Source organism: Macrobrachium rosenbergii, chromosome 7 (assembly GCF_040412425.1).
Source record: "Macrobrachium rosenbergii isolate ZJJX-2024 chromosome 7, ASM4041242v1, whole genome shotgun sequence".
In the NCBI taxonomy this organism is placed as follows: domain Eukaryota; kingdom Metazoa; phylum Arthropoda; class Malacostraca; order Decapoda; family Palaemonidae; genus Macrobrachium; species Macrobrachium rosenbergii.
Window position 1 is genome coordinate 8545164 of NC_089747.1, and position 69597 is coordinate 8614760.

At 37.8% G+C, this 69597-nt stretch overlaps 9 protein-coding genes across 11 annotated transcripts in view; 5 read left to right on the forward strand and 4 right to left on the reverse strand.

Annotated features, from left to right (window-relative positions):
• The window catches only part of LOC136840083 (uncharacterized), a 19997-nt gene extending 14234 nt beyond the window's left edge, over window positions 1-5763 (forward strand). Inside the window, exons 2-4 of one of the 3 annotated variants that reach the window (XM_067106468.1) lie at window positions 1012-1549; window positions 1834-2367; window positions 3584-5602. In XM_067106468.1, coding sequence (XP_066962569.1) covers window positions 1021-1549; window positions 1834-2367; window positions 3584-5418 — 2898 coding nt within the window. In that variant the 5' untranslated portion in view covers window positions 1012-1020 and the 3' untranslated portion in view covers window positions 5419-5602. Of the gene's footprint in view, window positions 1-1011; window positions 1550-1833; window positions 2368-3583 lie in introns of all 3 variants that reach the window. The other 2 variants (XM_067106467.1, XM_067106469.1) reach the window with 2 other exon arrangements.
• Window positions 5764-12646: 6883 nt separating this feature from the next.
• LOC136840085 (uncharacterized) lies at window positions 12647-21960 on the forward strand. The gene is made up of 4 exons (XM_067106470.1): window positions 12647-12778; window positions 16858-17395; window positions 17663-18127; window positions 19193-21960. The coding sequence occupies exons 2-4, from the start codon at window positions 16867-16869 to the stop codon at window positions 21010-21012; spliced, it is 2814 nt and encodes a 937-aa protein (XP_066962571.1). The 5' UTR covers window positions 12647-12778; window positions 16858-16866; the 3' UTR covers window positions 21013-21960.
• Window positions 21961-23689: 1729 nt separating this feature from the next.
• On the reverse strand, window positions 23690-25224 carry LOC136839949 (uncharacterized). Its single transcript, XM_067106222.1, has 4 exons — window positions 25143-25224; window positions 24793-24870; window positions 24524-24657; window positions 23690-24412 (listed from the first exon to the last, which is right to left on the reverse strand). Exons 1-4 carry the CDS (start codon window positions 25146-25148, stop codon window positions 23782-23784), a joined length of 849 nt encoding a protein of 282 aa, XP_066962323.1. The 5' UTR covers window positions 25149-25224; the 3' UTR covers window positions 23690-23781.
• A 7425-nt stretch (window positions 25225-32649) lies between these two features.
• LOC136840500 (uncharacterized) lies at window positions 32650-34942 on the forward strand. Its single transcript, XM_067107159.1, has 4 exons — window positions 32650-32789; window positions 33280-33357; window positions 33513-33646; window positions 34111-34942. The coding sequence occupies exons 1-4, from the start codon at window positions 32784-32786 to the stop codon at window positions 34805-34807; spliced, it is 915 nt and encodes a 304-aa protein (XP_066963260.1). The 5' UTR covers window positions 32650-32783; the 3' UTR covers window positions 34808-34942.
• Window positions 34943-37451: 2509 nt separating this feature from the next.
• On the reverse strand, window positions 37452-39086 carry LOC136840501 (uncharacterized). The gene is made up of 4 exons (XM_067107160.1): window positions 39027-39086; window positions 38588-38665; window positions 38298-38431; window positions 37452-38186 (listed from the first exon to the last, which is right to left on the reverse strand). Exons 1-4 carry the CDS (start codon window positions 39030-39032, stop codon window positions 37808-37810), a joined length of 597 nt encoding a protein of 198 aa, XP_066963261.1. The 5' UTR covers window positions 39033-39086; the 3' UTR covers window positions 37452-37807.
• Window positions 39087-42953: 3867 nt separating this feature from the next.
• LOC136840502 (probable GH family 25 lysozyme 3) lies at window positions 42954-45224 on the forward strand. The gene is made up of 4 exons (XM_067107162.1): window positions 42954-43061; window positions 43410-43487; window positions 43764-43897; window positions 44342-45224. The coding sequence occupies exons 1-4, from the start codon at window positions 43056-43058 to the stop codon at window positions 45105-45107; spliced, it is 984 nt and encodes a 327-aa protein (XP_066963263.1). The 5' UTR covers window positions 42954-43055; the 3' UTR covers window positions 45108-45224.
• Window positions 45225-49054: 3830 nt separating this feature from the next.
• LOC136840503 (secreted protein C-like) lies at window positions 49055-51843 on the forward strand. The gene is made up of 4 exons (XM_067107163.1): window positions 49055-49180; window positions 49671-49748; window positions 50012-50145; window positions 50603-51843. The coding sequence occupies exons 1-4, from the start codon at window positions 49175-49177 to the stop codon at window positions 51720-51722; spliced, it is 1338 nt and encodes a 445-aa protein (XP_066963264.1). The 5' UTR covers window positions 49055-49174; the 3' UTR covers window positions 51723-51843.
• Window positions 51844-54900: 3057 nt separating this feature from the next.
• LOC136839950 (uncharacterized) lies at window positions 54901-56678 on the reverse strand. The gene is made up of 4 exons (XM_067106223.1): window positions 56615-56678; window positions 56007-56084; window positions 55671-55804; window positions 54901-55186 (listed from the first exon to the last, which is right to left on the reverse strand). The coding sequence occupies exons 1-4, from the start codon at window positions 56618-56620 to the stop codon at window positions 54901-54903; spliced, it is 504 nt and encodes a 167-aa protein (XP_066962324.1). The 5' UTR covers window positions 56621-56678.
• An 8156-nt stretch (window positions 56679-64834) lies between these two features.
• Window positions 64835-67195, reverse strand: LOC136840087 (probable GH family 25 lysozyme 3). The gene is made up of 4 exons (XM_067106473.1): window positions 67091-67195; window positions 66484-66561; window positions 66147-66280; window positions 64835-65659 (listed from the first exon to the last, which is right to left on the reverse strand). Exons 1-4 carry the CDS (start codon window positions 67094-67096, stop codon window positions 64969-64971), a joined length of 909 nt encoding a protein of 302 aa, XP_066962574.1. The 5' UTR covers window positions 67097-67195; the 3' UTR covers window positions 64835-64968.
• Window positions 67196-69597: the final 2402 nt, after the last annotated feature.

Consider the following 69597-nt stretch of genomic DNA (forward strand, 5'->3'; position numbering starts at 1 on the left):
GGGAGGGCGAAAGCAACATTCTTGGAAGCTTGAATTTATAGTCAATGGCCCCTTTGTGCTTGTTCATGTGAATAGGTTTCATCTACTGGAATAATAATAATAATAATAATCACAATAATATTTTCCAGTTTTGCTGATTCACTTCTGAACATTCCGAAGAAAGCTTCTCGATATTCAGAGGCATTCATCTCAATAATACTTTGTTTTGTTGATTATTTTCCCAACATTCTGAGAAAAGCATCTCAGAATAAGTATTCAGAGGAACTCATCTCAATAATGTTTTTAGTTTTGCCTTGCCATTTATCAGTGTTCAGAACTCATAATATTTTTATTTTTGCCATTCTACTTTTCAATGTTAGGAAGCGCTTTGGTCAGTAATATTTCAGATTTGGCGTCTCCCTTCTCAAAATTCTTGGTAGACCACCTTGATGATAATTTTGTCGTTTTACTCATCATAGAAAATGAATGTGCATGGCTTGTGACAGTGCTCGGGATCTTAATGATCTTTACGATGGCACTGATTTCACTTACAAAATGAAGCGTTACCAGTGCCTCTCGTTACATTGAAAATGAAAGTCGTGAAGAAATGAATCTTTGCAAAATATATGGAAAAGGAACTATGAGAACCACGACCTACTAACTCTTACAATTTTGTGTAAAATTTAGTAATATAATTTTTAAACAAAACATACGTAAAAGCTAGTAAGTTCCTACTTCTCATACTTCCTTTTCCACTATATTTTGCAAAGCTACTTTTTTTCACGACTTTCATTTCCATTGCAACGAGAGGCACTGGCAACGCTTCATTTTGTAAGCTAAGTCAGTGCCATCATAAAGATTATTAAGATTCCGAGCACTGTTTCAAGCCATGCACCTTTATTTTCTATGGTGAGTGAAACGACAAAATTATCATGAAGATGGTCCACCAAGAATTTTGTGAAGGGAGATGACAAAGCAAAATTAAACCAAGTTCTAAATATTTTACTCATTATTAACCATTTGACTTACCAGAATTCTGCCATGGGTAGTGGAGAATCTTATGGCCCCGATTTCCTCATCAACCAGTCAACACACACCTGCCTCACGGTGATCAGCGGTTCAGGTGTCCACGATGCTGTGATTGGCATGTCAAAATGCACAGGCGGAATCAAGCAGCAGTGGTTTGCCAAAAATGGCCAATGGCACTGGGGAGGAAACCAGGCCCTCTGTCTTTCCAGAGACAAATCTGGAAAGTTGTGTCTTGCACCTCAGAATACGCTGTCGCAATCTTGGGTCCTCGATGAGCAAGACCGGCTGGGCCTGGGGTCAGAGGCACTTGATGTGCCTTGGGGAAGCCCAAGAACTCAAGTTATCTTTTACCCCAAACACTCAGGGCTCAACCAAAAGTGGTGGACGTTTTCTAAGCTGAAAGCTTGTCTGGCTGACAAACAGCTGACTGGTGAGCATTGCTTGGCCCCGGCAGTCTTGCAGATGTGCAGGAAAGAGATTAGTCGTTGTTCTGCAGTTAAAAATAACGGTTGGAAAAGCAACAGTGAATGTAACTGCCAAGGTAAGTTGCAGTTCCTGGTTTCAGTCAGTACTTTTTACAGTCAAGTGTACAAACTTTGGGAAACTTTTTAAAACTTGTATGCCTTTTCTAAGAATAGAGAGGTTTTGGACACCTTGTGTCTTAAAACTGTAATGACTGACTGATTTCAGCCAGTACTTTTTAGAGTTAAATGTTCATACTTTTGGAAACTCGTTCACACATTTTGCCTTTTGTAAGAATGTAGAGTTTGTGGACATCTTATGACGTAGAACGTTAACATTAAAATGCTATTCTTTTCTTTGCAGTGGGCAAAGACTTCCTCATGTTATCTCTTTCAGGGGAGGTGATACCCAACGTAGGGAGCACTGCTAACCCGGAATATCTCGTCAGTCAGAGTACACTCACTTGCTTAACTGTCTTGAGTGGCACAGGCCCCAGTGATGCTACAATTGGACTTGCACCATTCAGTGGCACCATTAATCAGCAATGGTTCATCCGGGATTCAGTATGGATTTGGGCTGGAAACCCTTCACATTGCCTTGTTCCATACTGGAAACAGGGCACCTTAACGCTAGGGGCAGTTGGCAGCAGCAAAACCTCATGGAATTTCGATGACCAAGGGATGCTGGAAACCAACTCAAGGGCTCTAGATGTACCATGGGATAATCCAAGAACTCGTGTTATTCTCTACCCGAAGCATGGCGGCGTAAATCAGAAATGGTGGAAGCTCTCCCAGGTGAAATCGATTCTTCAGAAGTCTCCAGAGATGAAAGCCTCGTATCCTGCACCTTTAGTAAATATGGCCGACAGGATATCAGTTCAGAACCAGAGTTGTCAGTGTAAGTGCTATTGAGGTTTTTACTTTTACTTACTTATTTTTATGCAGGAATGAGTGGTCTCTTCTCAGGTTCTCCTCTGGAGAGGATGAGAATCAGTCTTTCAGTTCTTTTGGAACAGTAGAAATATTTGTAATTCATCTAACAGAAACATCCATAATCTGACTTTTTACATTTCCAGTTCCCAAACTGATTTCTTCATAAATCTACCATTTTGATAATTTTCGCACCTTCAGGCTTTTTTTGTTTTTTGTTTCAAACGACAAAGCTTGATAAAAGTGGAAACTAACTTCGTATCCTTAGCAGCACAGGGTATGAAGTGTCAGTTGCATGGGATTCTAAGTGGAGTTTTGGTAGGACGTTGGTAGGTTTGAGTTTCCCTAGCTGAAAATTCATTGCTGCAACAAAAGCTCAGTGCAAAAATCAAAAACTAATTAAACAACCTCCAAAAGCTTTAGCTTCCAAAGGGAAAACTTACTGATGCTACTGCTTCAGCACCAGTTCTAAAACAATGGACTGAATGATACTCAGTAGTACTAGGGTTCAAAATATACTCTTAACCCTAGTGGTGCTGAACCTTAGGTGGATGAAACATTTTTGCTACATACTTGGTTGACCTGTTATCCACCATGGTGCTGTAAGTGGCCCTTTCATTACTGAATTGTCTCTCCATTTATAGTTGAAATGAAAAGGTGGTGACCTTGTTTTTCTTTATAGACCAGCTACCAGTTCAAGATGTCATTAATTCCCTAGTACCATACCTCTCCCCTCCTCTCCAGTAAATAGAAAAATTTTTTAAATTTATACCTTCTTGCACAATTTTCATAATATTAATCATTCCCCATACGTGTATTACTGCTACACATTTTATACAGCCGCCACTTGCGTTTTAAAAACTTATTTCATTTCAGAACATTTATATCACTCTTATACTCCTTAGGACCCAAAAGGAAACCTGGAAAATAAGGGCAAGTTTAGTGCTGCTAATCACTAATACCTTCATTCAAAGTTAATGCAGTCATTTTCAGGCAATGAAAGCAAGCTTCTGTCATTAGATTTTCCAGTACATCTTGCTATATTTCATTTTACGCTTTATTTTACAATGATGTTGGAGGCTACATTTTGTATCGCAAACAAAAGTAATAAAAAAAGTGTGGTGTGAGTCTCATTAATGATGTTTATTGAATCATAAAAGTTATGTGATCAACTGCTTTTTCAGGCAAGGAGAAATCTTGTACCAAAGTGGAATTGAAAGCTGGTGCTGCTTTTGAAGAACCAGAATATCTTATCAGCCAGAGCACGCACACATGCCTAACAGTGCTGAATGGTACAAGTCCAAATGAAGCCAGCATCGGTTTAGCTCCCTACACTGGTGATGCAAGACAGCAGTGGTTTGTGAAAGATGGAATCTGGGAATGGAGTCAGGATCGATCTTATTGCCTAGCTCCTGACTTGCAGAAAGGTATGTTAAAACTTGCACTAAACAAGGACTCAGGTTCATCATGGACTATAGATAAAGATGGACTGTTTGTGAATCGTTCCCGGGCCTTGGATGTGCCTTGGGAAGGAGACAGGACAAAGGTTATTCTGTACGGGAAACATGGTGGCATCAATCAGAGGTGGTGGCGTATGTCAAGTCTCAAGTCGTGTGTAGGCTGCAAAATGTATCCGCTATCTGCAGCAGATGAAAATACCTTCAAAGATGAAGTGGCAAGGGGCATAGTCAACCGCCTATGTCCTCTGACGGAACCTTTGCCTCACCCGAGGGATATTGATCACTATCCAGGAACCGTAGCACCAGGAACTCCAAGAAAAACTCTGATGTGTACCCTGGTAGTTGGAACCGTGCAGCAGCGTAGTAACCTTCGTATGACAGTCCCAGAAGACTGGCAGGCTACCAATATGTATGTAGTTGCAGGGGATATATTCACTATCACATTACCAAACATAACTGAAAAACAGGCTGAACAAATCACAGTCAGAGTTGGAGCTCACCGTGACTGCCTTAATCCTACATCACCCAATCTGCAGAAGGGTTTCTTCAAACGCATGCCAGTTGTGTCCGAGGAATTTGACATTAATCCAGGTGTCAATCGTCTGCGTAGCCAGTTTGGAGGTAATCTTATCTTTACATATGAGGGAAAAGAGAGATTTAATGTTACAGCTGAAGTGAAAAATGTTGTTGAAACACCTCATTATATTCTTGGCAAGTCGAGCAGCACAGACTGGAAGAAAATGAAAGGTCTAGATGCGCCATTCTCAGTTCTTGAAACTGACAAAGCTGTGCTGATAGCTCCAACTTCTGAAGCAAGAGGCATTGTGGACATTGATGGTTTACTCCGCAGATATGATGACATCATGACAAAACTGGAAGACCTCTCAGGCTTTACTCAGAATGACCCACCACCCCAGGGAAAACAGTGGATGGTTGATGATGTTCAAATAACTGCCGGAAGTGCTCATGCAGGATTCCCAGCAATGTTTGATCACCAGTATTATGATCTGACATCACCTGAAACACCACATGACTGGGTTGTCTGGCATGAACTTGGGCACAACTATCAGCAAGGACCATACTGGTCCTATGCCTATGGGAGTGAGTCCACTGTGAATTTGTTTTCTCTTTATATCGAAGAGAAACTGAAAGGAGATGACCGCTTGAAGAGGGAGAATAGATACTTACCAGCAGCCCAAGCAGTCGACAAGGGACTGACATTTGAACAAGCCGACTGCTGGCAAAAGTTAGTTTTCTTGATGGAAATAAAACATTCGTTTCCAAGTCACGGGTGGGATATGTATCGGCACTTGAATCGCACCGTCCGTGCCCTGTCTGAGCAAGATGCTGCTGTGCTGAAGAAAAACCGTCAGAACCAATACGACTATGTCTATGTTACGCTGAGCCGTTTCATTGGTACTGATCTACTACCTCATTACCAAAGGTGGTCTTTGCCAGTTTCTGAAAAGGCACAGAACGAAGTGAGGTCTCTGAGGTTACCCAAGGCTCCTCAGAATATGTCTGCTAGCAGCAATCCGGAGCAGTGTATGATCTCTTAGAGTAAACAGTGATATGATAGTTTGCATGCAAATGTAAATGTATGACAATCAGAATCAGGGAAGTCCTTTTGATTTGCATTAATATTTACTTTTGTTATTTTCTTATAATTTTAGTAGAGCTCTGCCCTTCATTATTTTATAATAAGTTTTATACAATGGCAGTTTGATGTTTACGAAAGTTTTTGAACCTTGCACAGGCTAGCCAGTAAGCTGATATGTACAATCTTTATGCATTAACAGACCAGAAAGCTTTTCGTGAAGACTGAATTAGGTTCTTCCAGTGCCAATGTATTTAGCTTGAAAAAAGTAGCACTGGTAGACGTGATGGAATTATTGAACTTTGTCCATATTTTCATCTAGTGATTAGACTTATTCTCAGTTGGCTTTTTACTTCGTTTTAGTGTCTAAATTGCTTTCTGATTTGTTTATTTATTACGTACTTTCCATTCAATAATGGCTATAAACTGCCTGCACATTCCGTAGATAGAATGGGCTGGTTCTTAGAGAGTTTGCCATATGAACAACAATTAAGCTGCATTTATCGTTAGGTGAATTAATAAGTTTTGTCCTTTTTCATTTGTAATAATGATCTATTAGAGGCTTTGTCAAGGACTGGGGAAATCTTTGTTAGATATTATATTTGCATATCCTTACACATACATTAATATTATATATATATATATATATATATATATATATATATATATATATATATATATATATATATATATATATATATATATCTTTCCTTTTTGGTAGTATCAGACTGGTGGCTGAACTATTATTGTTTTTGTGAATTAATGCAGGTCCTGTGAACAAGTATTATTTATTTTCTTATTTTCACTTGAGTATTTTTGCTGAGGCGAAAACAAGAAAATAATTATTTTTTGCAAGTATTTACATCACATTGATTAAGGAGTTGTATGGAGAGAATAAAGTATTTAGTTACTGATGACTTTCATTGTTAGATCATAGGTCCTTCTTGCATAGTCGGTCTACGTAAGATTCATCTCATTTTTTTTTAATACCTTTAAACATCCTTTGCTAAAGCAAGTCACACACATCTCTAAAATCTTTTGAATCACTTAACAAAAGCATAACTGTTCTATTTGGTTTTTGTGCACTGTTATACAGGAACCAAACACGTTTGCCATTGAGCAGCATTAATTTCCTTCTGTCTGAAATATAAATAACTGAATAGAGTTGGGAATGTTATGATTAATGAATAAGTAAGGAATTAATCTAACTAATAAGTGGGCGTAATATATAAATGGGTATTTTATGAGGTAATGTGACTTCCTTCAAAATGTATGCAGGACAGGCTGATGAGAAAGCAAAAGTTGCTTGGTGGATTATCAGGAAAGTGCCTTCGTCTTTACCTAGTCTTTTCCTTCTGGGCGTTTTATAATTCCTAAATCCATCCTGACTGTCCTCCCCAAGTTGTTGTGGCAAACCTGGCGCATTTCTTGTTTACCTGACAAGGTGTGCCGGCCCCTACCTTGTCGACCAGTTGCTACCGGTGGTTTTTTAAAAAATATATGGTCACGTTTATTTATACTTTCATCAGAATTTGCGTAAATAATGTAAATGCTGTTGTTGATGGCATTGTTGTTTATTGTTCAATTCGTTTTTACAATGTTACTGTTATGAGGCTTTTATTAATTTAGCTATTGATTTTACGTTGTTAATTTTAATTCTTTCGGAAGACATTGAGCTGAACCCTGGGCCTGTTGCTCATTACAGTAAGAAAAATTGCAGAGTACTTTACTTAGATATTCAGGGCTTCAGGTCGAATTTCTTTGATCTCCAGAGTTATGCTTGCAACTACGACTGGAAATTTTTATCTTAAACTCTTGTAAACAGTAACAAGTCAAAATTTGGGTTTTTAATCCGTCGGTTTGATGGCCCTGACTTTATTTATCGTCGTAACGTTCCCACGTGCGCAAGGTATGGCTGTATACACCAAGTCCAGACGACCTATGTAACGTCAGAAAAATTTGGAGTGTGGGTGACATGAAGTTCTTTGTTTTAAAATTTTCTGTAAGATCTACATGCTGTTTACCACAATCCAAATAACGACTATTCTATATATGACTGTCTCATGGAGAGGATTAGTATGGCTCAGTCACAGGATTCAAAAGCTTCATTCGTTATTTGTGGAGACTGTAATGCAAAGCACAGCGAGTGGCTACGTTCATATTCCACAGATCACAGTGGCCGGTCTGCTCTTGAATTTTGTGTATCCTCAGATTTCGTCAAGCTAACTGAAGAACCTACGCATATTTCTGGTAACTGATTAAACCTCATATTCACAGATGCTCCAACTATTGTCAACTGCAAGATCTGTGAATATATAGGGACTTCTGATCCTTGCGCCACTGAGTTTGACATATCTGTCAATCATTATATTCCCAATGCTATCATTGGAAAAATGGTCTGGCTGAAATTTAGAGCCAGTTGGGATCACTTTACTGAAGCTTGTCGGGCACTTAATATTTCAGATGCTGTATTAGATCCTGATCCCATGAAGAAGTTAAATGAAATGCTGATGGCTACTGTAATAAGTTGTCAATAGAAAGGTCATCAAATTCAGGACAAATGACCAGCCATGGTTTGATGATACATGTAGACGAGCTTACCATGACAAACAAACTAAATTCAACACATAGAGACGAAATCGTTCAAATGAAAATCAAATAATTTTTGTTGAGCCTCGCCGTGCTTTGAACAGAACTTACTATACAGCCGAGAGAAATTACAATGACTCCTTGAAGAGGAAACGCGAAGGAATTACTCAGCTTCATCTGGTGGTGGACCAAGTAAGTATCATCTATCTTTGGGTCAGGCTCGTCTTCTATTCCACCACTACTAACAAATGATGGTAGATTGATTGCTGGCCCTTGGGGAAAGGCTGAACTGCTTCATCAAGCTTTTGAAGCCAAGCAATCAGCTGAGGATGTCCCTCTCCCTGATACTTGTCATCCTGAACCTATTCTTACAAAAATTTGCATTTCGCTTTAGGGATGTTAAGAAAATTCTGCATAATCTTGATAGCTGAGATAGAGAGGATCCTGATGGTATCTTTCCCTTGGTTTTTAAAAAAGGTTTCTAGTGAGTTGTCTTTCAAGATTAGTAGATTCTATAGATTTTTAGGTCAACGTAGTATCTTTGCAGATGAACACAAGCTTAGTAATACAGTGCCTGTTCCAAAGAGTGCATATCTGCAGACTGCAGTAATCACAGGCCAATTTATATTCCCCTTATGCTCTTCAAAGTTGTTGGAAAACTTATTTTCAAGCCACTAAATAAGTATGGTGAATCTAAAGGATTGTTAGCTGATAGTCAGTATGCATATAGGAAGCAGTTAGGTACCTGCAATGTTCTTTTAGACTTGGAATGCATTTTGCAAGAGAACCTTGAAAAGTGTTTTGAGTGCAGAGTAACTCAAATAGATTTTAGTGCTGCTTTCGATTTGGTAAATCATAAGGCACTTATTTATAAACTTCAGACTCTTGGAGTGGGTAAATATGTTTTAGGATTACTTCAAGATTTCCTTACAGGTAGGCACTTCCACAAGGTAGTGTTCTTGGTCCACTGTCATTTTTAGCGTTTACCAGTGATAAGGTTGTTGGCCTGGGAAACAAGATTGTTGAGTATGCCGATGATGCAACACTTATGGGTGTAGTAAAGTCTCCACTTATGAGAAATGAAGCTGCCCTCAGCCTCAACCAGGACATGGACAGGATCAGTGAATGGTGTAGTCGGTGGGGTATGAGGCTGAACTCCAGTAAAACGAAAACACTGTTGATTAACAGATCTCATACAGATTTTAGTGATAAAATCAATGCAACATGTTTTAGATAATTTGTGATTCCTTTAGTAGAATACTGTTCTCCGGTGTGGATGTCTGCTTCTGCCAGAGATTTGTTTCTACTAGATAGAGTGGTTCGTGGTGGTAGGTTTCTTTCCTAATAGTAGCACCATTGACGGATGGTCTCTTGTTTGTCACTTTTTCAAATGTTGTATTTTAGCAAAGATCTTTCACATTCACAATTGATCCCTGACCCCCTTTACCTGACGAGAGCAGCCAGATCCGCTGAACAGCAGCACCAATATCCAGTAAATGTGCCTCGCTGTCGAACTTCTCAGTTCCAGAGGTCCTTTATTCCTCACACCTTTGGACTGTGGAACAGTCTCCCAGAGGACGTCGTGCAATTGGGACTTCAGATGTTCGAGTAAAGATGCAATGCATCGCTACCCTAATACTATTCTCCTTGCACTTCAATACATTTTTATCTGTTTATTAGTTTATTAATTCATTTTTTCTTTTTTAATAAGTGAGATCTCTTCTTTCTGTGTTTCCCTTTGCCTCCTGTTATCTTTTCCTAATGGACACCATATTCTTTGGAAGCTTGAATTCCAAGTCAACGGCCCCTGTGGGCTTGTGTCATATGCTTTCTTAGACCTAGGCCTTGAGATTTCTTCTGGGTTCTGCTGAAAGCTGCAGAGAGTGGCCCTTCAATCAAATTTAGGTCCTTTTGTTCATCCATTTAAGCTTGAAAAACGATCAGTTCTGTAGAAAAGTGGCCTCTTGGCTCCCATGAAAAGTGCCAAAAGTGGGTCTTCTACCTAACCGAAGGACTACCTCTAATGTTGATTTAGATTTGGCCTAATATTGAAGAGATATTAAAGTCACCTCTGAAAAAATCTTTGAATTAATTCAGCGACTTCGAGGAGATGCAGAAAGTATGACTTGGTTCATTATCAAAATAAATAAAATTCTGTTCCAGAGGCAATCTTTTCGCGGACGATTATTTTCTCTTCTGGTGCTTTCCAGGGGAGCCCAGAGGCCGTTGTTCTGCAGACTGGGCCTAACCTATTCCTGCTCTCAGGTGGGGAATTCAAGGACCCATTTTTGACTGAAAGGTCCTCTAACCGGGCGTCCTGCCCGAGAGGAGTCTGGAATGTTGCAAAAACAAAGATATGCGGTATTTAGTTCTACCGGATATACTTTCATGTCATTGTAATCCGAATGGGTTAATTTGTATAAATAAAATGCCTAAAAATATAGTTATTCCTTAAATACAAAAAGATTTCGTTTTCTTTTTCAAATTCTTTGCATGTAAAAGAAAACGAGTTTTTGTATAAGTCGCGTAGATTCTCCTCCAGGTGTTGTCAGAAAGTTCTCTATAACATCTCATTAAAATGCAACTAAAAGGTATTTATCGAAATGATGGTAAGAGACAGACAGACATAAAGATAGATATATAGATAGATATACAGATAGAGAGAGAGAGAGAGAGAGAGAGAGAGAGAGAGAGAGAGAGAGAGAGAGAGAGAGAGAGAGAGAGAGAGAGAGAGAGAGAGAGAGAATGTTATGAGCTTTAGCGGAGTAAAATTTTATTACTTCTCTTAATCTTCAGAGACCATCAGATTAATTAAAACCAAACAACATACAACAACAAAAACAGTAGTGTTAGAGTTTTTCTCCAATTTAACAACACAATATCAAGTTAGACAATTGATTCTCAAGAAAACACAGCAGATAATTGTATAATTTAATCAAATAACAGTAACATTCCGGAAAATTTTCGTTATGAAAAAAAAATATGAAGCAATGTTACTCTGAAAGGGCTCAGTTGCTAGGCCATCAGCTTAAGAATCTATTTTGATTCGATATTAGTACTGCGGCCGTCCCACTGTTAATGTTGCCATTGGTAAACCATGCGTTGCTAAACCTATTGAAATCACTGAAAGAAGGGCCAAATTTATTGCTTAAATTTGCGATGAGGTTGTCTGAGTTTGACCCAAATCGGTTGAAACCGGATTCAACGATTCCAGCCGTATGGCAAAGGCTGTTAAAAAAGAAGAGACTCAAGACCGACATTTACTCATGATGTATTTCAAATGAACGTCATATCATTATATACACTTCACCCTTGGGCTACGAAGTAAAAGATATTTAGTCTCAAAACTTACCTATTCGTTATTGAAGTTAAATTGGGGAGCAGCTGATGCGACACAAATTGTCCCAATAAGGGGTGTCAACATCGAAATCTGAAACATGTGAAGGGCATAAACAGATAGATAGACAGATAGACAGATTGGCAGATATTTATACTTAAGATGTAATATTAAAAAATTTCTGTAGATGGACATAGGGTTTCTCAGCAAGTCTTGAGGAATGAGATTGCTCGTTCCAACCTTCGCTGGTACATATTTAAAAACTGGCTGGAAATTATATATATAGCATATATATATATATATATATATATATATATATATATATATATATATACATTAAATATATATATATATATATATATATATATATATATATATATATATATATATATATATATATATATACATACATACATATATATATATATATATATATATATATATATATATATATATATATACATACATATATATATATATATATATATATATATATATATATATATATATATATATATATATATACATATATATATATATATATATATATATATATATATATATATATATATATATAATTACATATTATTCTAGTGAAGAAAAATTCTAAAAAGATGTACATATATACCTTATAGAATTTTTCTTCACTAGAATTATAGTAGAACAAATTACAGCAACAAGTATGTGTGGTACTTTCCTCGAGGCTAAGAAGAAAACCGCAAGCAGATGCGATCTGACCTTGAGAAGTGTCAAACTTAGCCGCGCTAAAGTGAACCCTAGGAACCGTGAATGATTAGTACACCCACCAGAATGATCATTCAATACTTCTAATGTTTCTCTTCATAGACTAATTAGTCTGAGACATCATGACGCATATTTAAGTTGTTCATTTCTTTATAATTGGTATTTCATCAAAATATAAAACTTTAATTAAGACTGTACACAAGATAAATGCATTTTATGAAGAATAATACAGAACACTCCGAAAGAGAGAGTCTGTTTCACCTATACGCTATGCTTACTGCAAACTCTTTATGAGCTTTTATTTTTCGCATTCTTCGTAGATTTTAATATGAATTATCATTCTGCGACAGCTAAAAAAAAAAAATCAAAACTTCCAATCATAGCATAAGGTAGTTTATCGTTGGTATTGATAAGAGACAATACAAGTTTGTGACTCAACCGCCTCCCATTAGGTGTGCTGCGAACATTCTCACACACTCAGTCGTGTTTGCCTCCGGCGCTCTGATCCCGAAGGCAGACCAACGCCAAAGTTCACTGTTTCTTGAACTCAAGAAGAAGAAGAACCCTGAGTATCTTCCCTTCTTCAGAAACCGATTATTATTATTCAAATTCGTCTCGTCCGTCTTCAAGTGGCCTACAGCCAACCGCTAAGGTACGTTGCAGCATCTAGGGAAAATATTTGTTAAAATTAACGAGTTTGTAAGACAAGTAATATGAATATTTTTTAGTGTTAGACGAATGCTTTTATGATCATGGAAGAATTTAAGTGGAATTCCGTTGTGGTTGAAGGTTATTCTAGGAAGACTCAAAAGTTGCAAAGCATAAAAGCGCAGTGATAGAGTTATATTTACAGGTCTTTATATTGAAGCGTCGTTTGTTCGATATCACCATACAGTATTTTGTCTTTTATTGTGATTATTTTATATACTTGACGTTATTATTATTATTATTATTATTATTATTATTATTATTATTATTATTATTTTGAAGAGAAGCTAACTGGACGAAACCCGAATCCCAGGCCACGCCCGAAGACGGAAAGAAAAAAATGAGTAGGAAGAAGACGCTTTAGGCCTAACCACAAAGGAAGTTTTGGGCTCGCCTCTTTACGAGAGGGTCGTTATATCATTGGAATGCTATTCCCCTGTAATCCAAATACAATGACATTATCAGAGCGCATTCGCACGGAGCACAGCCGATTTGTTATTATTTATTTTTTTATTTTTATTTTAGGGTTTTAAGTATTATTTTAGCATGAATTTGTCTTCGTATACATGGTCATGTGTTTGAGATGTTTAAGTTAAGAGCCACGAATATGCTAGCGGAATGTCCTGAGAAAGTGTAGCATGCATAAAACTATATTTTTTTCCCACAAAGGGGGTCCTGATTTGACGATAATTATTTATAACCTAAGCAACAGGAGTAATCGATTTTTTATATATTTTTTTCATTCTTTCAATTATTGACGTTGAATGTTATTTATCTGTTCATTCATTTATTATCATTACGTTTCCCTTGTTTGACAAGCAAGACCAGTACACGCAACATAGCGCAGTTTCAAGGAAAGTGAATAGTTTGAATTTCGTGTGTCTGGCAGCGTCGCCATCGCGCGCGCGTGCGCTCAGCGTGTTTGGTACGCAAAGCATATCGACTCCAGCTTAAAGTTTTCATGCATAACATGATCGGGTGCAGAAGGAATGTCTTCATGTTACGGTCTGCAACACAATATCATAATTACTATCATTCAGTAGATGAAACCTGTTCATGCGGAACAAGCACACAGGGGCCATTGACTTGAAATTCAAGCTTCCAAAGAATATGGTTTCATTAGGAAGAAGTGAAGGGAGATACAGAAAAAAAAGGTCCCACTTATTAAAAAAAAAATACATTAATAAATAGGTAAACAGAAGAAAATGTATCAAAATGCATTTTTTTCCACGTCAAGTGTGGAAAAAATGCCCCCACTCTTTTTGGGGTTGGTTGTGGTCAGATATGTTATTGTGTTACATTATGGGATTCATTAACCTATATTCTCGGTCATTTGCATATTTAGATATATGTTTAAGTAATAAAATGATTGAATAAAGAACCATCAAAGAATGTCTCGATTGACACATAGAACACAGACGATAAGAGTGATAGCAGCTTTAGGTTTTTCCATATAATTAAGGTACCTTGAATCTATTTAAAATTGTTTTAGTAAATGTAAAAAGTGATTGTGATTAACTTGATAAGGGAAGTTCTGTGCAAAATTATATTTTAATTGCATTTAATGTTTAGATCTATATAACAGTCTCGTCATTATTTAATGCCGTAGCATTTCAAGAGACCCTTATAATTGGGGAAAAATCTTTAGACAGTAAAGGAAAGCATATATTGTTTTTATATAAGTTAGATTTTACCGAAGGTTGAATGAATATAAGATTTAGGCGAGCGTGGAAGTCAGTGGTGTGAATAGTAACTCTCTGGTGAATTACCTGTCCTTTGTCTAAGTAGCTTTACAAGTCTTTCCTATTCCTTAAATTGTTGCTGTGTTGTTGATTGCACATTTTCAGCCGGAGTGTCTTATCTTCTGTTTTGAATTATTTGTATTTACCTATTTTGTTTGATAGGGAAGCTTGCCAGGAAAGTGATTACTACTACTACTACTACTACTACTACTACTACTACTACTACTACTACTAATAATAATAATAATAATAATAATAATAATAATAATAATATATTCTCTGGAGATAGGCCTATCTAAGCAAAACACGAACTCTGCAGTTCATCCATTTAGGTTGCAGTAAACAGACAAGCAAATAAAATGATTCATCGGTATACCTCTTCTCGTCACCTCCTTCTTTGACATATCCAAACTGTACGTCTGCCTTTGTCATAATCCCACTGCTAGTATTTGATTTTTATATTTATTTCCTCGTATTCACGATTACAGTCATCCTTGACTTGCGTTGGTTTCTTATATTTTATTAGGATTCTCGCTGACCCTTGATGCTTAAAAGGCTATCCACCAAATAATAATAATAATAATAATAATAATAATAATAATAATAATAATAATAATAATAATAATAATAAACGGGATTTGGAAATTCGCGGCAGTGACTGCAGTTGTCTTTGTGCAAAAGTCTGCTAAAGTTGCTCTCCCTAATCAGAGCAAAGTCAGCAAAGTCTGCTAACTTTGCTCTTATACAGACAGGAACTTGTTAGACCGACATAGTCATTTTATTTCTCTCTCTCTTTCTCTTTTGTCTCTCGATCTCTGACCTTGCTTGCCTTGAAATGGTCACCTGGCTTGCTCTCTTTAAGAAACATCAGTTACCTTGTTTTTGGATTGTCTCGATTGCTTGCAAGCTTCTAACTGATTTTTAAAAATTATTCTTCAAAATTTTGTGCTTGTCATATTTTCCCGTTATTGTGTTTGAATCGTAATTTTTTTGGTGACTTTACTGATATTTCATAATAATTGTTTGCCTTATGGCTTCAGTTTTTTTTTTTCTTGTACATGTCATATTTCCCTATCATAGTTTGATGATGTCATAGTTCTCAGGATATTTTAATAAATTTCTTTAGTAATAAAGGTATTTTTTTTTATTGGGCACCATGAATTGTGCTATTTAAAACGAACTCATTATAGAGGTGTTTTGATGAACATAATCACAAGATGCGAGAGAATGTGTTGCAAGGAAGCAACGAGGGATAATTGATTTCAAATTTAATGGCTACTTTCGACCAGTACCGTAATTACGCATGAGTGACCGCATTTGTCTGCACCCGGTTACTGCGAAAATAAAACTGAATTGCATTTTTTCTTTTTTTACAAGTTTACCCACTGCCTCTACCATGCGTTTTGCGTTTAATTTTGGCAAATAGACTGTGATTTTTTTTTGTGGTAACTCTAACATATGTCAAATAAACTTTAGTTTAATTTCCAAGGACTTCTTTAAGTTTAAAGTCAGTTTTGCGCTCCATGACAAGAAAATTACAGCTCTAGCATTATGGATTTTGCCTTCATAATAACATGGCATCTCACTATTCAGAAGAAATCGCGTGTACTCTTCTCAGTCTTTTTGTTTAACTTCTCTATATTCAGCGGAACTCGTCTCAACAATATATTTATTTTTGCTGAGAGCTTCTTGATGTTTGTAGTTTTATTGTGTCACTTCTCGATATTCAGAGGCTCTCATCTTAATAGCACTTTCAATTTTGTCGATTAATGTATTAACATTCTGCGGAAAGCATCTTGGTATAAGTATCCTTAGGAACTCATCTCAGTAATATTTTTAGTTTTGCCTTTCCACTTCTCAATGCTCTAAGCTCAAATAAATAGTATTTTTATTTTGCCATTCTACTTGTCGATGTTAGGAAGAACTTTGCTTAATAACATTTTTGAGTTTTGTCTCTTACCTTTTCATCTTGATGATGTTCAGTTCAGCTGTTCCACTCGTCAAGCAAAATGAAAGGTGCATGGCTCGTAACATTTCTCGGAGTCTTAATAATCTGTATGATGGCGTTGATTTAACTTGGAAAATAAAGCGTTACCAGTTCCTCTTCTTACACTAACAAGTGCTAGTATATGAAATCTTGCAAAAAATGCTGAAAAAGGAAGTTGGAGATGGCAATAGCTCTCTAGCTTTTACACATGTTTTGTAGAAAAAAATATAATATTAAGTAAAATTAAACTATGCTCTGAATACTTTATTTATAATTAACCGTTTGAATCGCCAGAATTCTACCATGGGTAGTGGAGAATCTTATGGCCCCGATTTCCTCATCAACCAATCATCACAGACCTGCCTGACAGTCATCAGTGGCTCAGGTGTCCACGATGCTGTGATTGGCATGTCAAAATGCTCTGGCGGAATCAAGCAGCAGTGGTTCGCTAAAAATGGCCAATGGCACTGGGGAGGAAACCAGGCTCTCTGTCTTTCCAGAGACAAGTCTGGAAAGTTGTGTCTTGCACCTCAGAGCACACTGTCGCAATCATGGGTCCATGATGAGCAAGACAGGCTGGTTCTGGGGTCACAGGCACTGGATGTACCACGGGCAAGCCCCAGAACCCAAGTGATCTTTTACCCGAAGAACTCCGGGGTCAACCAGAAGTGGTGGACTTTTTCTAAGCTGAAAGCTTATCTGGCTGACAAACAACTGACGGGTGAACATTGCTTGGCCCCGGCAGTCTTGGAGATGTGCAGAAAAGAGATTAGTCGTTGTTATGCAGTTAAAAATAGCAGTCTGAAAAGCAGCAGTGAATGTAACTGCCAAGGTAAGTTGCAGTGTCTGATGTCAGTCAGTACTTTTTACAGTTAAGTGTTCATACTTTTGGAAACTCTTTTACACTTGTTTACCTTATGTTAGGGCTTGTGGACATTTTATGCCATAGAAGTTTTCAGATTGTACATTTATTTATTAACTTTTCAGTGAAATTGTGATGATGAATTAGATCTTCAATGTCAGTTCTGAGATTTTCATTCGATTTATATTACCATTATTTCACTGTAGATGGGCTTAAAACGTTATGCTCTTTTTGCAGTGGAATATCTCGTCAATCAGAGTACACTCACTTGCTTAACTGTCTTAAGTGGCACAGGCCCTAATGATGCTACAATTGGACTAGCACCATTCAGTGGCACCCTTAATCAGCAATGGCTCATCCAGGATTCAACATGGATTTGGGCTGGAAATCTCTCATGTTGCCTTGTTCCAAACTTGAAGCAAGGCATCTTGATGCTAGGAGCAGTTTACAGCAGCAAAGCCTCATGGAATTTCGATGACCAAGGGGTGCTGGAAACCAACTCAAAGGCTCTTGACGTACCACGGGATAGTCCAAGAACTCGTGTTATTCTCTACTCGAAGCATGGCGGCGTAAATCAGAAATGGTGGAAGCTCTCCCAGGTGAAATCGATTCTTCAGAAGTCCCCAGAGATGAAAGCCTCGTATCCTGCACCATTAGTAAACATGGCTGACAGGATATCAGCTCAGAGCCTGAGTTGTCAGTGTAAGTGCTATTGTGGTTTTTATTTTTAGTTGTTTACTTTTACAGAGAAATAAGTGGTCTCTTCTCAGATTCTCAGTTGGAGAAGAGGAGAATCAGTATTTCAGTTCTTTTGGATAAGTATAATTATGTATAATCGATCGAACAGAGCAGTATACTGGAATCAAAAGACATCCCAAATCTGACTTTTTTGTGCATCTAGTTGCGCTAACTGATTTCTTTGTAAATCTACCATTTTGTTAATGTCTGCACCTTCAGTCATTTTTTTAAACCACAAAGGGTGATGAGAGTGAACTCTAAGCTCATAACATTAGCTGCACTGAGTATGAAGTCCCTAGGAAAAGGGTCAGTTGGGTGAGGTCTTCAATGGTGTCTTGGTAGGAGTTTGATGTCTGAGCTTCTCTTACATGAAAATTCATCGCTGCAAGAAAAGCCCAACAGGCAGGCATATGTATTAAAAAACCAGACTGATCAACCATCAGAGGCTCCAGCTTTAGCTAGAAAATTGAACCATATCCAAAACAATGGACTCAGTGATGCTCAGTAGTACCATGGTTCTGAGTATACTCAGTAGCTTATTTTCCCCTAGCTGGATTAAATATTTCTGCTGCATAATTGGTTGACTTGCTATCCATCTCTATGGTACTGTAAGAGCCACTTTCATTACGGAATTATTTCCATTTATGGCTGCCATGAAAAGCTGGTGGGCTCATTTTTCAGATATCAGTTTAATATTTCAAGAATTCCTTAGATTCTGTAATCTTTTTACTGAAAAGGAAACCTGTGAAAATAAGGGAGAGTTGTTGTTGCTTATTTGCTGCTAATCACGAATTCCTTCACTGAAGGACAATCCCAATTTTTCAAAAGTTAGTGCAGTCACTCTCAAGCAATGAAAGCTAATTATCATAATTACAGTTTCCATTGTATCGTATTATAGGGTGTTATGCACTTTAGCTTATAATTACAATGGAGACTAAGTACTTTGTATCACAAACAAGTAAGAAAAGTTTAGTATGAAGTCTCATGTTTGCTGAATTACATAAGTTATGTGATCAACTGTCTTTTCAGGCAAGGAGAAATCTCGTCCCACAGTGGAATTGATAACAGGTGCTGCTTTTGAGGAACCAGAGTATCTTATCAGCCAGAGCACTCACGCGTGCCTAACGGTGCTGGATAGTACAAGTCCAAATGACACCAGCATCGGGTTAGCTCCCTACACTGGTGATGCAAGACAACAGTGGCATGTGAAGGATGGCATCTGGGAGTGGGGTCAGGATCGATCTTATTGTCTGGGTCCTGACCTACAGACAGGTATGTTAAAACTGACATTAAACAAGGAGCCAAATTCATCATGGACTATAGATAAAGATGGACTGCTTATGAATGGTGCTCATGCCTTGGATGTGCCTGGGGAAGGAGACAGGACAAAGGTCATTCTGTATCCTAAAAATGGCGAAATTAAGCAGAGGTGGTGGCGTATGTCAAGCCTTAAATCATTTATAGGTAGAAAAATGTATCCGCTATCTGCAGCAGATGAAAATGCCTTCAAAGATGAAGTGGCAAGGGGTATAGTCAACCGCCTATGTTCTCTGATGGAACCTTTGCCTCACCCAAGGGATATTGATCACTATCCAGGAACCGTAGCACCAGGAACTCCAAGAAAAACTCTCATGTGTACCCTAGCAGTTGGAACTGTGCAGCAGCGTAGTAACCTTCGTATGACAGTCCCAGAAGACTGGCAAGCTACTAATATGTATGTAGTTGCAGGGGATATATTCACTATCACATTACCAGATATAACCGAAAAACAGGCTGAACAAATCACAGTCAGAGTTGGAGCTCACCGTGACTGTCTTACTCCTACATCACCTAATCTGCAAAAGGGTTTCTTCAAACGCATGCCAGTTGTCTCTGAGGAATTTGACCTTAGTCCAGGTGAAAATCGTCTGCGTAGCCAGTTTGGAGGTAATCTTATCTTTACATATGGGGGAAAAGAGAGATTTAATGTTGCAGCTGAAGTGACAAATATTGTTGAAACTCCTCATTATATTTTTGGAAAGTCGAGCAGCACAGACTGGAAGAGAATGAAAGATCTAGATGCACCATTTTCAGTTCTTGAAACTGACAAAGTTGTGCTGATAGCTCCAACTTCTGAAGCAAGAGGCATTGTGGATATTGATGGTTTACTCCGCAGATATGATGATATCATGACAAAACTGGAAGACCTCTCAGGCTTTACTCAGAATGACCCACCACCCCAGGGAAAACAGTGGATGGTTGATGATGTTCAGATAACTGCCGGAAGCGCACATGCAGGATTCCCAGCAATGTTTGATCACGAGTTTTATGACCTGACATCACCTAAAACACCACATGACTGGGTTGTCTGGCATGAACTTGGGCACAACTACCAGCAAGGACCTTACTGGTCCAATGCCTATGGGAGTGAGACCACTGTGAATTTGTTTTCTCTTTATATTGAAGAGAAGCTTAAAGGAGGCGACCGCTTGAAGAGGGAAAACATATACTTGCCAACAGCCCAAGCAGTCGACAAGGGACTGACATTTGAACAGGCCGATTACTGGCAACAGTTAGTTTTCCTGATGGAAATAAAACATTCGTTTCCGAGTCACGGGTGGGAGATGTTTCGGCACTTGAATCGCACCGTCCGTGCCCTGTCTGAGCAAGATGCTGCTGTACTGAAGAAAACCCGTCAGAACCAATACGACTATGTCTATGTTACGCTGAGCCGTTTCATTGGTACTGATTTGCTACCTCACTACCAAAGGTGGTCTTTGCCAGTTTCTGAAAAGGCACAGAATGAAGTGAAATCACTGGGGTTACCTAAGGCTCCTCAGAATATGTCTGCTAGCAGCAATCCGGAGTAGTGTATAATCTCTTAGAGTAAACAGTGGTATGGTAGTTTGCACACAGATGTAAATGGCCGGCAATCAGAATCAGGGAGGTCATTTTCATTCCTTGATATTCACTTTTATCGTTTTCTGATCATTTTAATAGAGCTCTAACCTGCATTATTTTGTAGTAAGTTTTATACAACGGCTGTTTGAAGCTTACAGAAGTTTTTATCAAATCAAAACCAAAAGTTATTTTTAAGTTTTGCACAGAGTAGCCAGTACACTATGCATTTAAAGACCAAAAAAGCTTTTTATGAAGACTACATTAGGTTCTTCAGTTCACTTATTCTCAGCTTGAAATAATCAGTACTAGTGGGTGTGACGGTATTAATCAACTTTGGCCCTATTTTCAACTAGTGGTTAGAATTGATCTCAATTGGCTTTTAACTTCGCTTTAGGGTCTAAATTGCTTTCTGATTCATGTTTATTTTACACTTGCTTTATATTTAGTAATGACTAATCTGTCTCCCCATTCCACAAGTAGAATGGGCTGGGTCTTAGAGGTCTGTCACATAAACAATAGTTGAGATGAATTTCTCGTTAGGCGAATAAATATAGTTTCCTCTCTGTTTTTAATCTTTTTTAATGATCTATTAGAGACTTTTCCAGGTACAGGGGAAATCTTTGTTAGATGGGCATTAGAATTAAATATCCTTACACATGCATATATATATACCCTTAGTTTAGGTACTTTCAGACGGGTAGGTGAACCATTAATGTTCAAATAGAAAAAAATGTCATTGCCTATTATGTCTCCGTATTTTAAGGAAGGTCCTTATTTTCAGCTGAGTTTTTAGCCATTACCTACCCAGAAAAGTAAGCCAGTTGCCTTTGTACTTGTCCAGTTAAGGAACGATACCTTTTGCAATGTTGTACATCACATTGTTAAAGAAGTATGACAAGAATAAAGTATTTAGTTACTGATGAATTTCATTGCGAGACAGTAGGTCTTTCTTGCATAGTAGGCTTATGTGAGACTGACCTAAACTTCCTTTTCAAAATTAAGTCACATACACCCTCTTTAACGTCGTTTATTTTCGTTTTATTCTGTCAGCAGTTATAGATAACTGAGTAAAGTTAGGAATATTATAATTAATGAATAATAAATAGTTAGTGTTAACAATAAATTGGCCTTTAAAATAATCTTGACTTTTAATTTCTCTCTCTCTCTCTCTCTCTCTCTCTCTCTCTCTCTCTCTCTCTCTCTCTCTCTCTCTCTCTCTCTCTCTCTCTCTCTCTCTATATATATATATATATATATATATATATATATATATATATATATATATATATATCGTCTACTTAGAAACGTAGTTATCTCTTGCTCTTGCTGACAATAGCAAAAGCAAGTCCTAGTCTAAGCAACAAGGGAACACATGGGAAGACGGGTAGATTAATAGTAAATTATTCTTATCATGTAAGCTAAAGCACTCAGAAAGAGAGGGCGTTGTGTTAATACAATGAGTAACTATTGCCATTCCAAAAGTTGTTATTAACCTTTCCGGATTCCGATTACGTAAGATCATATCACTGCTCTCTTAGACCTAGGCCTAGAGATTCCTTCTGGGCTCTGATGAAAGCTCCATAGAATGGCCCCTCAATTAAATCTATGTCACTTTGTTCTCAAGTTAGGCTTGAAAAACAACCAATTTCCGTAGAGCAGTGACCTCTGGACTTCCTTGGAAAGTTCCAAAAGAGAGGGGCCCGTGCCTAACCAGGAGACTGATTCCAGTAATGATTATTTGGATTAATATTGAAGTAAGGCACACAACTCCATCGAGGTCTTAAAATGGCTTTTGGACGAATTGTTTAACGAATTTAGTGACTTGGAGGAATGCAAGAACTATGTGGTTTATCGATAGAGCAGATCAAATTCAACTTTAGAGGCAAGATTCCGGCTGCTGGATCCTCTCCTTGTGTTTACGATGGAAGTCCTGAGGTCATTGCTTCTAAAGACTGGGTGTCTTCCTTTGCTCAGGTGGAGAACTCAAAGACCCATGTTTAACTGAAAATGTCCCCTAACTGAGCTTCCTAGAGGAGCCAGATGGATCTGGAACGGTGCCAAAACAACGATATACTTTTATGTCATTGTAATCCGAATGGGTTAGTTACTTGTATAAAAAAATTCCAAAAGTATAGACAGTCCTTAAATTCTCAGAAAAAGACTTCGTTTTCTTTATCAAGTTGTTTGTTATTATAGAAAACGAGATTGTGCATAACTCGGATATATTGTCGTCCAGATTTTGTCACAAACTTCTGGATTGCCTTGTTTCTCATCAAAAAAAAAAAAAAAAAAAAAAAGCGACAGGGTGAATATGGAAATGAAGATAAGAGGCAAACAGAAATATATATATTTAGAGAGAGAGAGAGAGAGAGAGAGAGAGAGAGAGAGAGAGAGAGAGAGAGAGAGAGAGAGAGAGAGAGAGAGAGAGATGTTTTGAGCTTGAGGTTTCGTGGAATAGAATTTTAACAACTCTCCTAATCAATTTCGCTTCAGCGGAAATAAGATTAATTACAACCAAAGTGATTTGTTTTACATTCTCATCAGCTATGAAAGCCGTGCTGGTTTTTGTATTCAAATTAGCAGTTCATTATCAAGTTCAGACAACTGATTCATAAGGAAACACAGCAGTTGATCATATAATTTAATTAAATAATAATAACATTCTGGGAAATTTTTCGTGAGAAGTGAAAACAGGAAACAGTAATAACCTGGCAAGGCTCAATTGCTGGGCCATCAGCCTAAGAATCTGTTTTGGTTCGATGCCAGTACGACGGCCGTCCCCTGTTGAAGTTTCTATTTGCAAAACCGGAGTTGCCAAACCTATTAAAATCACCGAAAGGAGGAACAAAATTAGTGTTTAAATTTGCGTTGAAGTTGTTTTGATTTGATCCAAATCGGTTGAAACCGGGCTCAAAATCGCTGGAAGAGCTGATAGTGACTCCTCCGTCAATGATAGTGACGCCTCCGTCAATAATTCCACCATCAATGATTCCTCCGTCAATTACGTTCCCTGGATTCTGGAAAACTCGAGATCCAGAGAAACCTCCGTTCTGGAAAGTTTGTCCATTACTGGAACCTTGTGAAAAGGTGATTTGTGGGCTTCTGAAGTCTTGGTTCCGGAAGCTTGTGAATTCTCGGTTTGGGAAGGTAGACGAAATGGGGAGGCCTTGGCTCTGGAAGATCTGCGTCCTGCCAGGCTGGAAGCCGCTGAAGCCCTGGTTATTTGACCGGAAACTGGTGATAACTGACCCTTTGCGATTTATTTGACCCGTTGAAGCTGTTGGTGTAGTAATAACAGGGACTGGTTCTCCTGCCTCTTCACTAACAACTGCGCGGTATCCGCCACCGTCGGCAGTGTACCGAGTTACTCTGTGGAATAAGAAGAATTTTGAATACTCCTGTAATGGTGCCATAGGCCTATAAGTGGTTTCAAGATTGTAATGAGTGCTACATCACTTTACAAGAGCGTTATCCTCTTACCTGAAGAGTCCATTAGGCTGGAGCCACCTGTATTCACCTTCGGTGACACCTGAAGGTGATAAGGTCTCCTTGTGTTCTTTGACGTCACCAGTTTCAAGTGAATTGACGCCGTAGGCGAAGCTGTATGGCAAAGGCTGTAAAAATTGAAAGAAGAGGGAACAAAGATAGATTATTTTATCATATGATGTATTTCATATGGGCGTCATGCCAGCATATATACATTTCACTCTCTGGACATGACATAGAGAGTATTTAGACTTAAAACTTACCTGTTCGTTATTGAAGTTAAATTGGGGTGCAGCTGATACCACGCAAATTGTCCCAGCAAGGGCTGTCAACATCGAGATCGTGAAACGCAATTGATGGGGGTAGAATTGATAGATAGAAAACACACATACATATATATATATATATTATATATATATAATATATATATATATATATATATATATATATATATATATATATATATATATATATATATATATATATATATATTATAGAGATAGATTAGTGCATTCTTTCTTTTTTTTTATCTTACATTTGTATCTAACGCATTCCATAAGCTCAATGGTCCAAGCAAGATCTTAATTGTCCTGGACTGGAGGGACTTTCTTACCTTCATGATGGCCGCAATGGTGAGAATCACCCAACTACTTTGGTCGAGATCGTTAGCGAACTGATGTCATCACCTGATAAATTTGAACCTTTTATAGCAGAGATGTGACTACAACCCCACTTTCCCCTTTCGGTCGTCCTTCGGGGGACAACAACTTGTAGTTCTACAATTAGACAGCTTTAGAACAAGATTACGGAAGAAAGTGGCAGAAAACTGGTGGCGATGACAGAAAGTGTCAGGAAAAGAACAGGAGACTCTAAAGTTAGTTTTGTTTTTGGAGCTTTTCTGTCGCTTAGTATCACTCTGCTGACTACTCAGGCCTCACTGGGGACCATTGCCGTTTTCAACGTACACCTAAAGTCTGTTGCTGACTTTGCAAGCATTGATTTTTCAAGGGACAAGGGATAAGGAAAGCCATGAATTAGCAAAAAATATGCAAATATTTTTATGACGTAACAACGAAATCAAATGGTGAAAAGAGTGTCCTATTTTATTCAGACTATATAAAAACTACCATTTTAATATTTTAGTATATATACCTTATCAAATATTTTCTGTGCTTCCGTGAACAGCCAGTGTATTGATGATAAAATTCACTGTGGATTCATCCCTAAAGAAATTCTCCTTGTGTATTATAATTTGCTTACATTTTTATCTGTTTGTTTATTTATTTTGTTAATTTTATTTTTATTCAATTACATGTAATTTTTTTACGGCCCTGCAAACCAAGATTAATTACTTGAAGCCAAAAGTTAACCTCAAAGACAGTCGTTAATTAGCCAAAGGTCGCCAGTTGGGTTTATTAACCTAACAAAGAATTTTGAGATGAATTTGATTTTAAACTTTCTCCCAAACATTCAAAATACAAAGCATCGAGATTTAACATTCTTTGGTATTTTATTGGAATAACGGGGTTGAAGCTCACAATATAAGTCAATCTAGCTTCGTAAACACATATACCTAAGTGGTGGCTGAAGGAAGAAAACAAAGAAACAATGTTCAAAAAAGTACTAGTCAACGATTCAACAAGGGACTTACCATCTGAATAGGACCTCAGGAGTCGTATTCCAGCATAATAATAATAATAATAATAAAGAATAATAATATCGTTCGGGCAACCCTGGTTCGGTGACCGCTGGGATCTCTCTGACCCGGATAATTCGTTCCCGCCAGATGAGGGCTTATAAATAATAATCGTCGAATAATAAATAATGTATAAAAGATTTGAGCGCAAACCTTACCCTAATGCCCCTAAGTTTATAAACTTTCCAATTTAAATTTTTGAATTGAAGCAGATTCTCTGTCGAAATGTCCCTACACTAAATACATCGAGGGCAACAGCAGAATATTTATAAAAATTTGTTAATTTATTTTTTCTTTTCTAATTAATTATCTCTTCCTTCTGTATTTCTTATTACCTTCTGTTACTTCTTTCAAAATAACTAGAACTTGAATTTCAAGTCAATGTGATTGTTTTCCACAAGATTAGGGGTCCATCTGAATAAAATAATAATAATAATAATAATAATAATAAATAATAATAATAATAATAATAATAACAATAATAATAATAAAATTAATAATAATAATAATAATAATAATAATAATAATGTATAAAAAGATTCTTACAAGTACAATTTAAAAGAAGCATTCAAATGTCCCTCGACATCGCGATTTACAGAAGTACTGTACATCTACTAGAACTCAGTGATTGTTTCTAGGAATACAAATATCACAAAACAACATATCATACACATACACACACACACACACACACTCATCCAGCACCAACATTCTAAGGGACTAGCTAGTGGTTAAGTTTTATTTTATGTACGTTAATTAGGACTACCAGGTAAAGGTAAGGTAAAAGTTTGTTCAGCAAATACTGGACAACTTATTTCTTTTTTTTTTATTTATCCCCAAACAGGGTCTACATCTACATCTACATCTACAAGACTTAACGAGCCCAAGAACGAGTTTGGGAGAACATTTAGTGGGAAAGGAAGAAATTTAGAGACGATTAGACTCCTCCATTACGGAAAGGGAGGGTAAATGGTTGTTTTAAACAAGGGCGTTAGTAAAACAGACGTAAAATAATAGCGGAGAGAGAAGGCTGCCTTGCGGAACACCAGAGAACGCGGGAAGAGGGTTAGTTATAGTGCTCTTAATAACAAAAGGGAAAGGATGATGTTTTCAGGTAAGAGACGGGAAACTAGTTTTCGGGGAATTGGGCAACACTGTATGGTGGGATTAGATATTAGCCCCTTCCAGTTTATATGCCCTTAAAACAAAGCTGGAATTTAATTATGGCGAACCAGTTGCAGCAGAGAGTTGACTTATGTGTCTTGATTATTTTTATTAATAATATCATTCAGATGATGGACCCTATTCATATGGAACAAGCCCACATGGGACATTGGCTTGAAATTCAGATTTCCAAAGAATATGAAGGTCATTCCAAAGGAGTAACAGAAGGTAATGGGAAATGCAGAAAGAAGAGACCACTTATTAAAAAAAAGATAAATTAACAAAAATGGCTGAGGAATTACCGTCGTTTTACTTCTGTTTACGTAAAACGTTTACGGAGGTTTTCATCCAGGGACTCGGCGTCTTAAATATCACGGTAAATTATTACTACTTTCCCGTGATTATTTACAGAGGCCTCATAAATGAGGTTCTCAGGCTCAGAAAATCTTATGAGAAGATCAATTTCTTCAGAGCACTGAAAGATGTCTCAAGAGTTAACAGAAAACATCAGTGTTTTCTATAACGCTCACGTAAACAAAACTTTAGGAATATCAAGTGGAAGGGCTCATATTTACCTCTTTTTTTTATTTGTGTTGTTGGCCATTACTTATTAAGAATTTGATTCAGTTTCATCAAATCCCTCTGGAGTTATTACGCAGTTAACTCTCAATAATTAATGATCTAACTTTCTCCTGGACATTAAAAAAAGAAACACAAATTTAACCAAAAATTAAATAAATAAAAAAGTTAAAAATCGTAATTATCAACAACGTTTTCGTTCGAAAGATATTTCTGTTTTTAAATAATCGGAAACATCACTGAGAGACTCACAAGCGAAAATAATACTGTCATTTATCAGACCCCAAAAACGACCCTTGACCAAGAATTGTCACTGGCATTTCCGCCACCTGGAATTTGCAGATGGAAGAATTTCTTAAGCTTTATCTAGCCTCTATTTTTTCATATTAATTTTTATACTTAAATCATAAAAAATGAAAGAATATTGCATTTCGAACTTTAGTGGTAAAGTTGGACCCTCTTTTTTTCCCGGACTTCCTATTCTTATAATTTGTCAGGAGCAGATGCATTTATCTATAATTCATATTGGTGAAAGTAATTCCAAAGTTAAAGCCAATTCGATATTAAGTGGTATTTGTGAAATATAAGAAAGTCACCCTTGTATAAGTGATAAAAGTCATAATTAGCTAGCAGGGAGTAGATGGGTTGATATCGGTTCCAAGTAAAATGCATAAATTTTGTTAGGAGTATGGACAGCAGAGGCGATATCAACTTGCATCTCTCTTGAAAGTCGAATGGTCAAAGTCTACTGTCTGTAATTGTATCTACACCAAAGGCCCACGTTGGAACCCTAGTTGGGGCAGATTATCAATTATCAGTCCCCCTGGGTGAAAGTAATTCATAGGGTGTAGTGAATTTGATATTAAATTGTTTTTGTTGTTTAATATGTATATCATGTATACACACATAATATATATATATATATATATATATATATATATATATATATATATATATATATATATATATATATATTTACTATATATGTATGTGTATGGATAAGGATAACTATACATATGTATATATATATAAATAAATATATATATGTATATATAAATAAACATATATTTATATATGTATATATAAATATAACTATATATATATATATATATAAATATATATATATATATATATACAATATATACATATATATATAAATGTATATATATAAATATTTGTATATATATACATATATATATATATATGTATTTATATACATAAATATATACTGCATATGTATATATAAAAATATATATGTACATAAATATATAAATACTTATATATATACATAGATATATATATATATACATATGTATATGTATATGATGTGAAGCAGTAATAAAGTAACTCCAGCATCCTTCCAGTGGACCGAAGGATGAGGAAAGGACCGGGTAGGATTCCTATCTTTTCAGCTGACCAGATATCCTTTCGGCCAGTCCTTTCTCTTCTTAAATATACAATATTCTCAGTCCCTCGGTTCATAATGACTTGTCTTTCTACCCTTTGTTTTATGCATATTTATGGAGACGCTGAGCAGTTTGTCAGCGTGGGGGAGACTACAGCTTAGAAGGGATATGCTGATGTTTTTATTTGAATGTTGTGGTGCAAGTTGGTCAGTTGGAGAGATAATGAAGTACCTTAAGGAATATATATATATATATATATATATATATATATATATATATATATATATATATATATATATATATATATATATATATATATATATATATATATATATATGTACACACATACACATATATATAGATATGTATATACATGTACACATATATATGCATGCATATATATATATATATATATATACTGTGTGTATACTGTATATACATGAAATCACACACATCTACATCGTATACGAATACCTACCCAAAAATCTAGCCTTCATTTTGATCTGGAATAAGGGAACAGCGTGGTCGTTACTTCCCAAATTCATCTGGGGCCCAGTGAGAAAATTCGCCTCTTAGAAAAAGGATGGTTAAAAGATTCAGGAGATATGGGAACCCACATGTTATACGAGTATGTGAGCATATTTAGCCTGGCGTGTATAACGAAGTCGAAGGAAATGAATGAGCGTATGTACTGATTAGTTGCATTAAGAGAGAGAGAGAGAGAGAGAGAGAGAGAGAGAGAGAGAAGCGTCTGTAACCTACAGTCCTGCTTCTAAAATAATGGCTGGTGAATTACAAAGGTTGTGAGAAGAATCTCCAAGGTGTCTGCCTGGTAGGGAGGGGTGGGGCAAAGGGGGGGGGGATTTGGGCAAACCGGCGTCTGCAAAACGCGCCCCTCCCACACCCCCATCCCCTGCGCCCACACCATGGATCAGGCCTTATGAGGAAGAACTCCTTTCTAATGTTATAGGAAATTCCTTAAGGAATGTCAAGAATGTCTGTAACACTCAGTGCAGTACGATCCAAGCAACAGAAAACTGAAATATTGAAGCGTGCTCATCAGTTTTCTGTACAAGGAAACCACTGAGATGGCTACTTGTCCGCCCGTCCGCACTTTTTTTGCGCCGAAGAAACTTCAGCACCTTTTTTTACTTGTGATTGTCATTTTTTGCTCACGAGAACTTACGAGAACTTTAGTCCTGTTCAGTTTATCCTTAGATAACTGTGGAGCACTTTTCTCATGATTTTTTTTATGAACTTTTCTTTACAAGATCTTTAATTCAAAGTTGAGATTCGAGCTCTAACAATCTTTACCCTTTCAGTTTGTGGTATCCAAACGAGAGCGTGTATACCCATACTCAATAAAGGATAGTGGTTTAATGGTGCAGGTGTATTACAGATGTTGTTTTATGTTAAAACATCCAGTTTCACCTGATGTTTTCACAGAAGGACTGATTTATGTTAATCAACAAATTACGTAAGGAATCCGCCATAAGCTTCAACTTTAGTGTGAGTGATGATAGCTGGTGGCCAGTCATTGGTAGATGGCGTTTACTATTATTATTTTCATGATTACTTTTTTTAAATGTATTTCGTCAATTATTCGTTTTAGCAAACGACCTGTAATTATTATTATTATTATTATTATTATTATTATTATTATTATTATTATTATTATTATTATTATTAACCATATCGCTCTCTCATGAATGAAACCTGAAGACATTTCATAAGCGTGTCTTTTATGATCTTAGACCCATGCTAAATCGTCTCTATCACTTAACCGAAAGCTTTGTATCGCGTATAATCTCATTCATATAACGAACATCATCTTGGGTATTATCGATACCGTAATATCCCTAGTGCAAAATATTCAGCACCCGCGCTCTCTGCGTTGGGCCGAGTTTAAACTAAAACCGTTATATATAGAAATCAAATATCGAGACAAACCCGTTTTCTACACCTCTAGAATCACCCATCGGAATCCAATCTTGCATAGGGGTTAATGATACCACAAGATAGGAGAACGTTAATTATGTCCAAAATATCACATTTCGTTTTGGTTAGAAAGTATTACTTCGTAACTGTTACTTGTAGAGAGAGAGAGAGAGAGAGAGAGAGAGAGAGACTCATGCTTTAGACTCAGCAGTGGTTCTCAAACTAGGGGTAATGAAGCCATTTCTGGGGGGTAACAAGGTACTTTCTAAAAGTAACAGTTCTTTAGAGTAAGATTCAATAAATTTATAAATAATAATAACAAATAAATGAATAAATAAGTAAAATTTATTTATTTATCCATATATCTACTGTTGATGAAGAGGTGACTGAGGACAGTGACGCAGCCGCAAAGCTCGAATTTCTTGCATTGAGAGAGGACAAAACCCTGGAAGTGGATTACCGGAATGAAGAGTTTACTCTCTGGGCCAAACTGGGGAAGGAATCTCCCATTCTCTTACAGTGAGAGCTCTTAATGTGCTCATCCCTTCTGCCACAGCTTACCGTTGAGAGCGAGGCGAGTTTCTTGGCTTTAGTTTGTACTAAAACCAAAGCCATGAACCAGCTGAAAGATGCTGATACTAATATGCGGTATGCACTGTCCTCTACGGACCCTCGCATTGATATTTTAGCAAAGGACAAACAATACCATGTTTCCCATTAATAATGCAGCAGTAATGTCTTTATTTTCTATTAATTACCAAAGAAATAATGCTTTAATTCCAGTTTGTAGTAAAAGGAACAATGCTTTACTTTTAATTTTTTTTGCCAAAAGAATCATTTTTAAAATCTAAATTCTTTATTTCTTAAGATTTGACTAAAAGTAGAATTAATTTCTTACATATAAATGCATTAGAAACCAAGCATTCCAATATTTTTCTTTCCTTTATATTATAACTTCACATGACTGAAGAGGGATTGGGTAGGGGTACCGGTGATCTATCACACCACTGCAGGGATAGGCAACGATACCCAAAAGTTTGAGAACCACTGCTCTAGGGGGTACTTGGAGGCGATTTACGTGCATGATGTATAACAAAGGCATGAGATAACGGGTTAGATCTCGGAGAATGAGAGAGAGAGAGAGATTCTCCCTGAACATATTGCGTGTCTCGAGGGATGGGTTGTGATGGAGGTTGCATATTTCTGCCTGAGGGCTAATAGACCCAACTGGTTCTAGTTCCACTTCCCCTCCCGGGCGTCTAGGCTGTCATCCTGCAGGACAACCGGCCGCAGAGGAGTCGTCCCATAGATCCCTTTTCCAAGGTCGTCTCGAGATGAGAGGAAAGAGAAAGTGGACCCCGAAGGAGACGTATATAAAATGACGCCTCGGGAACTACTGGCAGAGGAAGAGTCCGTCTCGTTTTGAGAAGGTAAACAGTTCGACTCCTGGAGATCTACTGACGTCGCCAGCATGCAGGTATTTTGCGAGGTTCTTGGGATGTTTTGCTTCATTTAAATTAGATGTATATCAGGCTGCACTTACCAAACTATTATTATTTGATTCACGTAGACTGCTCCTAATATGTGAAGATGTTAAGATCTGTCTTTTATTGATAATGAGTGAAAAACATTATAATTAGTGGAGGTTATCAGCAAAATATTGCCTGCCACAGAAATTCCCTTTTATCCTAAAAAAATTAAAATTCTTTGCATGTAATATTTGATTAGTCTCCAAATTACATAAGATTATCATTTACCGAGAGAAAAATAATGAATAAATTCACGTTATTCTGCTATATTCACCACTCCAAAATATCAATACTAACAAATAGGTCTAGGCTTACAATCAGAATTAATACATGAGAATATTTAGTGGTTGCAGAAGGCTTCCCAGATATACGATAACTTATGTCCCATGCAAATAAAAATAAATATTCATGTATAAGTAATGAATGACCTTTTTTCAGGCCCAAACACTGATGTTGTTGATTGGTACCGTTACCACGGTATTGGCTGCCCCGCAATTCGACTTCAACAATAATCAGGTAAGTTGCTTTTTACCGAATAACTTGTAATATTGTTTCTTATCATGAAAATCTCTAATATTTTGGGGTTTGTTGAAGCCTGAATAAGTGTGTGTGCGTGTATGCATGGGTGTATTAAATTAAATTTATTGGTATTTTCCTTTTTTCTCTCATAGCCAACGCCCTACAGCTTCGCCTACGGCGTGAGCGACCCTGACACAGGGGACGAGAAGGAACACAAGGAGACAGTTTCACCGTCAGGAGTGACCGAAGGCGAATTCAGGTGGCTCCAACCTAATGGACTCTTCAGGTGAGAAAAAAAAATTTTTTTTTGGTACTTCCAAACTTGTTCTTTTTGCTTTAATTAGTGTTATTTATAAATAACGATTATATTGCATAAAAGTATCACGAAGTTGTGAATTTGTTCTTTTACGTTGCATAGGGGATGCATTACAGTCATGTTTCTCAGTTAAAGGAGGTTTTCAAAGTACAAAAGGGTTACTTAATGTACTTTGAATGATTTAATGGCTATTAATTAGTCTAGTCATTCAATTATAGTTTTGTCGTCTGCCTCAACTTTATTCAGTAATAGGATTTGTTGCTGCTAAGATATAACCGTTACTAAATTTTTGTGTAATTCTTTCGGTGAGTATTCTGCGTTTGAAAATGCCCAGCCTAATAAATCCGGATACATTATATACCATAATTTCATTAAAAAAATATAATATTCTCGCATACTTCACCGATACTAAATATGCCCTTTGCTTTCCCCAGAATAACTCGGTACACTGCTGACGATGCCTCAGGATTCCGTGCAATTGTCAGTGAGGAACCTGGTGAGAGAGTAGGAAACTACTACACAAACTCCTTGCTGGGCGGTTCAGTCGAAGTGCCTTCCGTTTTCCCCAGCCGAGGAAATCTGCAGTCCTTCAGTGGCTTCCAGGCAGGAAATCAACAGTCCTTCAACTCAGGAAACCGAATCGTGACGAGTTCTCAGAATTTCCAGACTCAGGCACCAAGGAGACGCCCAACCTTCCAGACCTCAACAATTAGTACAACTCAGAACCAAGGCTTCACCAGCCTCCCAGTCCAGAGCTTTACCATCCCACAGAACCCTCAGCCTCAGACATTCACAACCTTCACAAGCTCACAACCCTCTCAGAGTACCGGAAACATCATTGACGGTGGAATCATCGATGGTGGCATCGTCAGTGGTGGCATCGTCGGTGGTGGCGTTATTGATGGTGGAATTGTTGGTACCACTTCCACCACTTTTGACTCCGGTTTCAACCAGTTCAACCCCAGCACTAGTTCTTTCAACAGTGGGTCAAGTCTGAACAACTTTGGCTCTACCTCCAGTAGCTTTGGTTTGAACTCGAACAGACCCGGTACCACAAGGTTCTCCGGTGCAAGCATTACTCAAGGTATCCCAGTGATTCTGGCCAACGGCCCAAATCAGTTCAGTGGGTAATTAACCACCAATCACCCACTCTCTTATTTGTCAAAACTTCTTGACATTGTTCATACTTCTGCATTTTGAGAGCTGCATGGAATTTATTTATCTGTAGTGCAATGGACGGCACTGAATAAATTGAGATTAATCTAATGTACCTTTATGATCCTTTAACAACATTTACAAAAGATTGAAACTGAGAGAGAGAGAGAGAGAGAGGGGCAGGGTACTTTTAGCAAGTAACCATATTAATTCACTAGAAGCAATCTCATGCAATATAGATTAATTTTAAGACTAGCTTCATACCTATACAGCTTCTATCATCGTGCTTATAAATCCCCCTTTTTACAGTGACTAAAACGATATTATTAATTCACAAAGTGTTTATAAATCCCGCAAATTTATGGTACGACAATCTGCCTTTTTTAGTTTTCTGTAAAAGAAAACTTTTGAGCAGGCTTTGCCTGTCCGTCAGTACTTTTTCTCTCCGCCCTCAGATCTTAAAAACCGCTGAGGCTAGAGGGCTACAAATTGGTATACTGATCATCCAACCTCCAACCATCATCCTTACCAAATTACAGCCCTCTAGTCTTTATTTATTTAAGGTTAAAGGTAGCCATGATCGTGCGTCTGGCACCGCTATAGGTGCCAACAACACAGGTCACCACCGGGCCGTTGCTGAAAGTTTCATGGGCTGCAGCTGAGAGTTTCATACAGCATTATAAGCTGTACAGAAAACTCGATTGCACCGAAGAAACTTCGGCGCATTTTTTACTTGTTTTATAATATTTCTTCCTCTGGAGGAACAGCAGGTGTAAAAACCTTAAGAAGATAATATTCGGGTCATTCAAATTTCCCTGTAAATTAAAGAATTAATGACTAGGTTAAGTCTTCCAGGTCCACTGATTTATTGTACTACAAAGAGAACCAATAAGAGCTAGTTCATTACTAAAAGAATGCACTCTTTCATATACCCAGTTTCAGTGGTCAATAAAATATCACTTTAACCTTAAATAAAATAAAAACTACTGAGGCTAGAGGGCTGCAATTTGGTATGTTTGATGATTAGGGGGTGGATGATCAACATACCAATTTGCAGCCCTCTAGCCTCAGTATTTTTAAGACCTGAGGGAGGACAGAAAAAGTGCTGACGGATATACAAATAGCCATCGCAATACTTTTCTTTTACAGAAAACTAACAAGATAGCCCATGCCAATTAATGATCTCACGGTGCCTGACAAGTGCTTGCGCGCCACAGGCCTCAGTTTTATAATCTTCGGTTTGGAAGAGGGCCAGTAACAACAATTCGACCCTGATGAGGTAACCAAATTGTACACATACACACTGCCCAATCAGTAATCTTAGGGAGCCATTCATTGATAGAGTCAATACCCGATTCTTGGGTAAGACTTGCTGTCAAGAAAGTGAACACTGTTGCACGGAAGAAATTAAAATAGAAAAGGGAATCTTGATTGGTTATGAGGCCATGGGAATTTCCAGTTAATTAAGCAATTTATTCAAAAGTTCGCACTTGTTCTGAAATGCTGACTATCCAGCAACTCTGTAAGTAAGTAATAATAATAATAATAATAATAATAATAATAATAATAATAATAATAATAATGAAGAATGTGTGTCCGTATGCAGGTGTGTTCATAAGTGTGTAATAGTGGGAGAAAGAGATAGATCGTTGAATTCTGTCGGGCAATAAATTCTATGGGGGAAAAGTTCGTAGATTATAATGTAGGAATTTTTTTATTCCATATATATACTGTATATATATGCATATATATATATATATATATATATATATATATATATATATATATATATATGTATGCATAGAAATAACGATAGACAGTGACTTTGCCCAGTCAGGTCAAAGTCACTGTGTATCTTGGCTCCGGCGCAGAAGCACATATCAATGATGACACCCCTTGGGTGTAAGTTATTTCCAAGGTATAGTGAATTCGATTTGAAACAATAGTTGTGGCTTACTATCTGCGTATATATGTATATATATATATATATATATATATATATATATATATATATATATATATATATATATATATATATATATATATATATATATATACACTCTCCTTTCTTCTCAAAATTAAGCTATTTCCCTTGGGCTCTGGTAAGGACCTTTGGTTAGGAGGTAAGTGGTGTAATAGAACGCGCTCCAAGAGTCTGATATTGACAAGGTTAGACCTTACCTTAGCTTTTCTCAAATATCAATACTGAAGCACAGAGGGCCAGAGGTTGCTTTTCAGGGCTCTTGAAGAGGAAATATCAAAAGGAAGTGTTTTTCTTATTTTCGTTTTATTAAATGTAAGTCTTTGTTTAACTAGTCTCTTGTGGATCACTTTACAAAATACAATAGACCCTTCTTAGTTATTTCCCAAACCTTTCTAGGCAGATATAGTGTATTAAATGAATCTCTATATACAAATAGTAATGAGGAAGTTCTTTGATATCTGCTTTTGCTATCGTATCTTTCTCCAGCTGCCTTACTTAATGGCATAAAAATTGCGTGCATCTGAAAGAACACCTCTGTGCTTGCCAGAATGTAATGCTTGCCATTACGAGTTGTCAAATGTTGGCCCAGTTTTATTTTTCAATTATTTTTTTTAATGCATGTATTTTAAATGAAAAGGAAGTAGTGGACTGTATAATTTATTCATATAACTCCATAAATATAGGAAAGTGAATTCGTTTGCATTAGAAATCGGGAGCAGCGTTATCCATCAGCGCTAAGCTGGAAAGCGATCAGCCAAAGAATCTGTTTTGGTTCGATGATAGTACTACGGCCGTCCCACGGTTAATGTTGCCATTGGTAAAACCTGAGTTTCTAAACCTATTGACATTGCCGAAAGACCTAAAATTATTGTTCAAATTTGTGTTGAAGTTGTTTTGATTTGCTCTGAATCGGTTGAAACCAGATCCAAAGTTAGAGGTGGTACTAGTGATTCCTCCATCAATAATTCCGCCGTCAATGATTCCTCCGTCAATTACGTTTCTTTGGTTCTGGAAAACTTGTGAGCCGGAGAGCCCTGATTCTGGAACGACTGACTATTACTGGAATCACGTGAGAAGATGTTTTGTGGGTTCCTGAAACCCTGGAACTGGAAGCCCCTAAATTCTTGGTTCTGGAAGCTGGGCGAGTTAGTGAAGCCCTGGTTCTGGAAGTTTTGTGCCCTGGAAATGACGAGATTGCCAGGCTGGAAGCTGCTGAAGCCCTGGTTATTGGACTGGAAGCTGGTGATAATTGACCCCTGTGATGTCCCTGAGCCCTGGAGACTGTTGGTGTAGTAGGTGGGGACTGGCTCTCCTGCCTCTTCACTAACAACTGCGCGGTATCCGCCATTGTCAGCGGTGTACCGAGTCACTCTGTGGAACATGAAAGTGCAATTTAAACCTTCCAGTTGCATTATGCTGGATCGTGAGAATATCTACTAAAATATCATATCGAATTCCAGTAAGACTCTCGCTCTGTCTCACCTGAAGAGTCCATTAGGCTGGAGCCACCTGTATTCACCCTCGGTGACGCCTGATGGTGAGACAGTTTCCTTGTGTTCTTTGACGTCACCGGTTTCAGGAGAGTTGACGCCGTAGGCAAAGCTGTATGGTGTGGTCTGAAGGAATAATTATAGCGAGGATTAAGCCTAAATTAGTCTCGTAGAGAATACCTTTATATCAGAGCCATTTCATCTCATTTCTCTCTGTTTTCAGTTGATCATTATATTCATAAAATGGAAACTATATTAAACACATTCGTACTTCTAACCAACCTGCTCGTTGTTGAAGCCAAACTGAGGAGCAGCTGATACTGCAGAAACTAGACCGATAAGGATTGTTAACGTCGAAACCTTTGAGAGAGAGCGTTTAGTACATTTGATAAAGCAGTTTATATTCTCGTTTAAAAATAGTAAATGAAAAACTGACGTGATCATGGATCACCAGTAATTTCCAAACTTCTTATATGTTATAATACGGTTATAATAATGACTTCGATTCGGTATATCTATTACGAAATAAGTCCAATGGAAAGGAAAGGAACGTAAAGACAATTTACGCTAAGATTATCAAAGGTTGAAAGCATATTTTAAGTGGAATATAAATCAAATGTTTATGTCACGCGAAAGATATGAATGGATAAATCTAGTGCCATCAACCAGCAGTTAAACATGCAATTTATGACATTAAAAACTATATAGTTTTCTTTTTTACCTTCATGATGGCCGTATCGATGACAGTCAACCTGCTGTTATAGTCGAGATCGTTAGCGGATTAATGTCATCACCTGATCACTTCCCACCTTATATAGCAGATACATAGAAACACTTTCCCCCTTCATAGCTCTTCCACGTCCTTGAGCATTTATAGTACCACAAGGTGAGTTTATCCAACCCTGAGAACTTCATATTGTGAGGAGGGCTTACAATTAGCTCACGATAACCAGTTTATGTGTCGCTAAATTACACTACTTTTTTCTTCGTATAATTTCGACAAGTAATGGATATTGTGCGTTAATAATCATGGTTAATTTTCTGTTCAAACATTTGTAATGAACTGGATTGCGATACCGGGCTTTGAAGGAAATAGAGCAGTGCTCAGTTTATCATTTAATGGTGTGTGTTTCACTGTTAGTTTTTGGAGAAACTATAGCGATGAGATTTCTTTTAGGACCACAAAGGAAAAGATACATGTTATAGAACACTTCTTATGAAACCTCATGGCGAGTTCATGCGTTTTTAATGACTTAGGACTATGATGGCGAGTTCGAGGATGTGCCGTTGAGGACACATTTAGAACAAAGACAACAAGTTTTAGAATCCTTTAGGACTTCTTATGGGACCATGATGGCATATATGAGTGGTTAAGGATGTGCCGTTGAGGACACATTTAGAACAAAGACAACAAGTTTTATAATCCTTTAGGACTTCTTATGGGACCATGATGGCATATATGAATGGTTAGGGACTTACTGAACCAACATGGAGAGTTTTAAGCGTCCTCGAGTGCTTGTTATGGGATCATGATGGCAAGTGTATATATAAGAAAGAACTCAAGGAAAGTGCCGGAAAATATGTATGTTTCGAAGCGGAGTAGGATTCTGTTATAGTCAAGTGAATATTTGCCTTTAAAGTCATGTAAATATCAATCGATTGAGAGGGTATATATTCAGCCCCAAGGTCTCATTCTGTCTGATTATTTGTTCTTCTGTTCACCTTTCTGTGTGTGTGTGCCTACCTCTCCTTTACTGTTAAAATGTCTGAGTCAAGGGTTCTCAAATGTCCAATATCATATTTCATGCCATTGCACATTTTATGCAATAGCATAATATGTGACCGATAAGACTATTGCTGGGTAACATTTTTTATGCAGTCAATTTACGCCACAAGCTAAATTTGGCAAGCGTCTTTTGTGAAAGGAAGACTTTTTTTATTGAATAAAATGGAGCCATAGTACCATTTTAGACCAGTATTTGGTAATATCTTGAAAGTATTACCAAAAGTAATACTTTATTTTACTCTAAAGTAACGTCATACCCTAATACAATTGTATTAGGGTATGACATACTCTATATATTTAATGATTTACTTACATTATTTATTTGTTAATCTATCTGTTTTTCTAACAACTAATCTCCTCTTTCTGTATTTCCTATTACCTTCTGTTACTTCTTTCGAATGAGCTCCTATGATGGGCTCGTTCCATATGAATAGGGTTCATCTTCTGAATGATAATAATAATAATAATAATAATAATAATAATAATAATAATAATAAACTCAAGAACACGCACGGGAACTCAAGTGAAATCGTACGTATGTTTCATCCGTCGGATTATGCCCATTCTAAAGGGGGCATGGAAAGTATACCCACTTCTGATGCGAGCCCTCCATTGATACTTAATGAGCCGGTCTCCCTGAGAGACATCTGAAACCGCGTTCATTCAGTGAGGGGAATAACGCCCATTCTCTCCGACCCCGTTATTGTGGATCGTGGTATCCATTGTATACATGTGTTCGTATCGTTGTTTATCTTCGTATGATTCCGGAAAATGCAAAAATTTATTTGGTGGAATTTTTTTAGTATAATGGAACACGTGGAAATTCCAGTTCTGAACGCCACTTTAGATTAAAATTATTTTAATACATTTTTGTCTATTTACCTATTTATCAATTTATTTATTTTTTTTTAAATAAGTGGGATCCCTTCTTTCTATATTTTCCTTTACCTCCTCTCACTTCTTCCTAATGAGCACCATATTCTTCAAAAGCTTGAATTTCAAGTCAATGGCCCCTGTGGGCTTGTACCATATGAATAGGTTTCATCTACTGAATAATAATAATAATAATAATAATAATAATAATAATAATAATAATAATAATAATAATAATAATAATAATAATAATAATGTGACAAAAACGTAATCTTGGGCCTCATATGAAATGAGAAACGAAAAAATGTAATGCTCGTTTCTTCATGAAAGGAGGAATATAACATCAGAGTAATTCCGAGTTCTTCTTGAAATGAGAAACAAGACAAATAGGTTATCCCTTATTTCCTTATTATTTGAGAGCCATGACATAAGAATAATCCTGTACGTAATGTACTTGCAGAGGAAGATAAATGTAGGCACGATAATATTACAGATGATTAAGCCTACGGTCTTTCCGAAGATTTAACAATCTAGGTGTCTGTTCTTGAAAGGTTAAATGCCTAAGATTCGTCAATGAAGGCGTGAGAGCAAGTGAGAGAGAGAGAGAGAGAGAGAGAGAGAGAGAGAGAGAGAGAGAGAGAGAGTACAGTTTCAAAGTACTCCCAAGAGAACAAAATGTAGTTTAAAAATTGTTTATACGTACATGAAACTAACCAATAATATTCCTTAGATAATATTCCTTAGATCGCAAATAAGAAGTTCAACAAAATTTATAAGCACTTCCTTTTCTTATCCATCGCCTCTCTGTACCTTTGTAATCAATTTACTAAGTACAAGACAACAACAGAAGACCCTTAAGTTTGATATTTACAAAGACCCAATGGCGGAGCTCTAAAAAAAAAAAAAAAGTCGACAGGAAAGAGATTCTGTCACATTCTACCTTTATGTGTTAACCTTCTTCAACTGACGAAATCATAAGACCTTGTAGTATTAGAGACGCAAAGAATGGAGAGATATTGCAATGAAAATGTTAATTTCTACTCACGTAATCCTCATTTTTTTGTTTTTGAATAATTAGGCTTCCAACGTAAGAAGGAATTAGGTAGAGAGTAAATAATGCTATTCTACTGCCTCTGTTCCGCAGACATTTTATATGTATCAAATGGCATGAAACCCTCACTGACGAGCTCTGAAACAATTAAACAGAGTATTCAATAGAAAGTAAATGTGACATATCGTGTAATCATTACATGCTCCTGACATGGCATAGAAGTAAATTAGATCAAGTTGCAATGCTTCACCTTAGAACAAATTGGGGTTACTTTTTTATTTCAGGTACCTCCAAGTCACCCTTTACCAGGGTTTACAGTTATGTAAGCCTCCTTTGGTAGGGTTGCAGCTCCACTGCCTTGCAAAGAATATTAGGCTAAGGTTACGAGAGCTTCCATGGACTGAATAGGCCTAGTCAGGCAGCCACTCAGAGGATTTTCTCATGCACCTTGTTGCAAAGACTATTAGGCTAAGGTTACGAGAGCTTCCATGGACTGAATAGGCCTAGTCAGGCAGCCAGTCAGCGGATTTGCTTATGAACCTTGATGAAACCATTCGTTTAAAAACAGTTATAACAAATTATTCCCGATTTTATATATCACGCTTTTGTTAATACAGGCAGAAGTACAACAATGCTGACATGAACACCGAAGGGGGGAAGGGACACAGACACTGTTCGAAACTTGTCAATATTACATTTCACCCCGAAAGAACGAAAAATAAGACTATGAATTATTATTGTCATGATATCGAATTCCATCCTGGGGAGAAAGTTTTGCTGGTTGTCACATTAACGATGCGATGGGAAGAAATAATTATGAATAGGAGAGAGAGAGAGAGAGAGAGAGAGAGAGAGAGAGAGAGAGAGAGAGAGAGACCGGTACTGTTCACCCATTCTCGTGAGGACAAAGGGAAAGAGAAAGTAGTCCGTCAAAATCGCCATATACTATATAAAGTGGCGTCTGCGGAAAACAGGCAGTAGTCGCTCCGTGTTGTCGGAAGAATCCTTTTGTCTCCTGACGATCTTCGAACGTCGCCAACATGAAGGTATTTCATTAAGTATTTTCCTTAGATATGAATTTGTTTTTTAATCAGCTGAATTAACATTTCTTATTCAAATACTGTATGCGTTCAGTGACGGTAAAATTATGATTAAAGTGTTGTTGAAGTAGCTTCAGATATTCGATATTATTATGCAATAATTTTAGATAGAATTTTTTGTTGTTTCATATAAATAGATAAACTAAGACGAGCTTTAGAATTGCCTTTTCGAAAAATCAGTAATCTCTCTCTCTCTCTCTCTCTCTCTCTCTCTCTCTCTCTCTCTCTCTCTCTCTCTCCTGGAACAGGCGAATTTCATTAAACTCAGTACTAAATGAAACCTTTTTGTTTCAGTGTCAAATTTTGATGGTATTGATTGGCACCATTACAACGGTTCTAGCTGCCCCGCAGTTCGACTTCAACAATAATCAAGTAAGTTATTTTTAATTATTTTTTACATGCATACATACATAAACATACATACACTTACACACGCACACACACACACACACACACACACACACACACATATATATATATATATATATATATATATATATATATATATATTTATATATATGCAATTATACATATTGAATATGTTAGTGACTATACTCCCACATTTGCATACTGAAGCATATTTATTTATCTCTCTATTTATATATCTAATTGTTCATTTTTCTTGTTTTTCCTTTGTAACCCTCTCAGCCAACGCCGTACAGCTTCGCCTACGGCGTGAGCGACCCTGACACAGGCGACGAGAAGGAACACAAGGAGACAGTCTCACCGTCAGGAGTGACTGAAGGCGAATTCAGGTGGCTCCAGCCCAATGGACTCTACAGGTGAGGCAGAATTGTCATTTCAGTCTATTAAGATAAATAAAATAGGCCTATTTTTATCCTAGTAAACAGCCCAACGCAAAAACAAATAAAGTGAAAAGGTACGACAAATATCTGACTGCATTTATTAACCATAGGCCTAACAAAATAGTGTAGCAAGAATATCAGCCTAAATTTCTTCTATATTTACTGCAGTCATATTTCAAGTATGAGCTTTATTTTTTGTAGATATTTTTAGAGCATTGTCTTGTATGGTTTAAAAAACACATACTATAAGGGCCATTTATGCAGAAGTAAATATAAATTTGGCAAATATATATTCATTTGTAGATATTATATTATGAGATGGTTCCACTGTGTTTTTCTGATTTCTGTCAAAACATTTTCTCTTGTAATGTTTTAAACCAGACTACGCTGATACTGATCTATCAACAATTCTTTTCTCAGAACTACTCGGTACACTGCTGACGACGCCTTAGGGTTCCGTGCAATTGTCAGTGAAGAGCCTGGTGAGAGAGTAGGAAACTACTACACAAACTCCTTGCTGGGTGGCTCAGTCGAAGTGCCTTCCGTTTTCCCCAGCCGAGGAAATCAGCAGTCTTTCAGCGGCTTCCAGTCAGGAAATCAGCAGTCCTTCAGTGGCTTCCAATCAGGAAATCAGCCGTCCTTCAGCGGCTTCCAGTCAGGAAATCAACAGTCCTTCAACAACTTCGACGTAAGGAACCAAGTCGTTACAAGTTCTCAGAATTTCCAGAATCAGGCACCAAGCAGAGGCCCAACCTTCCAGACCTCAACAATTAGCACAACTCAGAACCAAGGCTTCACCAGCCTCCCAGTCCAGAGCTTTATCATCCCACAGAACCCTCAGCCTCAGACATTCACAACCTTCACAACCTCACAACCCTCTCAGAGCACCGGAAACATCATTGACGGTGGAATCATCGATGGTGGCTTCGTCAGTGGTGGAGTCATTGATGGTGGAATTGTTGGTACCACTTCCACCACTTTTGACTCCGGTTTCAACCAGTTCAACCCCAGCACCAGTTCTTTCAACAGTGGGTCAAGTCTGAACAGCTTTGGTTCTACCTCCAATAACTTTGGATTGAACTCCAACAGATTTGGTACCTCAAGGTTGTCCAGCAGGAACAACAACAACAGCAACCAAGGACTCGCTGTTTTACTGGCTGGTGACTCAAATCGATTCAGAGGCTAATTTTCACGGCTGATACTGTTAGCTTTGTTCAACTTATATTGTTAATTGTTTATTTGAAGAACCTGGGAACTATTTATGTGTACTTGAACGGACTACCTCGAATAAAACTGAGCTATATTGAAATTTTGCTTATCCTCCCAAAAACGCGTTGTATGTTTGCGTGTCTGTATTGTGTATGTGTGTGTATATGTGTGTGAAAGCAATGGAGAGATTTTTCTATGAATTTGTACTAATCCACGTTATTAAATAAGTGCTGATGACTTACAAGTTAGTTTTATTTTGTTCGATAAAAGAAAGGGCCCAAGAAAATGAAAAACACTCAAAAATATTCGCATGCGTAAAAATTGCATTTCAATTTACAAGAGTATTGTTTCTTGTAATGTGCTTCATATTAGTCTTTGTTTATATGATCAGTGAAACTACAGGCTTTTTAAGAATTGGCATTAATCGAAATTTGGCAAAAGACCATTATATACCGGGTAATTTTGGGTGTTGTCATGGGCAAGTAGTAATAATTTTCTCTTATTCTACTTGGCCATATAATGACTATTTATCTTTAGATCACAATTTTAGACGAATTAATATATATATATATATATATATATATATATATATATATATATATATATATATATATATATATATATATATATATATATATGTGTGTGTGTGTGTGTGTGTAAAATTTTTTGCCTTAGAACGGGTGACGCGAGAACGTGTTGGTCTTCTGGTTTTCAGTAAGCGTTTTGGGAAGAGTTTGCTAGACCTATTCCCTTATTCAAACCTGGTTACGACCAGGGTACATAACTGGCTGTTTAACAGCGGCATACTGGTTTGCTATTGGAAGGCTTCGTTCTACTGAAGGTGAAAATATAATGTAGATGGACGCAACTGGCGAGGGATTTAGAATCTAAGCGAAGTTTAACTCAAGCAGTAAGCTCGAATTCTTTTTATTAGAATAGTTCACTGGGCCCAACTGTTACATTTGGGTAAAGCAATCTTGACAATTAATTTCCTAACTAAATACAACAAGATAGGTCCTTGAAACAGTCTGTTAAATTATCACCAGCAGTTTTGAAAACTGCAGTGCAACAGTCTATAATTGTGTGAATTTACAACTTCTACATCCTTCACGTTCTTTAGAATGGCACAGTGTAAATAGATAGTAACTCTACGAAAAGACTTACCATTCCTGAGTCGTATTTTGGAAGTTGTGAGAGGTGTTTCGCACAGTTTGCTTGGCTCGAACAATGAAATTTGATTGCAGTTATTCCATGGTATTTTAGTTGCAAACTTTTGGCTCGAGACCAACTGTTTTTTTGACCACATGTAAGAATTATTTCATAACTCGAGCACAAGATGAGGATTAGTGACGCTACCCTTTGATTGTGAAAAATTTTCTTGGAGAGCAGAGGATATGGTCTCTGACTATGCATTCCTCTTGCAGCTATTAATGTAGGATAGAGTCTACTAGCAGAAATCAAAAAGATGCTATGGTTACTGACTGCTAATTCTACCTGCAGAAATCTACAAAGGATATGCTTTTAACTTTCTTGAAGTGTGCTTGCAGAAGTTACATGCCCTGAGGCTTCTGACTTTGCAAGGTCCACATACAGAAATCAAGAAGAGAAACGGTTCCAAACTCCATAAAATACGCTCCAGATATCGACGAAAGGTGTGTTTCTGGCTATGCAAAACCTGCTTGCAAAATTCTGTAGGAAGTAAGGCTTTTGATTATAAAAATTCTGCTGATCCAAATCAACATAGGACGTAGTTTCTGACTTACACAAAAAATCAGCACTCAGAAAGCAACAGAAGCTGTGGTTTATGACTAAACAAATTCTGCTTGCAAAAGTCAAAAGGGAATATAGTCTACTTGCAGAAAGCAAGAGTACATGGCATCCGACAATTCAGAAGCTACTTACACAGATCAGTAGAGAACTAATCTCCCGACTGTGCCAAGCCCACTTGCAAAAATCGCTAAGGATAATTTCCTTGCAGAAATCAAAGGGGTATGACTTTTGACTATGCACTGGACGCTTGTCGAAATCAACAGAGAACATGGCAGCTGACTATGGAAGTCTGCTTGTAGAAATCAATAGAGGATATGGCCCTTTACTATGTAAAATCCACCTGCATAGTCAGAATATAACCTCTGACTGTGCAAAACCCGCATTCATAAACCAAATGAGAAAATGACTGCTGACGACGTAAATCTCACCTCCAGAAATTAGCCAAAGGTCTAATTTCTAACTATGCGAAGTTTGCTTTCAGAATTCAGCAGAGAACATGACTTCTGAATGAATAAATTTCGTTCCCGAAATCAACAGAAATTATAGTCCGCTTGTATCAGCTTTTTGAAGAATTCAGCCCACGACTTTGCAGTCTTCTTTCAAAAAGCCACAGAGGATATAATCTGGTTTTGGAAATCAACAAGGAATGTGGCCTCTGCCTGTGTGAATTCGGCTTGAAGAAATCAACAGAAAACATAGAACTTTGCATGATTTTGTTTGAAAAATCGATTAATTCCAACGTCCACAAGTTTTCAAAGATTTCAACATTGGTCAACGGAGCCTTCGATTCATTCTAACAAAACTATTCTTTGGCTAGGAAACATACCTCGCATACACTGAGGCGAATGTGACACGCTGTTACCGTAGATATATGCCAATACCATCATGTTTGGAAAAGTGATGAAACCTAATCTAGCCTCATGAATTTTGATGAATTATGGGTAAATTTTATTAAATTGCAAAATATAATCCCGTTTCTCATTATCAACTAAAGAATTCCCTTTCGGGTAACATATATGAAAATATGTTGTTTCCGAGGTAGAGCGAATTGGATATCAAGGGACATTTGTAGCTTAATGCTTGTATACTATGACTCACACATTGATGTGATAAAAAATTCATTCATAAATATATATATATATATATATATATATATATATATATATATATATATATATATATATATATATATTGGTAAACAGCTGTAAGTGAATTATAACATTTCTAGCGCATTAAAAAGGTTAATGCTCAATGTCGAAAAAGTCATATTCAGTCTCGATTACCTCTTTGAAAACAGCTTTTGAATCTGACTTATATGTTGACGAAATCATTTAAGACTTAGAGGTGTTATTCAGTCTAGTCTGTAGTTAATAATTAAAGGCAAATGCCACGGAGGAAAGTGAAACAGCAGAGTGGTGCTAGGCCTTTCGACTTACTGTCCTTTACTTAGCAGACAGTAAAGGACAGTAAGTCGAAAGGCCTGGCACAACCCCACCGTTTCACTTTCCCTCGTGGCATATGCCTTTATTTATATATTCATCACGTTCCATATTTTCGTTATTCAGTTATACTAGTCTGTAGTTATTTGAATTAATAAACAAATTCTATGATCCTTTAATTACCCATAATTGTCATGCTACTGATAATTTACCATTTTTTTAACTGAAAGTAAATATCTCGTGTCAGACGATATATCATTATAATTCTCAAATTACTTTAATTAGTAAAAGTGAATTTACTCGTTTATAAAACCGGTTTCTTTTCCCTCCCATAAGACGTGAGGTGTCAGTCCTCCACTCTAAACTTGTAACTTGTTTCCATGATTCTTGCTGACCATAGCCCTTGTGACGCCAAATTCTGTATACTTATCAATCAATCAATGAAGTTTATTTCCCTATATTTTTGCGTTCTGTGACAACAGAACAAATGAAGTAGAACTGGCGTTCGCTGATGGTTACAGAAGTTCTTTGTGCCCTCTTCGATGCGAAGACCATAAAGGTTGCAATGCCAGTTGATACCAATCAATCAATTAATCAATCGAGTGTATCCTATCCAACACCCACCCTCCACCCCTCGGGGAGTCCTCACTGTCGTCCAAGAACCAGTCAGTTCGCGGTCATTACTGATCGCATGTCGCCTGCAGCTGGAATGGAGTAGAAAGCAGAGTCTGGAAGTGGCCATATATAAATCAGTGACTGCAGAGCTTTTGACACCAGTCCTTGTTTAGTGCTTCGACAGTCAGTCAGTCTCCTGACGATCTCCTGCGCCACCGACATGAAGGTATGTGATTTGTCTTAGGAGCTGATTTCAAATAGTTGAAATTTCCTTCTTAATTCTATGTAATTTAACAAGTGCTGGCAATCTCACAGCGTCAAATTTAGCCTGAAATTTATACAGTTTATAAGAAATAGTTTTTTATTTCAAGGTAATTTGATCGGTACATTAACCTAATGGATAAATTAAATCCATTTCATTTTTCTTCTCTCTTCTATGTAGTTTAATAAACAACGGCCACCCAGGAACTCAAAATATATTAGACAATTAGCATAACAAATAAGTAAAAGCTATTGAGAGAGGAATAAACATTTTATTTGAAAGAACACAAAGTTCTAGATATCGCTGTAATGCAGTTGCATAATATATTCATATAAATTCCGATATCAACATAAACAAACGCAGTTACACGTACCTATCTCCCATACAGTACTTCATAGGTCTGATGAATCCTTGCCAACTATAGGAAGTGTATAATTACTTCATTTTTCCCCAGGTTCCAACGCTGATGGTACTGGTTGGCATCCTAGCCACCGTAACAGCAGCCCCGCAGTTTGATTTCAGCAATAACCAGGTAAGTTCAAAGAAAGTTCAGCTTTGATGGTATTGCCTGATCTGTGAATAATTCTATTAATCCTTTTTCTTGCCAGTAACCAAGTCAGTTTACAATGTCAGTAAAGATTTTGAAGATAATTTAGCAAAAATAAAAGCAACTCTGCACAACACAGACGTACTTGAGCTGTCTAATTTAGCAGATTACAGATGAGCTTGGCAGTGAATGTTGGACATGTATCCATATAATAATTTTCTTTTTATTGCCTTTTTCTTTTCTATCAGCCAACGCCTTACAGCTTCGCCTACGGCGTGAGCAGCCCTGACACAGGCGACGAGAAGGAACACAAGGAGACAGTCTCACCGTCAGGAGTGACCGAGGGAGAATTCAGGTGGCTCCAACCCAATGGACTCTACAGGTATTATATAAATTTGACTTTTGTACAAGAAGACTTCTAGACTCATCAAAAGAGGCTGTTGCGAGAAGAGCAGATATTTCTGTAGGCACGTAGGGGATTTATTCATTACATAATCTTAAAATGAAAGTGTTCTAAGGCCAACTAATGGCTTTAAAGTATGTGTTTATTACATACGTTTTATAAGAATTAATTTCTGCTGCTCTTTGCTTCAGACCTTTTGTCTTTTTACTGGTGACTTCATACTGAATCATATTCCTTTAATTAAGTTTCTAACTATGATTGCATCTAAGATTTAGAGCTTTTAAATCATTTTGACCATCGAGTTATTTCCAACCTCGAAATAGAGCCTGAAATATGAATAATTGTTTACCAACGCATCTATGAACAGTGACATTAGTTCTACTCAAAGTTTAATGACTTATCTAACTTCATTGATGAAAATTATTATTTTCCACAGAATAACTCGGTACTCTGCTGATGATGTCTCAGGATATCGTGCAGTTGTCAGTGAGGAACCTGCAGAGAGAGTAGGAAACTACTACACAAACTCCTTGCTGGGCGGCTCAGTTGAAGTGCCTTCCATTTTCCCCAGTCGAGGAAATCAGCAGTCGTTCAGTGGCTTCCAGTCAGGAAATCAGCAGTCTTTCAGTGGCTTCCAGTCAGGAAATCAGCAGTCCCTCAGTGGCTTCCAGTTAGGAAATCAGCAGTCTTTCAGTGGCTTCCAGTCTGGCAATCAGCAGTCCCTCAGTGGCTTCCAATCTGGAAATCAGCAGTCCCTCAATGACCTCCAGTCAGGAAATCAACAATCTTTCAGCGGCTTCCAGTCAGGAAATCAGCAGTCTTTCAGTGGCTTCCAGTCAGGAAATCAGCAGTCCCTCGGTGACTTCCAGTCACGAAATCAACAGTCTTTCAGTGGCTCCCAGTCTGGAAATCAGCAGTCTCTCAGTGGCTTCCAGTCAGGAAATCAGCAGTCCCTCAATGACTTCCAGTCAGGAAATCAACAGTCATTCAGCGGCTTCCAGTCAGAAAATCAGCAGTCTTTCAGTGGCTTCCAGCCTGAAAATCAACAGTCAGTCAACAGCTTCGACACAAGAAATCAAATCGTTACAAGTTCTCAGAATTTCCAGAACCAGGCACCAAGCAGAGGCCCAACCTTCCAGACCTCAACAATTAGCACAACTCAGAACCAAGGCTTTACCAGCCTCCCCATCCAGAGCTTGAGTACCCCACAGAACCCTCAGCCTCAGACATTCACAACCTTCACAACCTCACAACCCTCTCAGAGTACCGGAAACATCATTGACGGTGGAATCATCAATGGTGGCATCGTCAGTGGTGGCGTTATTGATGGTAGAATTGTTGGCACCACTTCCACCACTTTTGACTCCGGTTTCAACCAGTTCAACCCCAACACCAATTCTTTCAACAGTGGGTTAAGTCTGAACAACTTTGGTTCTTCCTCCAGTAACTTTGGAATTAACTCCAACAGATTTGGTACCTCAAGGTTCTCCAATGCCTTCAACAACCAAGGGACCTCTGTAGTACTGGCAAGTGGCCAAAATCGCTTCAACCTCTAGTACCTCATGTTGTTATGTTTATAATATATTACAAATTTAGTTGGTTGGTATTTCCAAAGCCATCTTGGGACTATTTCAAGTGCTGTGCAATGGATTACGTCGAATAAAAATTAAAACTTTACCTCTGTAACTCTATATCCTTAGCTACAACAATCTGGATGGGTACTAAAAAACTAGAGGCTACCATATTACCGGCAATTTTCAGTTTTTTACTTTTATGCACTGCATACCTAAAATCTGTCTTCTTTTACTTTAGAAACGATTGTAAACGTATTGATTCCAGTTCTGGTATGGACTTTCACAGACCTTTGGAACTTTTCTGAGGTGTCTCAAGTTTAGTTTATTATCTACTGTTAGTTTTATCTGAATCGGTCTGAATATATATTATCCACAATCGAAACGGTGAAATTTCTAAAGTGGTGACAATCCACAAGTTTTATTAAGAGTCCAATCTACTTTTCATCTTACAAATTCTAACGGAAGGAAACGAATGAGTGATATAGAGTAACTGGGGCAGTAATATAATCGAATCCTGGAGAAACTCTTTTTAGAGACCTTTTTAGTCCTTTGCAGGGTAAGGAGTCAGACGGACAGACAGACAGACAGATAAAGAGAATGCTTTAATAGGGCAATAAGGTTTACCACAGAATAAATCATAATTCAAACTTGTTTTAAGTAATCGAATGCAAGATATGCGAGTACTCTCATATTTCTTTATACTAAATTTTAGAATTTTAATTGATTTGTTTTGAATTTTAATATACCTTTTTAGTGAGTGTATTATGGAAGCATGAATATAAATGTATTTATTGTGTGAATGTGATCCGGTATGAGAGCGTGTGCCTTTGTGCAGTTTTTTTATTTCATTTTCATTCATTCATCACTACCGAGTGACCTATTTGGTCCCAGTCCCAGACCTGTCATTTCATCCAGATCCTTCGGGCCAGCCCTATGAGAGCTGATAGTCAGCTCAGTGGCCTGGGTAAACTTTTTTAATAATAATAATGCTAAGTTTAGTGTTAAATGTCGACTACTAGTTACCCCTTATTTTCACTTCCTATTGAGATACACATCGTTGGCTCAAAGAACAATTTTCAACTGAAACAAGTAAAAAATGCTCCGAAAGTTTCTTCGGCGCAATCGATTTTTCTGTTCAGCCGCTACAGCGTATAATCAAGGCCACCGAAAACATATCTATCTTTCGGTGGTCTCGGTATGAGCCACGGCCCGTGAAACTTTAACCACTGCCCGGTGGTGGCCTATCTTATATCGTTGCCAGATACACGATTATGGCTAACGTTAACTTTAAATATAATAAAAACTACTGGGGCTAGAGGGCTGCCTCAGTAGTTTTTAAGATCTGAGGGCGGACAGAAAAAGTGCGGACAGAAAATGCGGACAGGAAAAAGTGCGGACGGACAGACAAGGCCGGCACAATATTTTCCTCTTCAGAAAACTAAAAAAAACTAATTTTATAATTGATCTTTCTTCTGAAAATGAAAATTAGTTTTCATGTAAGTAAGATTCTTTTTTATGACGAATTTCTTTCTCTTTACAAAGCTCTGGAGATTTTCAAATCTATGTTTGGATAGTCTGTGACACTAGTCGCCATGATGCCGTTTCGTGTCTTTGAGTTTTCAAATTAGGTTTCTCAGTTCATCTTCAGGGATGAGGTTGCCGGTCCATCGCCCGTTTTCTTAATCACAGCAGACGTTGGTACCCATAGCCAGTTAGCTTGGTTGGGGTCGGTTGACCGGGAGCAATCCACCTATTAAGTAACCTAGGTCTACAGCAGTCAACCAGGGCTCAGTTTAGCTAGATGATAATTCCATATATATCTATATATATAAATGTGAATGTAACTAAACTTGTATGTATGTAAATTTGTGCTCTATAGAAATCCGAACCGCTTGACCGATCTAGACAAAATTTTGCACGCCTTTTTCATTGAAAGCGTTTTTAAATTGTGAATTTGTATTTTAGTTAAAGATCGACAAGAGTTTAGATATTTTTTCCTTTCTAACCTACTTTCCAGTGCTGCAATATGGTTTCGTGATAGCAGACGACTTCCTCTTTTTCATTATTTTGTGATTAGACTGATATTTACTTTGGGTACGTAACAAAATAAGAAGCAGAAGAACTCTTCATATAAAATATTAGCAAACATATTGTGACTTTCTTTTTTTTATTTTTCTGTAAAAGAAAACTATTCAGATGGCTTTTTGTCTGTCCGTCCACCCTCAGATCTGAAAAAACTGCTGAGGGTAGAGGGCTGCAAATTAGTATGTTGATCATCCACCCTCTTATCATCAAATATATCAAATTGCAGCCCTCTAGCCTCAGTAGTTTTTATTTTATTTAAGATAAAAGTCAGCCATGATCGTGCGACGGGCACCGCTATAGGTGCCAAGAACACAGGCCACCATCGGGCTGTGTCTGAAAGTTTCATGGGCCGTGGTTGAGATTTTCACACAGCACTATATGCTGTACCGAAAACTCGACTGCGCCGAAGAAACTTCGGCTCAATTTTTACTACTTTTTTCATGACTCCCATAGTCACGAAATCTTTTTTCATCAGCATTTACGGGAAAATAACACAGAAATCATTCATAAGAATCGTTCCAGGTTAATTAATTACAATATACAAATATTCGTTTTTTATTTGTCGCAATCCATGACGCTTTAGGTAAATAGTTCACAGGCAGCTTTGAAAATGCAAAAGTATGAAACTTGACAAAGAGGCTTTGACAAATAAGTGAGTGGTTAATTGGTGATGAATTACCCTCTGAACTGATTAGGGCCGTTTGCTAGAATCACTGGGATACCCTGGGTGATGCTTCCACCGGTGAATCTTGTGGTACCGAGTCTGTTCGAGTTCAAACCAAAGTTACTGGAGGAAGAACCAAAGTTATTCAGGCTTGATCCACTGTTGAAAGAATTGGCGTTGGAATTGAACTGGTTGAAACCGGAGTCAAAAGTGGTGGAAGTGGTGCCAACAATTCCACCATCAATGACTCCACCACTGACCAACCACCATCGATGATTCCACCGTCAATGATGTTCCGTTGCTCTGAGAGGGTTGTGAGGTTGTGAAGGTTGTGAATGTCTGAGGCTGAGGTTTCTGTGGGATAGTAAGCTCTGGACTGGGAGGCTGGTGAAGCCTGGGTCTGAAGTTGTGCTAATTGTTGAGTCTGGAAGGTTGGGCTCTGCTTGGTGCCTGATTCTGGAAGCTCTGAGAACTCGTCACGATTCGGTTTCCTGAGTCGAAGCTGCTGAAGGACTGTTGATTTCCTGACTGGAAGCCACTGAAGGACTGCTGATTTCCTCGGCTTGGGAAAACTGAAGGCACTTCGACTGAGCCACCCAGCAAGGAGTTTGTGTAGTAGTTTCCTACTCTCTCACCAGGTTCCTCACTGACAATTGCACGAAATCCTAAGGCATCGTCAGCAGTGTATCGAGTTATTCTGTTTAGAGCAAAGGGCAGAATTAGTCTCAGTGAAGCATTCATGATTGTTATTATTCATTGCTTTCTTAGGAAGTTAATTAGAAGGAAAAAACTTTTAGTGATTTCAATTTCATATTTATTGGCTAACTATACTGGTTGTTTCTAAGCAGATGAAACACGTAATAAAATATAAGTACACAAGCTCAATACAGGATCTTTCCAATCGAGTAGAAAGTTCCATCTTCAATCAACTTGAGACCAAGGAAAAAGATTTCATCTGAGTGATTGCTATTAGTTTTCACGATTAATTCGTCCTGTAAATAGAGAACTATTTACCAAATGATATTTGTTTGGCCCATGTAACTTTCTGTACTTTAAAAATCAACTCTAGTTGATAAACATGATAAACTCTGCCACTTTATAACCGTGCATTTATGAATAAGGTTGATTGCTGCTACTAGAAAATCTCTTTTATTGTTAAGAAAACATGTTTTTTTTCTCACCTGAAGAGTCCATTGGGCTGGAGCCACCTGAATTCGCCCTCTGTCCTCCTGACAGTGAAACTGTCTCCTTGTGTTCCTTCTCGTCGCCTGTGTTGGGGGTCACTCACGCCGTGAGGCAAGCTGTAGGGCGTTGGCTGAGCAGGTAAAGGAAAATAGCAAGAAAATTAAATAAATTCACACCTACACTCATTTATTCACACATTTACAAAGTTATAAAATAGGCATACCTTTATACAATTAGTGAATTAAGGTGCAGGCACCTGGGTTTCAAACTATTAATGAATATTTTCATCGTTAGAAACAATATTCTCCGTTATTCTGTAAGAGGCAATATACCTGATTATTGTTGAAGTCGAACTGAGGCGCAGCCAATACCGTGGTAATGGTACCAATCAACAACAACAGCGTTTGGACCTGAGGAAAAAATATTCACTAATCAGACTTGGAATATTCAGTTTAATTTGAAGATAATCAAGAATATCGAAGTATCTAGCAATTTACCTGCAGTCACCTAATATTTTCACGTATTATTCTTGTTGTGAGCTTAAACACTGCTGCGTGGATTTATATATTACTCTTCTTTCAGTATGTGATAATCATGGTACTCTATTTTGGAGACCAATCAATTGTCCATGCAAAATATTTTAGTTCTCACAATTAAAGGGAATTTCTATGGTAAACAGCCCACTATCTACGACAAAATCTGGTTGACTATCCATAAGTATTGGGAGAATAATCTGCGTATCGATTTAAATAGGTTAAAGCATAAAAACTTGCTAGAATTGATGAAATGGCCACTCAAGATTAAAAATACAGTTTGACGAATTGAGTCTAACAAAGGAAAATAAAAGAAAGCTGACCTATTACGAAATGAATACAAATGTCGATTAAAACAATTAATATAATCTTTATAAACAACAAGATCAAACGACCTATTTTTTTACCTTCATGTTGGCGACGTCAAAGCTCCTCAGGAGACGGTTTGTTTGTCTTCGCGGAATGAGTTGGACTCTGCCAGTGGCTCCCGAGGCGTCACTTTATATACATGTGTCTTCATAGGAATCCACTTTCTCTTTCCTCTCATCTCGAAACGACCTTGAAAGACGAATCCTGCAGGATGACAGGTGAGACGTCCAGGAGGGGAAGAGGATCGAGAACCAGTTGGGCCTCTTGGTCCTCAGGCGAAAATGTGCAACCACCGGCTCCACCCTACACCTACGAAGACTCGCGATGCATGAGGGAGAAGTCTCTCTCTCTCTCTCTCTCTCTCTCTCTCTCTCTCTCTCTCTCTCTCTCTCTCTCTCTCTCTTTAAGAGCTGCTAAAAAAAGGAAGAGTCCATGAGCTTAACCAGAAGCACAGATTTCTCTCTCTCTCTCTCTCTCTCTCTCTTTCTCTCTCTCTCTCTCTCTCTCTCTCTCTCTCTCATGCTTTTTTTACGGCCTGCTAAAAGGTCAAGATCCTATGCTCTTATAAGGGCACTTCAGTTAACAAGAAGCACATCTCTCTCTCTCTCTCTCTCTCTCTCTCTCTCTCTCTCTCATTTGAGGCTTGCTAAAAGACCAAGAGCCCATGCTGTCATCAGTTCTGCTTAATTAAGTGGAAGCGCAACGCTCTCTCTGTCACTGTCTCTCTCTCTCTCTGTCTGTCTCTGTCTCTCTCTCTCTTACAGGCTGTTTAAAAAAGCAAAATCCCCTTACTGATATAAGGGCAGCCTAATCTGCATATGAAGATTCTCTCTCTCTCTCTCTCTCTCTCTCTCTCTCTCTCTCTCTCTCTCTCTCTCTCTCTCTGTTTACCTACCTTGTTCCGTCGCACCCAACAATGTAATACTTTCTAATCAGGAGGAAATTTGATATCGTTGGTATAATTTACATTTTCTGATCCGATGTCATCATTAATCTCGATGCGGTATCGGTTTCCATCTTGTGTTTTCTGGGAGTGTGGAACTAGTTCTGATTCGTTTCATCATCTCAAAAAGTAACTGTATAAAACAATAATATTAATCTTTAGATCATCAGATTCTCAGACAAAAATCGGTATGTATTTGTATGTGTTGAAAACAAGGAGTCGGTAATGGCATTTAGAACTGTCAATAATGTTCAAGCAGTCGGGTCGACTTATACAGTACATGTAAATGAAATTAATAATAAGTTTTTTTACTGGAATTATTATGCATTTGGATGGGTCGACTTTCACACAGAAAATTGTTGAAATATTTCATCTAATTTTCATAGAATCTCCATATTGCAAAAAGACTCCACATTAGCAAAATTTCCCTCTGGAATCCCTTCTTGATCGCTTCATAATAACAAGATGGCACAATCCTATCACTTGTTCAAAACCGTGGCCTAGCTGTGATGAATGCCAAGAGGACGCTCTTCTCAGACGGCTTGACGTGCGGGCTGCCCTATGAGCAAGAGCCCGTGCTGGCATCAAGCCAGCTTAATTATAAACAATAGTAACTCAGACGGTACACCGTTTCCATTCGGTACTCTATTTTCGTTTTTTTTTTCTAACGGTACACAGTTTTCATGTTTATCTCTAACAATGCACTCTTTTTATTCGCTTTCAAAAGGTGCACCGTTTTCATGCTCTGCCATAACGGTACGTCGTTTTCAACCTTGAAACCCCAAAGATTCTTCACATGTTCTATAAGCATTTGCAAACGTCAGTTCTTAATGGCAGAGGCATTTTCTTTTCCTGAGAAACATTTGTGTTTCTCTTGCAGGTGTCTTCATTAGGAACTTGGAATCTTCCTTTTACTGAATATGGCTGATATTTTTCCCATCTAATTTTCCGAATAATTTATGCTCACCTGTGAGATCCATACATCAGTATTTCGTCCGTATCATATTCTGCTTTTTGCTGTTTATTGGCTCACGGTAAATAAATAAATCTGTTTTCCTTATCTTTAATACAATATTACTATCCATTTCAGGGACCGCGACCTCGAGTCATCGTTTTTCTCAAATATCTTTCAAACTAATTATTTGATCGAAATGGTACTTTGACACAGTGTACAAGACACCTCCCGTTAATTTTTGATAATGTAGTGGACTGTCAAATATTTTTAGTTAAGGCGTTTACTCTTGACTTATACGGTGTTGCCAAGCATCGTTAAACTATGCATTCGAACGTCCTTTATTCCCATCTCGTCCGTCCCTCTCCCTTCCCCTCCTCATCCCTCCCTCAACCCACTTTCCTGGCCTCCCCATCTCCGTCCCCCTTTTCCTGTCTATGGGGGATAGAAGACGTTCGATTGTGTAGAATAGTCCTGCTGACTCATCCGACTTTGCCTTTAAAAGTCAAGAGTAAACGCCTTAACTAACACGAATTGACAATGCACTATATTACTAAAAATTAGCGGAAGTGTCTTGTACACTGTGTCAGAGTACCATCTCAATCAAATAATTAGTTTGAAAGATATTTGAGAAAAACGATGACTCAGGTCCCTGAAATGGAACTAAATTAAACTTAAACATATAAGGCTGGCTGTTCCTTTTTGCCAAAAAGGAACTCCTCATATGAAGATGGGCAGACATTATTGAGACGTGATTTTTTTTTCATCACCCATATTCGTTAAAAATATTTTTATCAGCATTTAAGGGAAAATCGCACAGAAAGGGATAGACCTCTACTGAGAAATGAAACCAGGAAAAATATAATTCTACATCATACTCTCTCTCTCTCTCTCTCTCTCTCTCTCTCTCTCTCTCTCTCTCTCTCTCTCTCTCTCTCTTTCTCTCTCTCTCATGCATCTATAATAATAGTTTTTCAGGTTAATTAATTAAAATATATAAATTTTTTATTTTTATTCTTCGTAGTCCATTACACTTTAGATGAATGTTCACAGGTAGCTTTGAAAATGCAAAGTATGAAACTTGTCAAGAGGCTTTGACAAATAGGTGAGTGGATGATTGGTGATGAGTGCCCTCTGAACTGATTAGGGCCATTGGCCAGAATCACTGGGATACCTTGGGTGATGCTTCCACCGGAGAACAGCGAGGTACCGTCTGTTCGAATTCAGACCAAGTTACTGGGAAGTAGAACCGAAATATTCAGGCTTGATCCACCGTTGAAAAGAATTGGCGTTGGAATCGAACTGGTTCGAAACCGGGTCAAAGAAATGGTGGAAGTGGTGCAAGCAATTTCACCATCAATGACTCCACCACTGACAGAAAGCCATCGATGATTCCACCGTCAATGATGTTTCCATTACTCTGAGAGGGTTGTGATGTTGTGAGGTTGTGAATGTCTGAGGCTGAGGGTTCTGTGGGATGGTAAAGCTCTGGACTGGGAAGTGGTCTAGGTCCTGAGTTGTGCTGTTGAATCTGGAAGGTTGGGCCTCTGCTTGGTGCCTGATTCTGGAGAGCTCTGAGAACTCGTCACGATTCGGTTTCCTGAGTCGAAGCTGCTGAAGGATTGACTGATTCCCCAGACTGGAAGCCACTGAAAGATGCTGATTTCTCGGCAGGAAAACGGAAGGCGCTTCGACTGACCACCCACAAGGAGTTTGTGTAGTAGTTTCCTCTCTCTCCAGGTTCCTCACTGACAATTGCACGGAATCTAAGGCATCGTCAGCAGTGTATCCCGAGTTATTCTGTTTAGAGCAAAGGCAGAATTAGCCTTAGTGAAACATCCATGGTTATTATCATGCATTGCGTTCTTAGGAAGTTAACTAGAGAAAGGAACCCTTTTTTAAAAAACTTGTCTAAAATACAGGAAAACATTTTAAGTCATTTCAGCTTCATATTTGTTGGATAATTGTACTGGTGGTTTCTAAGCAGATGAAACACGTAATAAATCTAAATGCAAAAAGTTCAGTACTGGATCTTTCCAATCGAGTAGAAAGAAAAGATTTCATCTGAGTGATTGCTATTAGTTTTACGATTAGTTCATCCTGTAATGAAAATACCAAACAATTATATTTGTTTGGCCCATATAACTTTCTGTACTGTGAAAAATCAACTCCAGTTCATAAACATGATAAACTCTGCCACTTTATAACTGTGCATTTATGAATAAAGATGATTACTGCCATTAGAAAATCTCTCTTATTGTTAAGAAAATAGATTCTGTTGTCACCTGAAGGAGTCATTGGGCTGGAGCCACCTGAATTCGCCTCTGTCACTCCTGACGGTGAAACTGTCTCCTTGTGTTCCTTCTCGTCGCCTGTGTTGGGTCACTCACGCCGTAGGCAAGCTGTAGGGACGTTGGCTGGTGAGGTAAAGGGAAAATAACAAGAAAATTAAATAAATTCACATCTCTACTCATTCATTTATAAATTTACAAAGTTATAGAATAGGCATACTTTATACAGTTATTAGATTGAGTTAGGCACCTGGGTTGCAAAATGTAAATAATGGAGGTTTTCATCGTTAGAAACAATATTCTTGGATTGCATTTCTTTAAGCTATTTATGATTGTTGAAGTCGAACTGAGGCGCAGCCAATACCGTGGCAATGGTGCTAGTCAACAACAACGTTTGGACCTGAGAAAAAAGTATTCATTAGTCAGACATAGGATATTAATTTAATTTGAAGATAACCAAGAATATCGAAGTATCCACAGCAACTTATCTGCAGTCGCCTAATATTTTCGTATGTATTATACTCTTATAGTGAGCAAAAATTAATGCGTGGAGTTTATGCATTACTCTTCTTTCAGTATGTGATAATCATGGTACTCTATTTTGAAATCAATTAATTGCCCATGCAACATATGTTTATTCTCATAATTAAAGAGAATTTCTATGGCAAACAGCCACTATCTACTACAAAATCCTGGTTGACTATCCATACCTATTAGGAGAATAATCTACGTATCGATTTAAATAGGTTAAGTAAAAAAACTTGCTAGAATTTATGAAATGGCCACTCCAGATTAAAAATACAGTTTGACGTTTTCAGTCTAACAAGGAAAATAAAAGAAAGCTGACCTATTACAGGATGAATAAATGTCGATTAAAACCATTAATATAATCTTTATAAAGAACAAAGATCAAACGACCTATTTTTTACCTTCATGCTGGTGACGTCAAAGCTCCTCAGGAGACGGTTTGTTGTCTTCATGGAATGAGTTGGACTCTGGCAGTGGCTCCCCCGAGGCGTCACTTTATATATATGGTCTTCACAGGAATCCACTTTCTCTTTCCTCTCATCTCGAAACGACCCAGAAGACGAATCCTGCAGGATGACAGGTGAGACGTCCAGGAGGGAAGAGGATCAAGAACCAGTTGGGCCTCTTGGTCCTCAGGAGAAAATGTGCAACCACCGGCTCCACTACACCTACGAAGACACACGATGTTTGAGGAGAAGTCATCTCTCTCTCTCTCTCTCTCTCTCTCTCTCTCTCTCTCTCTCTCTCTCTCTCTCTCTCTCTTTTAAGAGCTGCTAAAAAAGAGGGAAAGTCATGAGAGCTTAACCAAAGCACATTTCTCTCTCTCTCTCTCTCTCTCTCTCTCCTCCATGCTTTTCTCTCTCTCTCTCATGCAGCCTGCTAAAGATCAAGATCCTATGCTCATATAAAAATCAGTTCATTTAACAAGGTGCACATCTCTCTCTCTCTCTCTCTCTCTCTCTCTCTCTTTGCGGCCTGCTAAAAGACCAAGAGCCCATGCTGTCATCAGTTCTGCTTAATTAAGCGGAGGCCTGTAAACTCTCTGTCACTGTCTCTCTCTGTCTGTCTCTCTCTTACAGGCTGTTTAAAAAAGCAAACTCCCCCTTACTGACATAAGGGCAGCCTAATCTGCCTATCAAGACTCTCTCTCTCTCTCTCTCTCTCTCTCTCTCTCTCTCTCTCTCTCTCTCTCTCTAAAAAGGAAGAGTCCAGAAGCACACATTTCTGTTCTCTCCTACCTTCTGTTTACCCACTCGTCGCACCCAACAATGTAATACTTTCTAATCAGGAGGAAATTTGATATTGTTAGTATAATTTACATTTCTGATCCGATGTCATCCATTAATCTCGATGCGGTATCGGTTTCATCTTGTGTTTTCTGGGAGTGTGGAACTGGTTCTGACTCGTTTCATCATCTCAAAAACAACAGTATAAAACAATAATATTAATCTTTGGATCATCATATTCTAAAAAAATCGGTATATATTTGTATGTATTGAAAACAAAGTAAGTCGATAATGGCATTTAGAACTATCAATAATGTTCAAGCAGTTGGTTCGACTTATACTGGACATGTAAATGAAAAATTAATAATAAGTTTTTACTGGAATTATTATGCATTTGGATGAATCGACTTTCACACAAAAATTGTTGGAATGGAAGATTTCAAAAAAAAAAAAAAAATTTTCACAGAATTTCCATCTTGAAAAAGACTCACAATAGCAAAAATTTCCCGCTCGAATCCTTCTTGATCGCTTCATAATAACAAGGCACAATCCCATCACTTTCAAAACCGTTTGCTAACTTTGTTTTTTCACTGAAAGCGTTTTACATGTTTTTATTTAACTTGAATTTTTTTCTGTCTGTCCTCAAATGTTGTGACTGAATTCTTTAAACTGTGAACTTTTGTTTTAACTAGAGATCGCAAGAGCCCTGTGGCCTTGCTAACATATTTTCCAGCATTATGGTTTATGAAACAATATTCTTTCTCTACTAATTCATTATTTTAGTGTTCAGATTCATACTTGTTTTTGGGTACTTAGCACAAATTAAGAAGAATAAGAACAAGAACAATTCTCAGAATATGACTTTATTTCTCTGGAAAGCAAAGCAAAATAATTCAAGCCCCGTACTGGGGTAGCGCCATCAGTGCACCTTACGGGGTGTACTGTAGCCATAACTGAAGGTTCTTTGCAGCGTCCCCTTCAACCTAGCTGTAACCCCTTTCATTCCTTTTCTCTACCTCCATTCACCTTACCTCTCTTCCATCTTGCTATCACAGCTCTTCTAACTCCATAATGCAACTGCGATTTGTTTACACCTTGCAGACCTACCTACTCTCAGTTTTTTTGTAAGCTGAATGACCTTATAGGTCCCAGTGCTTCCTTTTACCTAAACATATAGCTATATCAGTTCCATCCAAAAAATTCAAAGGAAAAATTTACAAAAAATTTTTGTGGAAAAATCAGATCTCTGACTTCATTCCGTATCTTATATTTGACAGATTTTTATTCTATTTTCAATACAAATGAAAGTAATAAACCTAAACTTATATTCTTCAGGTTCTTTAATGTGGTATATTCGTGATTTGTTTTACTAAACCTAACTAGTAGTGTACTATCTGTTTTCAGGGAGTCGAGTCATCGTTTTCTCAAATATCTTTCAGACTAATTATTTTGATCAGAATGGTACTTTGACACAGTGTATGAGAGCACCTCCTGCTAATTTTTGATAATATAGTGGACTGTCAAACGGTTTTAGTTAGGGCGTTTACTCTGGACTTACATGGTGTTGCCAAGCATCGCCAAACTATGCATTCGAACGTCCTTCATCCCCATCCCGTCCCTCCCTCTCCCTTCCCCTCCCCATCCCTCCCTCAACCCACTTTCCTGTCCTCCCCATCTCCGCCCTCCCTTTCCTGTCTATGGGGATAGAAGACGTTCGATTGCGTAGAATAGTCCTGCTGACTCATCCGACTTTGCCTTTGAAAGTCAAGAGTAAACGCCTTAACTAACACCATTTGACAATGCACTATATTGCCAAATATTAGCGGAAGTGTCTTGTACACTGTGTCAGAGTACCATTTCAATCAAATAATTAGTTTGAAAGATATTTGAGAAAAACGATGACTCGAGGTCCCTGAAATGGAGAGTAAATTAAACTTAAACATATAAGGCTGGCTGTTCCTTTTGCCAAAGAACTCCTCATATGAAAGATGGGCAGACATTATTGAGACGTGATTTTTTTTCATCACCCATATTCGTTAAAAATATTTTTATCAGCATTTAAGGAAAATCACACAGAAAGGATAGACCTCTACTTTAGAAATGAAACCAGGAAAATATAATTCTACATATTTTCTCTTTAAGATAAATCTTGCTCTCTCTCTCTCTCTGAGTTTCCATTCTGTTGAAAGGATTAAAATCTTTTTCTCTCTCTCTCTCTTTCTCTCTCTCTCTCTCTCTCTCTCTCTCTCTCTCTCTCTCTCTCTCTCTCTCTCTCATGCATCTATAATAATAGTTTCAGGTTAATTAATTAAAATATATAAATTTTTATTTTTTATTCTTCGTAGTCCATTACACTTTAGATGAATAGTTCACAGGTAGCTTTGAAAATGCAAAAGTATGAAACTTGTCAAAGAGGCTTTGACAAATAGGTGAGTGGTTGATTGGTGATGAATTACCCTCTGAACTGATTAGGGCCATTGGCCAGAATCACTGGGATACCTTGGGTGATGCTTCCACCGGAGAACCTTGAGGTACCGAGTCTGTTCGAATTCAGACCAAAGTTACTGGAAGTAGAACCGAAATTATTCAGGCTTGATCCACCGTTGAAAGAATTGGCGTTGGAATCGAACTGGTTGAAACCGGAGTCAAAAGTGGTGGAAGTGGTGCCAACAATTCCACCATCAATGACTCCACCACTGACGAAGCCACCATCGATGATTCCACCGTCAATGATGTTTCCATTACTCTGAGAGGGTTGTGAAGTTGTGAAGGTTGTGAATGTCTGAGGCTGAGGGTTCTGTGGGATGGTAAAGCTCTGGACTGGGAGGCTGGTGAAGCCTAGGTCCTGAGTTGTGCTAATTGTTGAGGTCTGGAAGGTTGGGCCTCTGCTTGGTGCCTGATTCTGGAAGCTCTGAGAACTCGTCACGATTCGGTTTCCTGAGTCGAAGCTGCTGAAGGATTGTTGATTCCCAGACTGGAAGCCACTGAAAGATTGCTGATTTCCTCGGCTTGGGAAAACGGAAGGCACTTCGACTGAGCCACCCAGCAAGGAGTTTGTGTAGTAGTTTCCTACTCTCTCACCAGGTTCCTCACTGACAATTGCACGGAATCCTAAGGCATCGTCAGCAGTGTATCGAGTTATTCTGTTTAGAGCAAAGGGCAGAATTAGCCTTAGTGAAACATCCATGGTTATTATCATGCATTGCGTTCTTAGGAAGTTAACTAGAAGGAACACTTTTTTAAAACTTGTCCTAAAATACAGGAAAACATTTTAAGTCATTTCAGCTTCATATTTGTTGGATAATTGTACTGGTGGTTTCTAAGCAGATGAAACACGTAATAAAATCTAAATGCAAAAGTTCAGTACTGGATCTTTCCAATCGAGTAGAAGAAAAAGATTTCATCTGAGTGATTGCTATTAGTTTTTACGATTAATTCATCCTGTAAATAGAAAACTATTAAACAAATTATATTTGTTTGGCCCATATAACTTTCTGTACTGTGAAAAATCAACTCCAGTTCATAAACATGATAAACTCTGCCACTTTATAACTGTGCATTTATGAATAAAGATGATTACTGCCATTAGAAAATCTCTCTTATTGTTAAGAAAATAGATTCTGTTGTCACCTGAAGAGTCCATTGGGCTGGAGCCACCTGAATTCGCCCTCTGTCACTCCTGACGGTGAAACTGTCTCCTTGTGTTCCTTCTCGTCGCCTGTGTTGGGGTCACTCACGCCGTAGGCGAAGCTGTAGGGCGTTGGCTGAGCAGGTAAAAGGGAAAATAGCAAGAAAATTAAATAAATTCACATCTGTACTCATTCATTTATAAATTTACAAAGTTATAGAATAGGCATACTTTATACAATTATTAGATTAAGGTTAGGCACCTGGGTTGCAAAGTAAATAATGGAGGTTTTCATCGTTGGAAACAATATTCTTAGTTATTCTTTAAGAAGCTATTTACCTGATTGTTGTTGAAGTCGAACTGAGGCGCAGCCAATACCGTGGCAATGGTGCTAGTCAACAACAACAACGTTTGGACCTGAGGAAAAAATATTCAGTAGTCAGACATGAGATATTCAGTTTAATTTGAAGATAACCAAGAATATCGAAGTATCTAGCAACTTATCTGCAGTCGCCTAATATTTTCACGTATGTATTCTTATTGTGGGCTTAAAAATTAATGCGTGGATTTATGCATTACTCTTCTTTCAGTATGTGATAATCATGGTACTCTATTTTGGAGACCAATTAATTGCCCATGCAACATATGTTTATTCTCATAATTAAAGGGAATTTCTATGGCAAACAGCCCACTATCTACGACAAAATCTGGTTGACTATCCATACCTATTAGGAGAATAATCTACGTATCGATTTAAATAGGCTAAAGTAAAAAAACTTGCTAGAATTTATGAAATGGCCACTCAGATTAAAAATACAGTTTGACGTTTTCAGTCTAACAAAGGAAAATAAAAGAAAACTGACCTATTACGGGATGAATCCAAATGTCGATTAAAACCATTAATATAATCTTTATAAAGAACAAGATCAAACGACCTATTTTTTACCTTCATGCTGGTGACGTCAAAGCTCCTCAGGAGACGGTTTGTTTGTCTTCGCGGAATGAGTTGGACTCTGGCAGTGGCTCCCGAGGCGTCACTTTATATACATAGGTCTTCATAGGAATCCACTTTCTCTTTCCTCTCATCTCGAAACGACCGTGAAAGACGAATCCTGCAGGATGACAGGTGAGACGTCCAGGAGGGGAAGAGGATCAAGAACCAGTTGGGCCTCTTGGTCCCCAGGCGAAAATGTGCAACCACCGGCTCCACCCTACACCTACGAAGACACGCGATGTTTGAGGGAGAGTGCATTCTCTCTCTCTCTCTCTCTCTCTCTCTCTCTCTCTCTCTCTCTCTCTTAAGAGCTGCTGAAAAGAGGAAGAGTCCATGAGCTTAACCAGAAGCACATATTTCTCTCTCTCTCTCTCTCTCCTCCATGCTTTTCTACGGCCTGCTAAAAGATCAAGATCCTATGCTCATATAAGGTCAGTTCATTTAACAAGGTGCACATCTCTCTCTCTCTCTCTCTCTCTCTTCCTTTGCGGCCTGCTAAAAGACCAAGAGCCCATGCTTTCATCAGTCCTGCTTAATTAAGCGGAAGCACAATGCTCTCTCTGTCTGTCTCTCTCTTACAGGCTGTTTAAAAAAGCAAACTCCCCCTTACTGACATAAGGGCAGCCTAATCTGCCTATCAAGACTCTCTCTCTCTCTCTCTCTCTCTCTCTCTCTCTTTAGAGCTGCTAAAAAAGGAAGAGTCCACCCAGAAGCACATTTTTCTCTCTCTCTCTCTCTCATGCTCTGTTTACCCACCTTGTTCCGTCGCACCCAACGGGTGACAGTTGGAATGTAATACTTTCTAATCAGGACGAAATTTGATATTGTTAGTATAATTTACATTTCTGATCCGATGTCATCATTAATCTCGATGCGGTACCGGTTTTCATCTTGTGTTTTCTGGGAGTGTGGAACTGGTTCTGACTCGTTTCATCTCCAGAAAGCAACAGTATAAAACTATAATCTTAATATTTGGCTCATCATATTCTAAAAAAAAATCGGTATATATTTGTATGTATTTAGAGTAAGAAGTCGATAATGACATTTAGAACTATCAATAATGTTCAAGCAGTTGGTTCGACTTATACTGGACAGGTAAATGAAATTAATAATAAGTTTTTTGCTGGAATTGTTATGCATTTAGATGAATCGACTTTCACACAGAAAATTGTTGGAATGGAAGAAAGAAAACTAAAAAAAGAAAAAAAAAAAATTTTCACAGAATTTCCATCTTGAAAAAATACTCCACAATAGCAAAAAATTTCCCGCTCGAATCCCTTCTTGATCGCTTCATATAACTTGAGGGCACAATCCCATCACCTTTTCAAAACCGTTGCCTAACTTTGTTTTCACTGAAAGCGTTTTTACATGTTTTTATTTAACTTGAATTTTTTCTGTCTGTCCTCAAATGTTGTGACTGAATTCTTTAAACTGTGAACTTTTGTTTTAACTTAAGATCGACAAGAGTTACGATCTGTTGGCCTTGCTAACATATTTTCCAGCGTTTCATTTATGGTTTTATGATAACGAGAGTCTTTCTCTACTAATTCATTATTTTTAGTGTTCAGATTCATACTTGTTTTGGATACTTAGCACAAATTAAGAAGAATAAAACAAGAACAGTACTCAGTATATGACTTTGTTTCTGCTGGAAAGCAAAGGGCAAAATAATTCAAAGCCCCGTACTGGGGTAGCGCCATCAGTGCACCTTACGGGGTGTACTGTAGCCATAACTGAAGGTTCTTTGCAGCGTCCCTTCGGCCCCTAGCTGTAACCCCTTTCACTCCTTTTACTCTACCTCCATTCACCTTACCTCTCTTCCATCTTGCTATCCACAACTCTCCTAACTCCATAATGCAACTGCGAGGTTTTCCCCCCTGTTACACCTTGCAGACCTACCTACTCTCAGTTTTTTTTGTAAGCGCTGAATGACCTTATAGGTCCCAGTGCTTGGCCTTTGGCCTAAACTCTATATTCTATTCGGTTCCATCCAAAATAATTCAAAGGAAAAAATTACAAAAAATTTTAGTGGAAAATCATATCTCTGACTGAATTCCGTAAGGCTTATATTTAAGACAGTTTTTTTATTCTATTTTTCAATACAAATGAAAGTAATAAACCTTAGAGACTTATATTCTTCCAGGTATACGAAATTAATGGTATATTCGTGATTTGTTTTTACTAAACCTAACTAGTAGTGTACTATCTGTTTCAGGGAGTGCGAGTCATCGTTTTTCTCAAATATCTTTCAGACTAATTACTTAATCGGAATGGTACTTTGACACAGTGTATGAAACACCTCCTGCTAATTTTTAATAATATAGTGGACTGTCAAACGGTTTTAGTTAGGCGTTTACTCTGGACTTACATGGTGTTGCCAAAGCATCGCCAAACTATGCATTCGAACGTCCCTTCATCCCCCCCCATCCCTCCCTCCCTCCCTTCCCTCCCCATCCCTC

What these genes read in the sequence shown, in the direction of transcription:
- LOC136840085 (XM_067106470.1), top strand. Translation starts at nt 16,867, where the DNA reads ATGGGTAGTGGAGAATCTTATGGCCCCGATTTCCTCATCAACCAATCA. An exon ending in CAGTGAATGTAACTGCCAAG is followed by an intron (nt 17,396 to 17,662) that starts GTAAGTTGCAGT and finishes CTCTTTTTGCAG; the next exon opens with TGGAATATCTCGTCAATCAG. An exon ending in TCAGAGCCTGAGTTGTCAGT is followed by an intron (nt 18,128 to 19,192) that starts GTAAGTGCTATT and finishes CTGTCTTTTCAG; the next exon opens with GCAAGGAGAAATCTCGTCCC.
- LOC136839949 (XM_067106222.1), bottom strand. An exon ending in TTAACTTCAATAACGAACAG is followed by an intron (nt 24,658 to 24,792) that starts GTAAGTTTTAAG and finishes CAATTTTTACAG; the next exon opens with CCTTTGCCATACAGCTTCGC. An exon ending in CAGCCTAATGGACTCTTCAG is followed by an intron (nt 24,413 to 24,523) that starts GTAAGAGGATAA and finishes CTTATTCCACAG; the next exon opens with AGTAACTCGGTACACTGCCG.
- LOC136840500 (XM_067107159.1), top strand. An exon ending in TCGACTTCAACAATAATCAG is followed by an intron (nt 33,358 to 33,512) that starts GTAAGTTGCTTT and finishes TTTCTCTCATAG; the next exon opens with CCAACGCCCTACAGCTTCGC. An exon ending in CAACCTAATGGACTCTTCAG is followed by an intron (nt 33,647 to 34,110) that starts GTGAGAAAAAAA and finishes TGCTTTCCCCAG; the next exon opens with AATAACTCGGTACACTGCTG.
- LOC136840501 (XM_067107160.1), bottom strand. An exon ending in TTGGCTTCAACAACGAGCAG is followed by an intron (nt 38,432 to 38,587) that starts GTTGGTTAGAAG and finishes TTATTCCTTCAG; the next exon opens with ACCACACCATACAGCTTTGC. An exon ending in CAGCCTAATGGACTCTTCAG is followed by an intron (nt 38,187 to 38,297) that starts GTGAGACAGAGC and finishes CATGTTCCACAG; the next exon opens with AGTGACTCGGTACACCGCTG.
- LOC136840502 (XM_067107162.1), top strand. An exon ending in TCGACTTCAACAATAATCAA is followed by an intron (nt 43,488 to 43,763) that starts GTAAGTTATTTT and finishes TAACCCTCTCAG; the next exon opens with CCAACGCCGTACAGCTTCGC. An exon ending in CAGCCCAATGGACTCTACAG is followed by an intron (nt 43,898 to 44,341) that starts GTGAGGCAGAAT and finishes TTCTTTTCTCAG; the next exon opens with AACTACTCGGTACACTGCTG.
- LOC136840503 (XM_067107163.1), top strand. An exon ending in TTGATTTCAGCAATAACCAG is followed by an intron (nt 49,749 to 50,011) that starts GTAAGTTCAAAG and finishes CTTTTCTATCAG; the next exon opens with CCAACGCCTTACAGCTTCGC. An exon ending in CAACCCAATGGACTCTACAG is followed by an intron (nt 50,146 to 50,602) that starts GTATTATATAAA and finishes TATTTTCCACAG; the next exon opens with AATAACTCGGTACTCTGCTG.
- LOC136839950 (XM_067106223.1), bottom strand. An exon ending in TCGACTTCAACAATAATCAG is followed by an intron (nt 55,805 to 56,006) that starts GTATATTGCCTC and finishes TTACCTGCTCAG; the next exon opens with CCAACGCCCTACAGCTTGCC. An exon ending in CAGCCCAATGGACTCTTCAG is followed by an intron (nt 55,187 to 55,670) that starts GTGAGAAAAAAA and finishes TGCTCTAAACAG; the next exon opens with AATAACTCGATACACTGCTG.
- LOC136840087 (XM_067106473.1), bottom strand. An exon ending in TCGACTTCAACAACAATCAG is followed by an intron (nt 66,281 to 66,483) that starts GTAAATAGCTTC and finishes TTACCTGCTCAG; the next exon opens with CCAACGCCCTACAGCTTCGC. An exon ending in CAGCCCAATGGACTCTTCAG is followed by an intron (nt 65,660 to 66,146) that starts GTGACAACAGAA and finishes TGCTCTAAACAG; the next exon opens with AATAACTCGATACACTGCTG.